A 72,089-nucleotide genomic window follows, 5' to 3' on the forward strand; every position below is an offset into this window, starting at 1 on the left:
TTAACTCGTTGACTCATTTGAACTATTTGAAAGCCCTGTTTATCATATTCAATAATTGTATCGAATCTATTTCACATTATTTTCACCAAGTTATATAAAAATATTATAGGCCAGAGGTGGCAAATTATTTGAACGCTACGTACCAAAAATTACCTTTTTTTCGAGCTTCCAATGAAAAATAGTATACATTATAATATTATGATATATCATGAGAAAAGATCAATACTTTTTTTAATAGATTTTTACTTCATAAGTCATCATTTCATTAGATGTTTACTTTTTTTGTACAAAAAAAAAAAAAAAAAAAATGTTTTGTAATATCAATTATATAATTAGCTACATCATCGGGACAACCTATCGGAACAACCACATAAACTATACTGGGCCCTATTGATCAAACCCGTCGGTCGTCGCTCAAACAATATTGTACGGAAGATTAATTTGATTGGAGCGTAATACGCGGCTAATTGATCCATTAATTAGCTATATATGACGCGCAAGCCGAATGATCGTTTTATTATTGCGACGGACCGCGTCGCATAAACTGCAGCTGAAGCGTGTATATAATATATATGCGCATATATCGGTAATTATTATATTATATGGTGATATATATATTCGCTTTGCGTACACCATTTAGGAAATTCAGATTTTATTTTTCGCCATCAATACTTTATAAGTATACGTCTTGTATGAATTACTACGAATATTATATGGAAAACTCGTCAGTGCTGCTCTCATAGCGGACTACCTAAACCTAACCTTCATAATGTAGACCGCATATCGTAGCAGAAAATATACCATTTTATGCAGTAAGTATCTTGTGGTGATGCAAACATTTTATTCAAACGAGAACCATATTATTATTGAAAATATTATCCGTAGTCTTTTGAGTCAAATAGGTTCAAATTTTAATAGGTAACTCAGAAACTTATCGATTCATATGCATCGACATATTCAAAAAAAAAAAAATCATCTCTTTCAAAATTGCAAATAAAACTAAGTTGGCTTTCATTAGAAAAATCAGTATCTGTGGCTCTATAATGTTGCTTGCACTGCAAGATATATATTATAGAATAAATACATTATGATCTAAGCATAAGAAAATATGGTGTACCTAGTTAAAAATTCCTGCGAAAAAAGCCGTATTTGATTCGAAAAACGGGGTGAATAATTCCGGGTGCATTGTAATACACAAAGTAAACCCTTTAAGTGGGTAGGTACACTAATTATCTCTAAAAATATTAATCTTATTTTGAATTTTTTTTTTTTAAGCTCCTATAGGTTTATGTTTTTCAAAACCGTATAATATTTAAATTTCTTTCATCCCTATGTCTATTAGTTAAACTACTATCAACTTTTGATTTTCAAATGGTGACATACAATAAAAATATAATGAATTAATAAAACCATTTTTTTCACGAATTTAAGTGTTAAAATTTTTATTTTTCGTTGATTGGTTTGCGAGATACAATTCCTCAAAGTACTGGTGATTTTTACTATTTTTCCAATAATCGTAAAGACCAGAAATTAATGATAAATTCGATATCGTTGAATCCAAGGTAATAAAATAAATAACAAATTAATTAAATTATGGTCAGAACGGGACATCAGGTACAAAATACAACAGTTATCAACATTGATGCCTATTAGGTCCATTATAGGCCTATGCTATAAAAGAATGGTCCACGCAGAGACAGCCATATTTTAGAATTACCAAAAACATTACAACTTAATCATTTTATTCATCCTTGGATATTCTTATATTTTTTAAACGACAACGAGTAACAACAAGTGGTAAGATTTTAAAAACATTGCCCGGTATTTAGTAATTTGCTTATAATTAATTTGATCATTTTTGAAATTGAAATTTTAAAAGTAAAATGGTACTTGTGTGCTGTGCGAGAAATTGCAAAACCAAGCACTCCAAGAATTCTGATACTAAATTCCACAAGTTACTTCTACCAGTATTTTAAGAGGGTATACATAAAAATTATAAATCACACAATTATAGATAAGTTTAAATAAATTACCTAACCATCTAAAATAAAATGGCTTAAGTTATAATATCTACTTTATATTATATTCCTAACAACAAATAGGCTACATGCATGCATCAAAAATTATGAACACTCATATTCTTAATCTTAAATGAAGTCTATTCTTTTTGTTTTTTTGCTTAATATAATCTGTTCTACCACGCCTTGAATAACCTGAAAACAAATTACATACCATTTATAATGATATGTGCAATAAATTTGATCATTTACCTACACAAGTTTTTTTTTTTTTAGATCATGATCGGAAAGGAAATACTATACATATCTGTTATGCTATAATAACTTGTATTTATTATACATATAATATATTTCTTGATAACATTTTAAAATATATATAAATTTTTATTCAACTTACCATTTCAGTCGTTGAAATAAAACTGACGATCACTAATGAAGCTGGTGACCCGCGAAGATCCGGTTAAATATTATTTGCCAATGGAAGACATTTTTGATGTCATTGATTTGCCACACATCGCTTTAGGGCATGGAGGAAGAGATCGTCTGAAGGTTGAAACTTCAAGAAAGTGCTTCTGTGAAACGTGCCAAAAAAAGAAAAAAATAGGAAAGAAAGGACTCGTTACAAAACCAATTTTGCACACTGAATTTAATAGTAGATGTCAAATAGATTTAATAGACATGCAGTCGCAGCCCGATGCACAGTTTAAGTTTATACTTAATTATCAGGATCATCTGAAAAAATTCGTTCTGCTCCGCCCCTTGCAAACCAAGCGTGCAGAAGAAGTTGCAAGCCATTTATTAGATATTTTTTTAACTTTTGGTGCTCCGGTTCTTCTGCATTCGGACAATGGACGATTGCCCTCCACGGTGGCTGAATTATACTTACTGCTTGCGAGTTGCATCCAAAAAGATTTGAACAATCATAATTTTTTAAGGGGTTGTCATTTTTAAGGGCAACGAAGTTCACGGTGTCAGCTAGTAATTTATTAACTTATCGACTAGAACAGTTATAATATTATAGATACCAATTAGGTCGAACAGTATCGAATTTATTAGTTATAGCTTCTATAGTCTTTAAAAATGTAGAAATAGTATAAACGATGTCATATTTATCGAATATAACACCTCTTTGAATCACCAATACTTTGAGGAGCTGTATCTCGCAAACCAATCAACGAAAAACAATACGTAAATTCATGAAAAAAAAAATGGTTTACCTATTAATTCATTATACTTTTAATATGTTACCATTTGAAAATCAAAAGTTGATAGTGGTTTCACCAATAAATGTAAGGGTGAAAAAAAAATTAAAATGTTAAACAGTTTTAGAAAAACATAAACCTAAAAGTTAAAAAAAAAAGTTAATACTTTTCGAGATAATTAGTGTGCCACTTAAATGAATCACCCTGTATAGTGTATACATTTATCGTTTACTACGATGTGCACAAACAAATTTTAAACTTATACCGTCGCTGTATAATAAATCACATTCAATAAGCAATTGTCAGTAACAAACGATACGGTGTAACGAGGCAATCGAAATCCATCGCCTAAGTCACCGGGGAAAATCAACGAATGATAGTATCACCGACAACATTTCATGTACGTCAGCATGTATTTGTCTACCACCTGCAGTCGAATAGTAATACAAACTAACCAAATGAAAAAAGAAAAATTACACACATCATGAATCACGGTAGTGTTTACGTGCAACCTAGCTATTATATTTCGTACTCTACCGAGTGATTCTGATCTTATCTTAAACACTCATCATTATTTAAAAAAGTATATATTAAAAAAAAATTACAATGTTTCAAGTTGCTAAAAAAATAAATATATTTATTATCCTCGACGTTTTTTAAGTTTTGAATTTTTTGAATGACTTTATACTTTTATAATTTCGGTTTGATAAGTATGTAAATATTAGATGAGAGAAGTAGAGAAGAACCTACGCGACAACTGCTCCTCTATACTCCACTGAGTCCACTCATCGAAACTTTTAACACTTATAACTTATAAAATATTCATTCTAATACATATTTATATGCATTGAAATACTCAGAACAATATTCTACTTTCAAATATAAAATTAAAAATGTAAGTTGTGGTTAAAAAAAAGTTTAAAAATTAATAAACTAAAAGGATTTAAGCCATGTATAAAAATATTTTAAAAAACATTATTACTTTTTGAATACTTATAATAAGTGTGTCTTACATTAAATGAATCACCGTTAAATTGAATGTATATGTATTTCTGATATCGTATCGAAAACGGCAGCGCACGAGACAATACAAAATACGCAAATACGCCTACTAGAGCGTATTAAATTAGCATAATAATATATTATTCATATTGCTTTCAATCCCAACATAGATACAATAATAATATACCACGCTAGCAGTTAGGCTGTTTACATAAAATAAGTATAAAAAGTCGTCAATGGCGTTCAAAATATCATCATCCGCCCAGATTCAGATAACCTTTAAATAATATTATGAAAAAGCTTTGTTTACGCGAATTCAATAAATTGAATAAATTTTGTTTTGTATTTAGATTTACAACTTAAGGCTTTTGAAGCAAACAACAATATTATACAGAAGTCTCGTATAGTTAGAAATGACAAGATGATTTTTAATTTTCAAAAAATGTTGGACAATACACAAATAATAAGATATTAAAAATTAATTTAAAAATAGGTACGAACGACTTCGGCTGGTTGGGCCACGAATTTGAAAAGTTTTCTAACTTTTTACTTCAGACGTCCATGCAGCACACAGTACTAACGACTAACGAAAACCATACACAAATAGAACCAATTATATAAATAAAGGCAGACTACGAACGAGATGGAAAAATGAAGTAGAGAAAAACATAAAGATGTTGAGAAAGAATGTATGATATGACATCGAACATAGAAAGTTGGAGAGGATTACTTGTGACAGCTCAGGTCCTACAAGGAAAGAAAAAAGAAAATACAAGTCATATAGGTGGATTACTTTTATAATTAAGGCTCGGAAGTTGATGCATATTGCATTTTTTTTTTTGTAACTTTTTAGACGATGCTCTCCTGGCCACAAATCTGTTTCATTAACATGTGAATCTGAATTTATTTTGCATTTTTTGGTGTTTATTACTTTTAAGTCATTTTTATTTATTTCACACTAGTTCAGTTCTTATCGTTTCTTGTCGACCATTATGCCCATAACTTAAGACTTGGAAATTACCACAGACTTAGATTAGTCATATTGTTAGACTAGTCATAGTTTCATTTTTTAAGTATATTTTTGTCATTTTTATGTCATATTTTTAGTAATTCGAAGCTTTGATAAATTTATATAGAATTTTATAGTAAAATAGAGTAAAATATTTTAAAAAATGTATTTTTATTAATTAAAAACTAATATTTGAATTTTTTTAGGTCATCAACTTCCGAGCTCTATATTATAATATTTTATTTACAACATACAGAGTTTCGTAATTTTCATTATATATATTATACTGTATCAAAAAATGAAATATGTCCAAAAACGATCGGTTGACTCTTGGTGGTTCCGGGTGCCAGGACGACGTCATTTCAGCACCCGGACGGGGGATTTGGTTTTGCGTTAAAAAGAGAGGGGTACAATTTTTTTTAAGGAGGGTACAAATGGATACAAATCGGGTACAAAAAATGAGATATGTTAGGGGAGGTTTTGATGATTTACGGATGCCATGACGACGTGCTTACCTATATAGGTAGGTACATGTACCGAATGTTACTACGCTAAAATTAAATCAAGCAAAATAAATACAAACATATGCAATATTATTATTTTTCCGTGAGGAGTTAAGTCCATCGATTGGAAACTCTAATTCCAAGTAAGTACATTTATTTAAATTATTTTAAACGAATTAATAGTTGTATCGATTTTTACGATATATCGAGATTTTAAACGTGTTCTTAAACATTAATTAGGACCTAGGCAACATATTTTAGGTGTGTAGGTAGTTACTATTTTAAATTTTCATGTAGGATATAACTATCACTCTCAGTACAAAAATAAAAAATAAAATTATTTATCATAAACGTAAAATTTGACATATTGTTCGTTTGTAAGACGAGGACATCAATAGACACATGCTAGTGTGCGAGTGTGCCGTCCCCTTAAGACAATCGCAAATTATTTTGTAGTTAAAATGTATACAATTTTAAATTTAAATACCCAAGCTTTGATAACTTTATATTACAATTTATTAGGTTCCTCATACCTAAGTTATTCTTATAAATTAAGAAATATCGAAAAATTATTATCATCCTACTATTGTCAGCGTTTGAAGTTTAAGTTTTAACTAAATTGAATATTTAAATAAAAATAATAGAAAAAACGAAAGCCCTTTATTATATTATACCAAAATTTGAAAGTGGGGATTTGAGGTAAATGTATCTAGTAGTGACACATAAAACTGATTTAAATCTACATAAAGTTAAAATACGCAGATAGACATATAAAATGAACAATGAATCTTCAAAAAAATTTTAATAACTAAAAGATTATAGAATATAATAATAGATTATAAGAAATATTGGGAACAAGAATAAATTTAATAAATTTATTTTAATGTCCTTAAGTGTCACTAATGGGTGGCTTCTTTATAATCACGTCTTTCTCACATATGCTTATTGTGCTAAATTGTACAGATTGCATATTACATGATAAAAATTTTAAAAATTTAAAAATTTAATGTAAGTGCTTATTGATTATTAAAATGTAACTTAGTATTCATACAATTCAAAAAAGTGAAAAAATGAAAAGTTAAATTGTTATTTATGATGATAATAATAATACTGATTATACTTCAGAGCTAAAAGAGAGATGGAATATTATAATTAAAGGTGTAACTAAGTGACGGTTAATTACGTAAAGATGCATAATATTATACAAGGTAGTTGCGATTACCGATTTCACCCAATCCACCTTGCTTTAGTGTGTGTTCACTTTATTTAAGTATATACCTATCTGTTAAAATATTAAATATATATTCATTTACCAGTTTAAATGAAATTCAATTATTTGAGCGGGAATTACCTGTTTCCGCCAAAATTTGAAACGGGCGATGCGGAATCGGTCACTTCAAATTTTGGCGGAAACGATACATGCCCATTTCAACAATAATATCGCAATATATTTTGTTATTTTATCATGTAGGTACATTTATGATTTATAACAAAAAATCATGGAAACACTTTAAACTAAATAGCCAAACGGCGAAGCCAGGGTGGCAGGGCCGCTTGGTTAAGAACCACCCCTTCTCCTCCCAAGGCTGTCTAGCTGTGTTTATACACATCAATAACAATTTAATATTTTAAAACTTAAGTAGATATATACTAAATGTTGGTGGGTTTTACACAGATGTAAACAGATAACAATTAAACAACAATATTTTATCACTAAAAACTGTATAAATATACAATATAGACGTTACATTATCATATATCAATATCTCATGTTTATCATTTCTTTTGTAACAAAAAAAATTTTTTAGAAAAATATAGCACGCATTACACATAGATAAAAGGTTACTTTGTACATGATTTTATCACACTGCAGCCAAAAAAGTATAACTTCCAAACCAAATTAACTATAGGCTACTTGCACAACACCGAAAACATACAAAATGGGATAGATTAGGCTAAAAAGATAAAAATTAATGAAAATTAAATAATTACCTTTTTTGCTTAAAATTCTCATCGGAGGTTGTAGTTCTCAGAGTGGAGCAAGTAATAACTGATCAGTGATCTAAAATATTATGATTATTAAAAATTATGTACCTATTAACAAATATTATTAAAAATATTGAATATGCATATTGATGACAACAATTTTCTAAATTGTGGAAGGGGGGTGAATCCAATCTTTCGAATAAATATAAATTTTTGGTATATTATGCATGTATTAAATTTTTTTTCAGGCTTTCTTTTCCATCATTCCCCCTCCGTCACCCTAAGGTGAACTCTCAATTCCAACTCCCGATTTATTTTCAATGTTAGTTTAAATAACAAGTACATGACATTTTAAGAACACAGTATAATATATTAAAAATAACATAATTTAAAAAACATATTCTGTTTATATGCTAATTCAACAACGGTTTTCAAACTATAATAGTTAATAATTATAATATTAATAATAATGATAATAATAATAAGAGGACGATTTATTCAAACGAATATAATAATAAAGTATAATAGTCGTATAATAATAATAATTAATAATAACTTAAGAATGTCACATGTTTGGAAAACATGTGGAAGTTGTAGGCCATTTATTGCAATGGGACAGTCTGTATTTTAGGAATTGCTATCGTTCAATAGCCACGATTTGAAAAAAACGTATTAGTCATTCGAACAGACAAAATAGTAGTAATTTAATAACTGCAGTATATACGTACGACGTACCTACCTAATAAGAGTGGCGGATTTAACGGACGTTTAGTTAGCAAATGCCGACGAGGCCCCTCTCTAACTATAAATACACTAGGGCCCACCTAAATTAAATAGTTAATTTTTTGAATTTTTTAGCTCAAAATAATAAATACATTAACCTGTAAATAATTGTATATACATGTAACCTATTGTAAACCAACGCCAATGGCCTTTGACGCCGAGGCTTAATAAAAAATAAATAAAAAATAAAAATACATTTTATGTTGCAAACTAGAATATAATTTACCATTATTACTTTTTAGGTTAGGTAATTAAAATAACAACTATGTAAGTGTACTACTAAGTACTAATACATTTTTTACGAGACCCCTCTTATGAATTTCTTGACTTCATTTGAACTCTTAAATCCACCATCGAGTGATAGGTACGTATAATACTTAAAGTATATTTTATTCGCGTTTTATTGATAATACACCTATGATAGAAATTACTTTGTTGGCTTTAATAATATTTTTTAACAAAACCTGTAGGCTTCTGTTTAAAAAAAGCATATTTTACCAACATTTTCACAAAATACCGAACATTGTCGTTGCAATAATAAGCCTAAAAATCGACCTATGGAACTAAATTTAATTAGTTTCAAACGTCGCAAATGGGCTAAGGTTAAAAATTAAAATTTTAAAATGGCCTACGACAACATATATATATATATATATATATATATATAAAGATTATAGATGATAAGTATATACATTTGATATAATATCTTATAATAGTTATATAAGAGTTTCAACAGGTACAAAAACCCTATACAAAAATAAATATATTATGTATATCGTATAGTATATAAATGTATACATAATATATATAAAATTACATTTGATGTCTACGTACTTAAATAGCATAACAGTATATATGATATACTACGTAAATAAGTATAGTCGTAATTAGGTATACTATAGCCGGCAACCGCCTATTCTATACCAAGTACCAAGTATAATGTTGAGTATATAAATAGCAATAGTATAATTATTTATAATTTATTACACAACTATAAAAATATGTAACAGGCCTTATTCTAACAAACAGCGTAGAAGCCAAAGTGGGTAGTATTAAAAATCAAAAGTGTGGCAGTCCGCGATTTAACGATCATGTGGGCTATGTCAGAGTACAATAATCGCCTGATGTACCTTTGCTTTTGATTCAACTGCGCCACTATATAATATGAATTGAAATAAGAATATATACCTGACGTATAGCAATATGTTTAGAAATGTTGTGACCGAGGGGTTAGGATAACTTGGGGCATTTCAATTTCAAAATTCTCGAAATCCCGTCCTAAATGTTATAATATTACATCGTAATTCGTAAAATATCAAATTAATAAACACTCGTGGATCTTAAAATCTTAAAAATTACCTCTTCTACCCTTTCATCAGAGAATCAATCATCAACACATATCCCATTATACTTTGGACAAAAATGAAAAAATCTTTATGATAGGGCCTGCTATAATGTATACATACTAATTATCTATAAACTCAACAATATCATGTAAATACATACGTATCAACAATGCCAAAATGAAAACAAATATATGAGGGGTTCACAATTGTTTTAGTATTTTAAAAAAAATACAAAATCGGGGGTGTAGTGGCCGGGTGGATTAAGGCGTCGGTTGCGACGCGCACCGTCGCCGGTTTGAATTCGGGTCATAGGCAGCATCGCTTTCCGGGCAGTTCACGCTGTCTGGAAAGAGAGGCATTATTCTTGATACAATATCAGAGCCAAAATCTACTAATAAATGTTTCTACTTATGGAAAAAATTCTAGGATCCGGACACCCCTGGACCCCATCCATGCAGTCACGGCATTGCTTAATGTATATTTAATATTTATATTAGGTATGTACAATATAATAAATATAATTATTATATACGCGGCATGGTATACACTATTATAAAAGTATTACAGAAATATAAAATATATATAAGGTCATATTCAAATTTCAAATATAAATATATATAGTTCATATAAAGTGTGTTAATTAAACGGAGTCATAGTAACTCTAATTCAGCAAGATGTAGTGCGAATATTTTTTAAGTGCAATTTTATTTTTTAATACAATATAATAATACTAAACGGCCTTCTTAACCTATTTTACTGCGATGATAATAATGCCATTAAAAAAAAAAAAATAAAGTCACTAAAATATTCACACTGCATCACGAACTAACTAGGGTTACTGACGATCCAATTAATGAACGTACCTATACTACACCATATTATATATTATAGGTAGTGCAGCCATTATACAGCTCAATCACTTCCACCTTTTATTCTGCACCGTGATGGTCCGCCTGGTGACCTCGAACGATCGGACGTATTCGGGCATGTCACCGACGCCCACCAGTATCCGGGTGTATAGCTTCTCAGTATCCACCCGGAAGACTTCGTACTTGAGCGTGTTCAGCCCGTCAGCCCTGTAACGTTTCTGACTGGTGTGCACTAACTTGAGTCGGACGGCATGAGCAAGGGGTTTACGCTTAACGTGCTTGACCATCGTATACCGGGCCAACCTTTCAGGCGGCCGGGTGATCGGCAACCCGACTTGTTCCAACCTGAGTGGAAAAGATGACATAATATTAAGTATTTTGTTTTAACAGAATGGTATATGAGGTGAGCGAGGTTTGACCTTACGGCGATTCAAACGTATTTTTTTCAGATTTGAGCCATTTAGTTTTACAGGAAATTTTTAAGCAGATCATTGTTTTAAAATACATTTTTAATGAATAAAATGGGGTGAGTATGCTAGAGGATTTATTCTGAGACAGTGTTAATACATTTATTAAAAAAACGAGGCAATCATTAATGAGTACCTACATTCCTACGTCATATAATATACATTCATATTCATAGATCTGATTAGGGGGGCTTAGGGAGTATTAGCAACCTCAATTTTAAAATTAACACCCTCAAATAATGTTCGTGCTTGTGTATAAAAAACTTCTTCTTACAAAAAAAAAAAAAACTAAAATTACAAAATGCATAGATTAAACACCCTTATTTTTTTTTTATTGAAATTGCGACTATAAAAAAAAGGTAAGGTTAGGTTAGGTTATATGTTCATATTTTGTTACTTTTATAGTGTATCATAGTATATAATATTATAATAATAGATAGAACAGACTTTCCATTTTTATAAAAATACAACTAGCTTTTTAAAATTTTTATTCATAAATCCAATATAATATAATATATAATTGAAAATATGTTTATATTTAATTATTAAGTCAGCTAAAGCATTAACACGTAATTTCAGTGGCGTTACGTTAGATCACGCTATATTAAGGAATACATTTTATGTATTTAAAATTCTGTATCATAACATATTTTTTCCTGTGCGTTAAATGTCGACATATACTTATATTTAATTGCACAGGTATTAAATTTGTATACTGCTCCTCGACGTTTAGAGTGACCTGCTTGAAATTGCCACGTATTCAGAAAATAAATTTAACAACATCATTGGCATCATTATAATATCTAATACAAACTTAATCGATATTTTTTGATTTTCTATACAATTATATATCCACAAATCACAATAGTTCAAATTGTACGAAATAGGTTAAACCATTATAAAGGTTTAGTGTATAATGTATCAATATTTTATTGTCGATTGTTGTGGATACCTCACGTAGTCACGTACCTATACTCGCGTTAAATATTTACGCACCTATATATATATACAGGTAGCCAAGTAGGTTAGACTTATTATGATTGCACAATTTAAGAGCGAGGCCTTTAGGGTTTTAGAGGGCCCTTTCGTTTAAACAGTGTTCACAAAAAATGTATATTAATCATAAATGTATACAAGTAGGTACGATTGTATACACCGTTTCGCATTCGTATACACAACCAAAATGTTGGAATATAATTGTAGGTACGTGTCATTGATTTTGTCGGTATCAGTATGTCTTATGTACGCTATATATTGCGCTTTTGTTATTATATAATATAATAACCCGACATTTACCAGACATCCCTCTTGAAAAAATTCTTATTTCCGCCATTAGGTAATGAGCATACAACATGCTGTTATATAATACATACAATGTCATAAACTTTTATCCATACATTTTATATGTGTATAATTCACTGTATATATTATATCTAATATAAATATGTCATGTAAAGTATACTTACCTATATCCCATATCGTCATCTTCACCACCCCAGCCCCAAAACAAATTCGAGTAACCATTGACGAGGAAGTAATGATCCGGTCTTATATTGAACACGCCGCCCACCAATTTGTGGTAAGGTAATCTATATGATTGCAATGGAAAAAAAATTCGTGGAAATCAATAAAATTATTATAGACTTTAATTTATATAATACATTTATACACTTCCCTGTGACATCAGTAATTTACACCCTCCCCCCTCGAAAGCACATGCAGTTGCAGTACTTGTCTATCTGAGCACCATTGCACTGCTAGGTATATTTATATTCTTAACACTAGGTTATAATCATAAATAATCCTATTTTGAACTATTAACCATTATATAACATTTATCGTTAAACAGTAACCAATACACACAATACTTATAAGTTATTACATACCTATCAGCTATCTATATATTATTAATGTAATTGTATATGTCAATGTCAAAAGTCTGCGAGCGCGTTAATCCTATATTGGCTTTTACAATAAAATGTATACAATTAGTTAGAGAGGTTATAAAAGCTTACATAAATACATGATATTAATATATTATGCGCATAATATTTCAACTTTATTAATACCCGTCACGACTTCATCATCAGACATGTCTGCAGACAGCTAGTGTATGGATTGTTAATCTAATACTTGGGACGACTATGACGTCGTGACTAACATTTATAGGATAGGTATATACGTATATTTGTTCAATGACCTTAAGCTTAAGCTTAACCTGATAGACTATAATATTAATATAATAAACTATAAAACCAATCGAGGTTATTTATAAAGGATAAAACAAGAATGTAAGGAAGATATTATATTACGTAGGGGAGTATTTTTGGCACGCTGATAAAATCAATGACGGTTTTATACTTTTAACGTATTTTGATATAATTCGATAAAGCTTGTCGAATTTTTTCGATAGTTTCACGGGGCCATTGGTTTTGTTTATCGTAGTACAATATTATCACATTACTATATTATTAAATACAGGGTGCATGAATCCCCAAGTATAATCAACCCCCTTAATTTTTATTCCAGGCGGAGTTATTGATGTATAGTGTAGTTTGGTGTTGTGTCTGTTATTGCCTTTTGACTGTCGAGCCAATAAAAATGCATACATTTTCTACAAAAACATCTCTTCTGATAAGAAAATGAATCTGGTTGGTACTCTGGTCTCTGAGAAGTGAAAAGTAACTTTTCAAAATTGTAAAAAAAAAATGTAACAAGGAGATAATTATGTGCTTATATGTATTGTACATATGTATTATATATGTATTAGACAGAAACTTAGATAAACTTAGATGACTTTTAAGATAATATGCACTTTTACATTTTGAGCGACCATAACCATTAGTTGGTACGATTAAAATTAAATACAATAATGAGCCAAAATAACACAATATTAGGTAATGTTGGGTGGATAACGCATCACAGGTTTAGTAGATGTACGGTGCAAATTTTCTGCATCAAATTAAAAATGTAACAAAAGAGCCGGTAGCTAGAATTTAAATTTCTCAATGATAAGCGTTACATATAAAATATAAATTATCTTGTACATTATTCAGTATGCAAAATGTAATTAATACAGTTATAATTTGTTAAATGTATTCCTTTTAATGTTTTACAGAATAAATATAATATTTCAGTTTATTTTATTTTAAAACACATTCCTATGCCTTATCTGAATTTGTAAGTGATCCTATGACGATAATACATTACAGTATTGACAATATGGTAATAATAAAATAGTTTGGTGATATTGTCTAGGAGACTAGGAATCTAGGTATATTATACTTACTGATATTTAAATTCATTGACAGCCACCGATAGATGTCTGGGAAATTCCGGACAACTATACATGTTTCTGTCATCCTCTGGCAACATGTCCACGTCGTGGAAGACATAGCAGCCGTACAGTCCTTTATGCCAATCACCTTCGCCACGTAGTCCGTACGTACGGTAAATCGTCAAAAAAGCAGCATTCATAATTGCCCCTTTATTGAACGTTGCATTACTGACCTATATACATACAAACGTTTTGTCATAGCAGTAATTCATGTAATAAAAAATGTCTGGACATTTTAACAAGTGTAGCTAAACAATACTTATTTGTATAGTAAAAACAATAATAATAACATAACAAAAAAACAGTAATAATACTACTAATATTTCACGTATGCAAAATGACAGTAACATGTAGCGTATAGTGATGATAAAAAAGAAAACTAATATATTTGGAATAAATCGTATTTAGATGTATCAGTACCTACATCGCGCCACATAAACCAATATGTATTAAATGTTATTAAAATGTACATAAACATAAACATTTCCCCAATATTTGCTCTTACTTTTATGCAGACAAACAATAACGATTTGTGTTTGATTAAATGGAGATTTCTTATGAAAATGTGTTAAAATTTGTCTCTAATTCCTTAATAAATTTCCCGGTCACGTTATATTCACTTGTGATGATGAACAACAGCATAATACAATAATAAAAAAAAATACTGGACAACTAATTAAGACATTCAAATGACGTTTAGGGGGCTTTCATTTGGGTGAATATCGTTTGGGCGAAATTTACAGGGGACCCCTAATTTATCTGATACGTCGTTTAGTCGAGCTATAAATATATATTTATAAACATGTATATAGACTAATAGGTTTTCCATACCATTTTTAGAGACTTAGGACTTTCAGTCAACTCCAACTGGTATAGTTATAAATCTATTATATTTTCATTTATTACCTATATAATATTTATTATCTTAACTAAATTTTTTTTTATTAGTAAGATATTGCATGCCCGTTTGTTTAATATAATTAATCATTGTTAATTTTCCGATTTGATATTCTTTCCATGATTTTAATGTATGGTCTTGTTTTTCTTTAGTATTTTTACGTAATATATTAAATCTAACAAATTATCGTTCATTATCTGTATTTGTAAATTGGCGTATAAACACCAATCAGCCGAAACGATATAATAATAATTATAAAAGTTATATAGACGTAGGTATGTTACTTCCCTATTATTCAATAATTTATAAATTCACCTAAACGATTGGTTAATTTCTCGCCCAAATAATGTAGGTATGCTTTACTCAGGTAAATTTTGGGTTATTCGACCAAACAAATGACGCCCGGCGTTTAAATACCAAATCGTTTATAATAAATATATAAGATACTTGGAGCAGGCTTGCTCATACTACGATAATACGATATTGGTACTCTTAATATTTAGGTAGTTACCTATCGTTTCTTAATATATTGTGCCTTACCTGTTCAACGACAAATATTTTGAAATCCAACTGTTGTCTTTTCAACACCGGTATGAGCCTGTACAATAATGTCCATAAATGATCCTTTCTGTCCCTATAAGGTATGATGATACACACCGAGTGTCTTGCTTTACAATCATCTGGAGCCCAAGAACCACCCACGCCCATTGATCCAACGGCGTCCACGATTTCCTCTTCAGTCATATTGACGGCTACACTATCCAATTTCTCAGCACCGTCTATCATTTTGATATTCAAACAAAACACATATTACTATTGTAGTATACTTTAAACCAAATTCAGTCGATTTATTCCACATGCATTTGTGTAACGTCAATAATTGTCATTTTTCAAATGATACACATTACTTATTATTTACTAATAAATCTCTTCGTATAGAGATAATTGATTTTAACCGTAATGCTTTTATTAATCGAGATACTTAAAATTGATCATATTGTAAATTTGTAAACTAGATTTTTTCAATATTTAGGTAGGTTTTTAAATGTGAAGAACATTTTTTTTTTTTATATCACTACCATAGTTAAGTTATTCTAGTTATAGCATTTTGAATGTATAATATTATAACACAAAATAAAACACATTTTCAAGTAAATCCTTAGTAAATCTAATGAACAAATTAGATAAATGATAATTAATTCTTTTAATTTAAACTATTTTTTATAAACTAAAAAAAATTATTTTATTTATTTTTATTACACGCTAATAGTAGTACTCAATGTGAGTATTCTTGGCTATGGACTCCAGTTACTGTGATTATATAAAATAATAATAAATTAAAAGATACTTATTTAGTTATTATTTAGTTGATCACATATACCTACACAATCATATACTTATAGTCGAGTTTTGAATACTTGAATCTCGAAAGAAATAAAAACATTAGAAATATATTTTTCTTATGTATTTTTCGAGTTTATTCATCAAATACAACTCAAGAGTAACTCAATTGTATATGTATCGTTATCAAACTATAGTATTTAATTAAAGTGCATTAATATTAATCAATATTGTATTTGATCCCGAATTCCCGAAAATTTTATATTAAAAAACTAAAGCACACCGACCACCAATGACGTGTATACGTCAACTCAAACTGACAACGATTCTACATAATTATTATTCGCTATTTTAAACATATCTTGTAGTATTTAAAATTTCTAAGATTATTGATTATGTAAATTTATCACTAATATTTCTCCAAAGTGAATAATGTGAAAGAGAGCACAAGTGATCTCGTATATCCAGTGGTACTGAGGTGAATAATATATATTTTTCAAACTATAAAATAAATTATAAATTAACGTTTTATTTTAAAATTCAACTCAATTTTAATACTTCTGTATAAAATATTTACTTGAAGTTAACAAGTTATATACGTGTAACAAAAATAACTTATTTTAATTTTTTAGTTTAAAAAAAGTAACAAATTACTTAATCTAACGTTTTAACTTAATTTTAATTTCAACTCGTTAATGCCCAGCCTAAATATACTTACATAACACGGGTGGTATTTTGGGGCACCATGGTTTTGGTCGACATGGCTCTAATCGCTCTGAAATTATATTTGATTTCTTTGCATTCTTTTGCAATTCTGCTAGTTTTTCCGAACAGTATCCGTTAGCTTCGTTCTTCAACTGAGTGACGAACAAATGAAGGTTTGGTGGCTTCGACTTCAATAAACGTTCTAACTGGAAATCTTTATTCTGTGTACTGCTAGCTGGCTAATTTTCGAAATATATTATTATATAATCAAACTAAATAGGTAGACTTTAATTAAAAATGGTATAATGGTCTATACTCTATATTATACTTACATCTGGTTTCAATTTTGCCACATGTAAGCTGTTGACCTTCAGAGAATTGTGTTTTTGTAAAGCTGGAGCCTGTAAAATGAAAAAAAGAATTTACATTTAAGAAATGCTACGAATTACGTACACTCTGTAAAATATAAATCTATACGCAAATAATATACTGTTTAGTGTGTGTGTCCCGTATATCAATAATGACCTAGTCTGTTGTAGTCATCATTTAATTTTTTTACTTTGAAAAATATTCATTTGACACTCTACGGGTATTCGGAATTAAAAATAAAAATTTTCAACAAGTTCAAGACTTATACCGCAAACCACCGAAGGTAAGGGCTGGATAGCGATACTTAGGTATTAGAACTGTTATATTCTTATATTGTTTATAAAAATGTTTAGATATAAATTATAATATTTATAAAAATAGGTCAGTAGTATCTTACCTCTACCAAACTAAAATCATTAATTTTTATGTATATAGGTACTTCCTAATTTTTTTAAAACCCGATGTTATACTGTTAAGCTTTTTGATTTAGAAACAAAGGTTTTATCAACAACAATCAAAGTAAAACATTCCTAATAGATCAGTCAAAATGATATTAATATAATATCGTGCCAAATATATATATATTAAATGAATCTTTTAAACATCCACCTATGATTTTTTTTGTCAATTAGCTTTCAATCAGGTTATTATAGCTTAACAATTAATTAATATATTAATTGTTATTCCTTTTGAAAGCTGGTGTAAATATTACCGTTTTTCCGTATTTTTCAATTTTTTTCCCCCCGTGGTTGTTTTTTTTTTTAAACAGGAATTGTTTCCACCCCCCTACCCCTAAAAAAAAATGGCAGTTAAATCAAATTTTGTATGGGTACCATAAAAACACTTAATTTGAAGTTAAGAATTTTTACTGCTTTAAAAGGTATTATAAGCATACTTATTTATTGTGCACAATAAAATTTTAAGCAAAAACGCGGCATTGACCATTGTTAAATCTGCAATAGGTGCATCTCCCACTCCACTCAGAAGATATAAATGTAATAAGAAAATAAATTTCTTGTCAAGGACGACAAGGACTTAATCACTTAATCAATATTAACTTTTAATTAACAAAAACTACGCGTTACAATTACAAAAAAGTAATAATAATTACAAATACAAATACATTTGTAGACCGAGTAAACGTGTAAATATTAAATCATTTAAAAAAAGACTCACTCGAGTTATGGCTATGAAGCACATGGCGAAAACGACGAGCAACACTAAAACGAACGGTAGCACCTTGATTGTCCATGCCCAGATCTTTGCGGTCGGCGTGTAGCGAAATACTCGGGCTCTCTGTACTCTCACTACCACCATGACATGAAATAATAAGCCTCATGGCTCGCCTGACATGGACGCGATCCTCTGCGACAACCAGCAAGGACACGCGAAACCCGATATAATATTATAAGTAGGTAGGTATTATATCGTGTGATGCTGTCTCAGGCACAGACGTCGTTAATCTCGTCGACGGTTTTTGTTCAGGACGACGAGACGAAAGCAGCTGTGGCGGCGTCGTGATCATGTCGCGCGTACGAGTTGCAATCGACTGACGGACGAGCCCGGTGCGACGACAAATTCTAGCAAACTTTTTTTTACTAGAGGTACATACCTACTAAAATACGATTTGTTTTGACGGTTCTAAAAAGTCGTCGTTGGTCAGCAATGGTTACGGGTAGTTAACTTACCTGGCCACAGTTATATTAGTTGGTAGTTGTTACACTGCAGCGTGCAAACAGAGGACTATCTCATTCAACGCGGTCGCGCACATGCTTATTGATTTTTCTCGGCCATATGACCGGCACCACTCCCGGGTCTCGGGCCGCACGAACACGACACACGCGTAAATTTTAAGACGTGTACAGAGCGAGTACAATAACAAATATATTATACATTTGTAATACACACGTCGTATTATGATTGATTGGTATATTTTTTTTTTTTTATTGATCTGACATCTTAGCATCAGCAATTATTATGATCATTATAATTTTTGTAGGGGGATTACGGTTGGTCGAGACACACGTGTATATGTGACTATGAGAGATGAGGATTCCGTCATTAAAAATCTAGGTAGTCACCCATCCGAGAACTAGTGACGCCGAATAATGCTTGATCTCAGAACACGTTAGTGACAGATAACAACAATCAAGTCACGCCAGCCCCCTATAATTATTGGTATTATAATCGAGTGATTTTTTTATGAATAGGTAATGATTGTCTGTTTCCACGAATAGGTTGTCCGCGATCATCGGTATAATAATTATTATCGTTATTATAACAGTGCGATTGGTTTACTTTTCCAAGACTAATACATAATATAATATGGTTTTAGTAAAAGTTCCTATGTATTTGAACTTTTTCCTATGTATAAATTAAATATAATAATTATTGTTCTAAGTAGGTAATGCTGTAATAGTAGGTACCTACCTACCTACGTTAGAACAGCTAGCAACTAAGTATTATTTTTTCCATACCTAATGAATATGATTTCCACTTTTCAAGACTGATATTTGTCTCTTTATTTTGTAATTCTACTAGTTACAGCTACAAAGAGAAAAAAACAATAATTATTGAATAAAATAATATTTTCAATTAATAATCCTACCCCAAAATGGCAAAATATAAATTTGATTTATGAAACACAATCACATAAGGCATTAAAACAATAGGTACATGAATATATTTGTAAATAAATAAATATTAGGTAGGTTGGTACTGTTGGTAGGTATAATTTTATAGGGTATAGACTATAGTATAGGTACTCAATAACAGTTTGTGACAATGTTAAAAATATCACTGTCATAGACTTTTAAAATTCCTTTAAATTTTATCACCTAAGATGTTTCAATGAGGGAGAGGGAGGCAAAAATGTGTAATTGACAAACCTGAAATTCATCATAATATATGTTACAGAAAATTAATTTTATAAATAATATGGTATACTGGTACATAATAAAATACAATTATTAATGTTATTAGAATTATTAAAATTTAACAATATTTATTTTGGTAACGAGTAAAACCAATTGCATAAGACAAGTAACAAACAAGTTTTTAGAGCAACATGAAAGTTAACAATAATTTAACATTGAACTTAAAGGAACTTGATGATTTGACAGTTAACATTTTTACAATTCTTAAAATATTAACCAACTTCATACAAAATTAGATTAATATGATTGATATAAACATGAACATGAATAATTAAAAAAATATATTTTTTTCAATATTGTTACACATTTTATAAAGAATGACAGTGCAATGAAATAAATACCTATGTTGAGAAACAGTTACCTATAGGTAAATTTAGGTAAATTAGGTACTTTCTCAATAATTGAGTATAACATAAATTACCAAGTTGATTAAATAAATCTTTACAATATATATATTAAGTTATAAAATATCACTTAAAATGTATAAAAAAAAATTTGTTATGTAATTGTTGAATGATAATAGTATTATACTGAAAGTTCTAAATAAAAAAATAAAATAAAATAGTATTAATGAGTTCATAAAATGTATCCTAATACCTATAAATGTTTTTTTTTAAATACTTCAAGTTAAGAAGTAAGAAAAATGCAAATTAAATTGACCAGAATAATTATTAAAAACAATGTTTTTCTTTAAATAAATATTACATATTATAGTATAACAGTATACTCAATATTACTTAAATATAAAAACATTTAAATACAATAATATTGTATCAAATATTGTCAATAATTAAAATATTATTTTAGAGTTTTCAGCTTTAAGTGCAATTATTGAAAATGTTGATGATAATGACAAGAGATATTTTAATATATTTTAATAGGTACCTATATTAATAATTATTATACATACAAAAATACAAAATACATAAGTTATTTTTAAGTGTTAATTGATTAATTTAATTATTTGATACAAAAATAATATTTAAGAGTACAAATATATGTTCTTAAGGGATATAAATATACAATCAGTATAAAACAAATAAACATACAATAATATTATTTGAAATAATACATTTATAATTCTAAATGTTATGATTAAAATCTGCATTTATAGGTACCAAGTTTATAATATTATAATACATTAAAAATTTAAAACTTAATACTATAAAAATAATAACAGTTATAATTGCAATTCAATTTTTAACTAAAATAAAAATAATGTTTCTATACTGAATCAAAACAGTATAGCAGGTACTAAAATATTAAAAGTTTCTAATGCCTCTATACCTCCATGTAAACTGCATACTTTTGGGTATTCTTTTTTCACCAAAAATCTACAAAACTTTCTAACTTTACCCAATTCATATACATTGTCGACCACTACTAATACACTACCTCTATTATTGACTAAAGCACTTAATTCTGGACAAGGCGCTAAATCAAAATTTTCATCTGTAAAATCTTCTTCCTTTATAGGAATATTTAAACTACCCGGTATACTCTTTTCTATGTAAGATTCGTGTGCTCTAGCATCTACGACCAAAAATTTATGACATGACGTTTTTAATTCTTGTAAATCATAAACACTAATCCTAGGACTAAATTCATTTTGCAATACCTCATAGCATAAACATGGATCATGCTCTCGTGTTTCAGTTCTCAACTCATATTTTCTAAATGTTATTGACCTTGGTGTTACATCATTAAACTTAGATGATTCTAAAACACACTTCTCTATATCCACTTCTGGTAGGTCTGAAAACAATAATATACACTCATTAAACCCAGAATTCAATAATGTACTACGTAACTGGGAAAGGATTGATAGTCCTACAAATAATGGATATGACGAATCACCTAATAAAAGTTTATCCCATAGGTGAAAAATTTTATGCATGGGAAACACATGAGAGAACATTGTTAAAAACCAAGGTATAGCAAATAAATCTGGTATGAAACCTTTATCATCCAAGTGATTTGCTAGTTGTGGGTCATGAAATGCAATTAAATGAAATAATTTTATTAAATATTCCCGGATCACAGCAGAGTTGTCTCGTAAAAACACATCATTTAAATATTTTTTTACAAATGCTGTTAAACAAGCATAGGCTACATGTTCTTTACAAAAGTTTAAATAAACAAATGGGGCACATAGTGAATCTAAACCTTGCCAATAAACATATTTAGGATGACTAACAAGCCACGCTTTTAAGACTCTTTTCAACTTTTTATGAGCTACGGAAGACGATAGTAGATCATTGTACTGATGGCATCTTGGTATATCAACTTCGATTTGTCTATCTGTTACACCAGCAGTTTCTTTATCTATAGACAAATAAGTGTTTTCTGTATCACCGCAAACATTCAACAAACATGCCCAAATTTCTCCTCTGAAATATGGTGGAATATCTTTCTTAGCTTCGGTGAGTAATTTATCCAACTTGTAAGGATAGGAAGATAACAAACGATCAAATAAGACAATTCGATGAAACTGATATTCAGTGTCTTTTTCACGAATAACTAATGGTAACTTGTCAGTAGTATCATTGTATTCTTTAATTTGATCAATTAATGGATCATAATCTGTTATTTTGAGATGTTGAAGCCTATTCACCAATAAGTCTAAAGATAGCTCAATTATCTGTAAGTCTAATAAATAACTTTGGTTACGTGTATTACCATACAATGTTCCTTCAAGGATGATCAGTCGCGGTATAAGTAAAATAGACGATTCATTTCTTAATAAACCTTTTTTTTTTAATGCCCATTCAACATCTCCACCAGCTAGTTTCCACAAATAATAAACTTGGTTCAGTTTCATTTGACGCAATGGGTGTTTACATGAATAACATTTATTTGTTAATATTTTTGAGTACTCAAAAAGAGAAAATATCTTATGATCAAATAACTCTTTTGGGCACATTCTTTTAGTAACATCTATACAAATGCATTTACTGAGAAAGTCTTTCAATTCACTGGGTAGTGATTGATACATTGTCAAACGGCCCATTTCACGAGCAAGTCTCATCACAACATCTGTACAATGTGTTAAAGATAATATTTTCCGAATTATCTGACTGAGCTTGAGTGTTGGCCATAATTGTGCTCCCAGCAACAATTCTAAAACAATAATACCCAATGACCAAGAATCTGTTTTAGGACCAGATTTATTTGAAGCTCTATCAAGAACTAACACTTCAGGCGCAGTATATTTTAGTTTCCCAATGGGAAAAGTAATATTTTTACCACTATTTGTCATATAATAAATCCCATAGTTAAATAGTTTAACATTATCTTCATCATCTAATAATATGTATTGTGGAGTTAAAAACCGATGCACTAAACCATTATCGTTTAAATAAGATAAAGCAGACAAAACCCTATGAGTCCAACTAAGTACTTTTTCTAACGGTATTAGTAACGAATAGTTTTTTGATTCAGTCCATAAAGATCGATTGAAATATTGAGAGACTAAAATGATGCGTCCATGTTGTTTCCGAATAAAGTCCAAATGTAATACTAAATTTGGATGATCTAAGGTCCTTAGTTTTTGAGCATATCCTAAAATTGTAATAGAATTGGGAGTTAATGGTAATCCGTTAGCACCACAAGACTCTGTAGTATGTTGAGCAGCAAATAAAGTTTGAACACCAAACAATGGAGAAACAGGAGCTTCCACACAGTTGCAAGTCATGATCAATTTTCAATGGAATTTATCTAAAATAAATTTTAAAAACAAAATACATAAGTATCATACTATCATGGATGATTAAAAATCAAAAATCAATAAGATATTATGGATATCAACATTATACTGTCTCCTTTTTTATAAAAATTTATTTTATTTACTAATAAAAATTGGTATTTCATAGAAATAATTAATAAATAAAAAGTTTAGGTTTTGTCTCAAGACTATCTGCATAAAGATTTATGATAACATATAACTTACATAATATTTTTTTTATTAAAAACAATGCATTTCTTATTTCATATTTAAAAAAGAGGTATTAAATGATTTTTGGTCACCAGTTTACTAAAAATTGATTGTAATTGAAATTCATTTTATAACAACAGATCCTATTATTAATGTTATTATACAAAACTAATTAAGCATTTATAAAGTCCATACTTAAATATTAAAATAATAATTAGTTTCATATTTTGTAAAATAAGTAGTTGATGTGTTTTGTAATATTGTACTCGCAATATAATCGATACATAGCTGGTACCCAACTATTAATCACATAATTTTAATTCATAGTTTTCATATCAAAATGAAACCTCTTTAGGCGCACCAGCAGTGTAGCTAAATAGGATTTGTGAGTACAGCCTTTGCGACCAAAAAGCGTTACGGGGGTGGCTTACTCGAGCCTATGGGGTAATATTATATCAACAACGTCTACAATAAGACGATAATAATATCTTATATTACTGAATAGCGAATAAGGAATTCACATTTCATTCCCTAAGTCACAAACTCGCAATGGAATTGTATAATTTGTCAGTGACAAATGATTTCAATTGTTGTATGCTATTATTAGCTTAACAATTTATTAGCAGCAGCAGCCTGTTTAAAACGAATGATAGATGCGCCAGCCGATGGCAATACTTGTACACCAAATGCCGAGAATAGCCATTTACAAAATAATAATGTGAAACCTAGCTTTACCCGGGTATACCTCGTGTTGAGCTATGTTTCGTTGTTATTTTGGTGTTTATATTTGATTGTTAACTATGGGCAAGACAGATGCTCAGCAAACAAAAGAGTATCGTGAACGAAAAAAAGCGCAAAAGCCAAAAAAGCAATAAGTTGAGCGGAAATTTCCAGAGATATAATGCACGGAAAAAAGCATTAGAAGATAGCTCGGTCGTTCACAACCAGCAAAACATAGGTAAGTCAATCAAATATTAAAAATAGCTTAAATGATTTAGCTGTACCATTAAATTCTGCATTTGTAAATATAATTCCTCCGAGTAATCTTAATACTACTTAGCCATACTTAGTTTTTCTCATATTTTGCGTAATCTGGCTCACTCAGTTTTTTTTTTTATTCATAATTAAATCATATTTAATAATTATATTTGATTATATGTATAGTACCTATATTTTCTATTTTTTTTTTTTTAATCCAAACCTTGAGCACGAATTCTTCAAAATTTTTTCAATAAATTAAATTGCGCCTGCATAATTATTAATTTAAAACCCCTTGAGACTTAGTTTATCTATCTAGTAGTACATACTATATTATTCGAAATCGTTCATAATAATATGTAATTTGATATAATTTATTGATTGTTATACTTACAAATTACAAAGAAAATGTGTTATGTTACATTGTGACTTGTGAGTATTAAAAAAAAATATCATACAATCCACTATTGAGAATAACAAACTTAAGCATTTAAATAAATGTAATGAATGATGAGTGAACAGTGAAGGCGTCTTGTCAATCAATTGATTTTAAATACAACTTTTATCTTTTATCAAAAACAAAAATTTGTTATCATTATGATATGTCGAAAATAAACCATATACCTTATACTCTAAAACTGGTTATCCACTAGATAACCACATTGTAAAACTAAAGGCGGGTTTCCATTATACGACATACGTGTGTGCAGCTTGCTGTGTACACGTAAAATGATCACATTTCTAGAATATTTTTCAAGAAATCACGCCGATAGGCGATAGCCATCAGTTACATTGCTATATGTTAATTTGCCGAATTATCGACGGAAAATCTTGATTAAAATAGTATATTGTATAATAATATTAATGTATATTATTATAATAGTATTTTATAATATGTAGGTGCTGACACTTAAATAAATTTAATTTAAAAATATCTTTTGTAATTCATTCTATTTATATTTGTATAATTTAAAATAATAATTATAAAAAAAATACTGATATTCGACAGCATTTACATGAATTATAATCAAGTGTTTTTATAATTTTATGCAATAATGTAGCTACATTATGAAGGATTTTAGAATATTTGATCTACCAAAAGGTGGCGAACAATGACAAGCCTGGCATCAGTTATCACGTTGAAATAATATTGGTTAAAAAAAAACAGATCGCAACCTAGATTCTAGTTTAGACTTTATAGTTTATATCTGTAGTTTCCGTATTTTAGATTTCCGTCTCACGTTCGGAACATAGATTAAATTGCGTTATGGTTATGTGGCGTTTGTGCTTGTCGGTTATTTGTGTCTTGTTCTCTTGTTGTACTATCAAAAACATGTAGACAGCAGCTGCAGTCCTACCCGTTCTTTGTCATCGAATTATTATTATATTAATAATTATGCAACACATGGCCATTAAAATTACTAACTTGGAAAATCAAATCCAAAAGTTGCGAGCTTTGCGGAAAAAAATATCAGGAGTCTAAGGCAAATAAATTGAGTATAATAGGTAATAATAATAATATTGTGTAATAATTCAGAGGACGTGATACCCGCGTGTGTTGTCTCCGTCTTACAAGTGCATTAAACTTGCTTAAAAATTAGAGTGAATTTTATAAGAGGTCAATTCACTCTAATTTTTAAGCAAGTTTAATGCACTTGTAAGACGGAGACAACACACGCGGGTATCACGTCCTCTTAAACATCAAAAGAAATGGGTAATGAATAAGATGTCACGATAGATCTGTACATTTTGAACGATGGCCTCGTTGTGCAAAAGATATTAATTTACGAGCGTACGTAATAAAAATGGAAAAAAAAATAAAAAGATTTTATTTAGATTAGATCAGTGGTTCTCAACGGGGGCAATATCGCCCCCCAGTGGGCGGTAAAGTGTCACCGAGGGCCAATGAACTAGTTTTGGGTGGTAGGGGGGCGGTGAACTAATTTTGGGTGGTAGAGGGGCGGCAAACGGTTCACGCAAAAACGTTGTAGATGGTGTCGGTGTGACCTAAAAATAATTCATACTTGATAATCCATATAATAACTATCAGTCACTACTCAATCTATGCAATACACAATAACTTATCTACAAATTTATTAATTAATTACCATAATACTAGAACTATAAATAAAAAATATATCAAATATAAAAAATAAATAAAAACATGAGTTATTAGATAATTTCAATTTTTTCTTTTAAATTTTCCAAATACCCTTAACCTAACCCTTATTATAGAATTCTCACATTGTAGGGGCCGTTAAAAAAATTTTTGACACTCAAGGGGGCGGTAACTTAAAAAAGGTTGAGAAACACTGGATTAGATGGTTAAATTCTACCAAAATAATAATAAAAAAAAAATGTTTAAAATTAACATCATTGTTAAACCAAAAAATCTTTTACTTACATCAGAATCTAAAATTATCTAGTATTTTTAGTATAATTTATTAAAACTAATAATATACTCACAAATACATTACATAAACTCTATGTAAAAAAATGGAATTTAATTTAACCTGTCGTTGGATGCACGGGGTAAACAATTACCCCAGACGCATAATACAATATATTAAAATATTATTATAATTTATGAAAAAATTAATGGTATCCCAAATTCCCCCAAAAAAAACTCTACGTCAACTCCGTATGATAAACCGCTAAATTAAAAATCTTAAAAGTTAAATGGTATAAAATATGTGATATAAGGTAAAATCTAAGTAAATGGTCTAATTCAAATTTAATAAAAATTGATTATTTACTATTGTATGAATTATTTTAACCAAAATTAATCCAAATTTAGTTTACTTGGCTGAAAACAAATTTATCTATTTAATTGGGGTCTGCCTCAGGGGCGTAATTAAGGAGGGATGAGGGGGATATATCCCTCCCAGAGCCTATATAATGTGTATATTTATAATATATTAATTTGAAGCTTGTGGAATTATAATATGTTTTATCGTGCTGACATCACGACGAAATATATTAAATATAATTAATATAAAGAAATCTATAAATTATTATTTAATTTAAAAGTAAATTTTAATTCTAATATATTCAAAATTTACATTTTGAAGAAATTATTATAATATTGTATAGGTACTAAATTGTGTAGAATTTTAAAGCACATTTATTAATACATTTTGTGTACATATATATTAGTTTAAGAATTTTTTATGAAATATTGCACTTGAAAATCTAAGTATTTTGTGTGGAAAAAAATGTTTATCCCCCCCTAAGACAAAATCCTAATTACGCCACTGGTCTGCTTCTGCATTATTTATTACACAGTACCATTGATACTATAGAATATATTATATATATATATTATACGACCTTATATCACACATTCATATTTTGGTATCTAGTTGATTATCATTTAACATTTATTTTGTAAGTATTTTTCACTCAATGACCAGAATTTTTTACTCGGAGTTGATGGAGTTTTTAATGGGGAACGGGATATATTATTAATTATTATATAGATCTTTTCATCATATTATATTAATTAATTCTTCGTAGGCGGTAGTGCGGTAGGCCTATTATTTAATATGAGGTGACGTAACCAAAATTGTGTTCTTTGATAACGAAACCTTGGTTAAGTTTACAGATATCTGCAGCTGCTGGAGACCGCATACAGTGCTTATCAGTATAAACAATAAACAACAATTATTTTGTTTTTGTTTTTATTCAAAGTGCAATAAATCTTTATTCTCATAATTTTCTATTACTTTTCTAATTTTCTAATGAATTTAGTAGTTTTCTAACGCGGCGCTTACGGTAACGGTAGCTACTTCAGACAATATCATAAACCAGTATTATTCATCATGCCCCGGCTGAAGAAGCGATCATTGGAAACTAAAGCTAGAATATCACGGATGAAACGAGCTGAAAAGCGAAGGGAACAAATTTTGATTTTAAAGACGCAAGCTGAAGAAATGGAAATTTTATGGTATGAACCTTAACGTAACATTTATATGATTAGTTATCTTTAAAACGTAAGCATTTTTACCTACTAAATTGATTACAAACCAAAAAAGTATTTGAATAAGTAGTTAGTTGACTTGGTACTATAAGGATTATTAAACATGTTTATATCTGGTTAAAATTTGAATTTAGTATAAATAAAACCAAGCATTTAATTCAATCTTACTCATTGATACATTTTTAATATTGAGATAATCTGGCTGGCTGGTAGCTACTGGCTAATCTTATATACCTAGTATGCAAATATATTATTGATTAAAACTAATTTTAAAGATTTCAATAAAAAAAAAAAACAGTTTTTATATTCCATGTGTTGATACTAAATACTAATATAATATGATATACAGTAATATACAATAAATGTTACCATATATAATTACTTAAATAATCATAAATAATAAATATCCAACGAGTTTACCATTTAATTAGTTGAAGAATGTAGTTCAATATTGTTTAAATATTGATTAATTAATATAAAATATATATTTTATAATGTTATGCTTAACATATTGACTATCTATTTAGCCGTGGCATTAGAAGTGAAGGAGCTCTTGTACCACCAATCAGACAAACAGCATCAATATTTAAACAGCCTGTTACTGTTCATAAGAACCAAGAAGGAAAAGTTAAAGCCGACTTCAAACACGGTAGACAAGAAAAGCCTAGACAAGTAAATCAGTATATTTATTGATTTGTGAACCTATCATAATATGATCTGTTGTAGGTATTTTGGGAGAAAAGACTTGAAGGTATTCGAGCATCAGAAAAAGATGGTTATGAATTAGGTACTAGATGGACTGGTCTATTGCGACCAGCTGGTCCTCATGTTAGTGATGATACTTTATTGCAGAGTGTAGCTACTGCTTTGCATGTATGTGCTATGCCAGTTACTGGACAACCTCCGATGCGATCTCATTATGATAAAGAAATCGTATATCGGATTCCAGATCAACCACTTGTCCAGGTATGATATAATATTAAAATAACAATTAGCTTAAAAATGTTATTACTAGGGCTCGAATGTTTATGTACTTTAAACTACTGTTATATGCACTAAAAAATTAAAAAATATTTTCTAAAAATAATAAAATATGCATTTTTAGCCATTAATAACATTAAAATATACACAATACAATTTATTATAATTCAAAAAACATAAATATTTTTTTTTTAAATTTAAAATACATTTTGAAATCAGAAATTTACATACCGTTTTATTTACTTTAATTTTTATTAATGTTTTTAAATAATATATAAGCGTTATACCGTGCTAGTGTCTAGCCGTCTTTAAATTGTCAACAGTAAAACATGATCACTTCTGACTTAAGTTGCCCACACCTTACAATATAAAACCAAGCCATCTGTTGAAAAAATATCATTCCCAAACTCATTTACAAAATTTTTAAGACATTGAACAGAATGACTTGACTTTTGACATTTTTAAATATAACCAAAAATAACTGCAAAAAATATAATACATGTTTCGCCCAAAATGGCGATTAAAGTCATACTAATATGTTGTCTGATTGTTGGCTTTTACAAAATTCTATTATTACTATGTACTTTATCTAATAAATTGTGGAATTAATTGTATTGTTCGCTAATTTAGATTAATTTTTAAAAAAATTCACTAAAATATATACATTTTTATTTTTAAAATTTCAAAACATGCAATTAAAATACAAAACCATGAAACATGCAAAAATATGCAAAGTAAAAATAGTATTATTTAATTCAGCGGATCATGAATTAAATTTGTATCTAGGTAAGCATTAAATTGGATAAATAGAAAAAAATGTAATTTCATAAACATCCAAGCCCTAATTATTACAAAAACCCATATTATAATAGGTATATCTATAACTTTGTATTGATACAAATAAAAATTCTTTTTTTCAGGAGGTGAATGTAACTGTTGAAGATATCAAAAGTCAAGAAGAGCGCGTTATAGCTGCCAGAAAACGACTTCAAGAAATAATGGTAAAAATCAAATAACATATAAGTACTTTTTTCTCACTTTTTTAATTTTTATGTTTTATGATTTAATTAATATTAATAACAACATGCAAATATATTGATATATTTTTATTTTATTTTATCCTATTGTAAATATCTTATTTGCAACTTTTTGGACAGTAACTACTCTACTTAATAATTATAACATTACCTAAGTATACTAATTGTAAAAGTATAAATAGTGTAAGTTTAAGTTCCTAAATACTCTTACAGTCTTACAGATGTTACATGTATACATACACAGTGGCTACTTGTGGTTACAATTCTCTAGTGTAAAGATAAAAAGAATTAATGTTAATAATTGATCATAGATAATGACTCTTAAAATGAGTATTGCTATTTGATAGCAATTATTCTTATTCTTTTTTTTAGACATATAATTTAAACTTATAGTTAAAACACATGCAATCAAATGGATACTGTGTTGGTATTATTTACATACCAATCATAACATATCTATTTAAATGTATTTTATAATGATTAAATAACAGATTATTTTAATCAAAATTTATTATTTAATATAAAATGGCACAGTGTTGTAAGTAATGACCACGTGTGAAGCTGGTAAGTATGACATTCTGAGCAATTTTATAAAAATGATTGATTTTTAATTATTCAAATAATGTGTAGTCTTAGCATTTTTTTAAAAATTAAAATAACAATATTCTTAATAAATTGTATGGGTTGTATTATATTATTTAATCTTTCTGTATTGACAGTGGTGCCAAACACATATTTTTATGGAGAGGCCCACTCCAGTATTTAATTAGGGTTACTATATAGTAGTTGAATTTACAATATAATTATGTGGGTGGTAGTAGTAACTGATTTTTATACTTCGCCCCACCAAATGAAATACAGGTCGGTGTCACTGGTTATTGGAATAATGGCAAAGATGATTTGGTATATACTAAGTTGCTAAAAATGATAAATGAGTTTTTAATACAAAACAATACACAGATTTTGATAATTTAACTGACTTCTTACAGTTACTTTATTCAAAATGTAAACCTTATAATGTATACATATATATTATGCTGAAATTAAATGTTTGTTTCTTTGTGTAAAAATAATCATAATAATAATATTATATTATAAATGCACGAAACAACTCTGAACTTAGTGATACAGTCACAACATTTTTCTTTATCTATGCCAGGATGCAGGACAGCCTATGAATGTGAGTATGGTTTACATTGTTTATTTGTATAACCGTATAACTACTATAACTTATAAAATAAGTAAACAGTTAAATTGTTATGTTATTAGTAATAAACTATAGTAACTCATAGTCAATATTCTATAATATTTAATAATATTAAACATAATATAAGATCTATAATAGTACCTATTATATATATGTAAAAAAATACTTAACATTAAATTAAAATTCTAAGTCTTCCAGTTTCAAGCAGTGTACTTTAGGGTGACCATACGTCCTGTTTTTTACAGGATTGTCCTTTATTTCAGCATTGTGTCCTGTTGTCCTGACAAACTTCATTTAGTACGCTTTTTGTCCTGTTTTTTTTGATCAAACAAAATTAATGAATTTGAAAACAAAACTTACGAAAGTAATGAATAATGATTATAATGGTAATCTTGTGATTGTCTGAATTTATCAGTATGGGGTATGTCTATGAGTTATAGGAGCTTATCGGAGTTATTGGATTGACTGTTATCGGACTATATGCTTTTGATTCTATCTATTTATATCATTGAAAATACGTTTTGTGAATACGAATACGGTTATCATTATTATAGCGAATAGCTATTGCTATTAGTTTGGTACCAACAATCGTTGAGTGTTACCTGTCATGGACTTGTTGATAATAGTTAATATATATATATTAAGTATTAATAAAAAAAAAATTAAATTATTATTAATTTTGTCCTGTATTTTTTTTTTTTTTTTTTAATATGGTCACCCTAGTGTACTTCTAATTCAAATCAGCTAGAGTTAAAAAATCCTAAATTGAATAAAAACAATTTTAATATCATTAATACATTATTGGTTTAGGTGACAGATAGAGGAAAAATTTAGCCATTATCCTGAATCCTGAACTAACAATAATTTAAACAAAAATAATTTACTTGACAGAAAAATCATATCAAAATTATAGTTATCACATTTTTATCTTATTACATATTATAGATTGCGTTTGAGAATTTTTCATAATTTGTGCTACTCAAAAATTACTAAATGTGCTTATGACAATGAAAACTGGCAACACATCGCCTCTTAATGACATTTCATCCTAACTCCTAGACCAAACAAATTTGTTATTGAGGCATTGGTGAGATTTTGTCATGACTGATTTTGTTGTACATTTACGATATTCCCAGTGTTGCCCAGCTACCTATCCAGACTAGAGATAACCAAGAGATCTAAAACATTTTTTTAATATTCGGGGCAAATGGAAAAATGTATTATTAAATTGAGTGGGACATTTAAAATTTCTTTTTAATTATTAAAATCTTATTTATCCAACTCTGTGCTTAACATCCTCTTATATATTTTGTGCACACAAGTTGATAAGCCAATATCTAGATCCTTTTTTTGTCTGTTTGTTGAAAAAGATATCATTCAACTTATACACAAAGATAAAATTATTAATATATGTTAGGATCTTCCAGAATAAGTTTAAAAAACTAGTATTGTTTTTATGAATTTTAATCTTTTGTTACTCGTATTTATAGTTTTTCTATTTTAAGTGTATATGAATTGTCTAAAAAGTATGCAAAACATTTCTGATTATATATGAGTAATGGAGTATATAATATATATATAAATTTTTTTCTAATAATAATTTTAATAACAATTCTTTTAAAAGTAAAACATTATTATTGTATTTAAAACAAAATTATATTACTATAATTTTTTTTTTAAGGTGGTATGGGACATCGGATCTCAATATCCCATTGAAAATTAATAGCCAGTCACTTCTGAATATGGGGAAACAGTTAAATAAAATAAGTTTTTCTTTTAGATTTATTTAATGCCAACAACTATCAAAAATTTTGAAATTAAAAACTCGACTGTATAGCTGGTAATTACTATTTCTAAAATTTTAATATACATTATACAATATATTATATACCGACCTATGTACGTGGCCTACAGCAGTGACATGTACAGGGTCTACTCCTACAGCACATGAACCGACGTCCCACAGGTTATTATGTCCATGACATATTAATTTCTTTTGTGTACATAACTCTATATCATTGTAATAAATCGGGGATTTCAAAGTTGTCTTTCTTAAAATATATATTTAATATAATATAGTTATATGCATATGTCTTATAACATTGATGTACCAGAGGGTTTAATTTTTTATCCATATCTCTTTAAAGATTTAGTTGAGAAAAATGTCTTTACATCACATCATATTATAATAGTATAGTACCATATACATTTATTTATTCTTTTCATAAACATTATACATTTTTTTCTGTATTTTGCTTTTCATAGCTAAGCCTATATAATAGTATAAGTTACCTTCAAGGTATTTAAATCGCTAATATTGCAGAAAGTTTAGGAAAATAAACGCGCTCGAAATTCTAATGTAGCTGACCGATAAGAACGATTACCTATCGTACTCGCTGGCTAGTAACAAACGTTTTCGTCTAGGAGATTTTTAAATTTATCGGTCTCTGTGTTGAAAGGGACGTTTTTAGTTCATTTGCAATTCTCAATTCGACCAGCGACTACATACGCACATTTAAAAAATGGCTGCTTATTACCGTACCACACAAGAAATACAAGTCGATCTACTCTATATCCTGCATGAAATAATTGTGGGCATCATGAACGGATCATATGACGATCACTACAACATGCACGCCTGGGTCATTACTCTTCTGGAATCTATCGATCAAGATACCATGTCGAGAATTGTCGAGCTGTTTCAAAAGTTGGAACCCGTGGATTCCACTGTGGTCATTGAAGACGTAACGCTTAACGCAGAAGATACTAAATACACCAATGGCCAGGTGTCAATGTTCGTGGGCAGAAGTGCGTTATTGTCGAGTGGCGACGCGCCGTCCTTGGAGTTGGGGCCCGTCGAACCCACTCCGATTCCCAAGGACGGCCCACTCGACGATGCGGTGCAGAAGAAGACGTGTGAAGCTGAGAACGAAATTGAGCCGGCTCAGGGCATTGAAGAGCCAGACAGCGGTGAGGTCGTTGGTAGGCTGGACCCGCCAGCAACAACCGGAAAATCCGACCAGCCACGTAGGTACAAGACCTCGTGCTGGAAAGGCGTCAGGCGGATTTTCCGACGTCTATGTTGCTGGCGAAGAGAAACCGTCCGCGACCCACGTTAGTCTGGCGGTCCCCTAAGGGCCGATGATGTCGTCAGGAAGGCGGCGACGAATAGGAGGGGAGGATACGGGAAAGAGCACGGAAGGTGCACGGCGGTAAGTCACCCGAACGCGTTTCCCGACCACCCGCGTAGCGACGGGTTCACGAGCGTAGCGCGCTCGGTCGTCGTTGACTCGCGAGACCCACTGGCGGCTCGACGAGCGCCCGGCAGTTACGGTCGCGTGGATCGACGGACGACGATGTCAACGGCACGGTGGTTAGTTGAGGTAACGGCGAGGGCAACGATTCCGCCCCGACCGTACCGACGATGATGACGACGGCGATGGCGACTCGTTACGATGGCAGTGGCGGACACTTTGGCACCGGGTAAGTGGTATAGAGATTTATGCGCTAGGAACGCGGACGTCAGCGGCACCGGACCCGAGGAAACTATGAACGTTTTAGGGTCCGGTGGCGTGCGACTTCGTGGCGACGGTCATTGCAGGACAAAGACGACGCGGCTGAAGGGACGACGCCAGGACGAAAATTACCGATTGTCAAGGATCGCGGCACGTCGCTCGTGCGGCGGTCCGGTGGCTCTCGCCTTTTCGTCCCGCGGTAAACCCACGTCGGCCGGGTCGCTTGTCCGTATAGCGATCACCATCCATTCCGCATGCGCCAAATCTCGATTCTCTCGCTTCGTGTCCAACAGTATCCGCCGCAAGTCTGTCGCTAGAGTCGTCTCGCCGTCAACCATCAAAGCGCTAACATCGCGCACTAGCCGCCATGCTTGTCGCCGTCGACCATAGTTCCCGCGGCCGTCTCGGTCTGGCCTCGCCAGCTGGGCAAGGTCGTCACGCGTCCGAGCAAACGCGCCCGTGACACTCGTGTCTACCCGTGGGACCGGTCGTAGAACGTTGTGGAGGTGACCAGTGGCCAAAACTGTTACAAATCCGCACCCAATCGCCATCTCGTATCCTCCCCTCCTTGTTTTTGTGTCTCCTGACTGACGTATTTTTTTTTTTTATTTAATTTTATAACTTTTTTTTGTGTATAAATTGTTGTTTATCTCCCCCCCCTCCAATCGGCTATTTTTTCGACTTTGAAAATCTTTTACTTATAAAAATGTAATAATATAGCCATTTTGTGCTATTTCTTAAAAAATTATACATATTATATCTTCAAAAATGTTTTCCCTATGATAATAGCAACTTTGCTCTATTTTTTGCCAGTTATAAAAAAATTTTTCAAAACTATGTTCATTTTTTTTTATTTGCAACATGTACCTATGTAAATTTATACATTAGTAACTGTTCGTTCAATTGTTATAATATTTGAATTTTGTAATTGAATATAAATTTGTTAAATTAATAAAAGATAATTTTTGTATACTCAAGCAATTTTAGTTTCTTCTTTTTTCGTATTGTTAAGTGTGTAAATCAAATGTTAATGACTAAAAAATCATTAAAAGGTATATTTTCAACAAAAACCTTGTTTGTTATTTATACAGAGTTGAGAGTATATAAATTCGTCGACGTTCAGTCGATTCACGATTATCAGATTATTATATTGTATTCAAGGAAATATTTAAATCATCAAACACTAGACGCGACTATACGGATGTATGTATGTGTGTGTGTGTGTCCACAAAAACAAGACACACTCCATAACTCTACTAGGTACCTACACGGCTACACTTATAAGTTATTATATTACTCAACATACTGTACACGTATATGTTAATGGTACCAAATATTATATTTTAACCTTGCGGTCATAGACCATAGATCATAGATTCTACACAGTGCAATGATTGCAATGATAAATCATCATAGAATCTATCTACTTATAACTAAAATAAAATCTACTTCTGACGGTCGCGCGTCCCGGTGTCGATTTTTTCGTCGCTTGGGTGATTACAGTGTCGCCGCTTCGCTGGAGCCGCAACGCGTGTCCGGGGCCGCCGTCGTTATCGCGACCGCGGTCCGTAGTCCTTATCGGTAAACGGAAAAAAAGTCTACAAATTAATATTTGATTTAAATTCAGTTTTTTATCATATTATAGGTATATTTATAATTTATATAAATAATTACATTATAGCCCATAGGTTACATACATCTTACATATTTTGTTGAACATAATTAACATAGGTACAAAATAATATAATACATTTCTTAAACATCTATAATAATATTATTTAAAAAATATAAAAATGTATTTATTCAGATATAAAAGATATGTAAAATATTTCATATAAATATACAACAAATATAGGTACATGTTAAATTTATTGAAAATAATATAATAATAGTATAATTCATAATAGTATAATATATTTCATAAAAGATATTATGTAAAATATGTAATATATTTAGTATTAAAAATTTTTGTTTTTTTATTTTACATTCATAAAAAGATACCCAAGAAGTTACTTAATAGAATGGTGTCACAAAAATTATGATCATAGTAAAAGAAAAATTATAAAAAATCTATAAATCAAAAGTGTAACAACTAACTCCGCTCTCCCCTACTTGTATAATATTGTTTAAAAAATATAAAAATGCATTTATTTAGATATTTTTTAAATAATATTATTATAGATGTTTAAGATATTATATTATTAATTATTATATTATTTTGTACCTATGTTAATTATCTTCAACAAAATATGTAAGATGTATGTAACCTATGGGCTATAATGTAATTATTTCTATAAATTATAAATATACCTATAATTTGATACAAGACTGAATTTAAATCAAATATTAATTTGGAGCCTTTTTTTCCGGGGACTTTTTTCCTAATATCGTCCTTATCACGTAGTCCCTAATTTTTTTTCCAAATATCGAGTTTTTTTCACTCTTTTGACTTCTTTTGCCCTTTTATTACGCCTTTTCCGCCCCGTTCGCGCGCCCCCTTTTCGTACCCGTTCCGTTCTCCCCGGTCCCCGTCCCGATCGAATCGACGGCAAACGTTGCCGCCTCGAGTCGTTTCGTCGTCTATTATTTTTTCCTTTTTACCGTCGTTTTCGATCATTTTCGTCTTTTTAACTCCGTCCGTGTACTGGTCGCACGGCGGACGTCTTTTCGAAGCCGCCGGTATCCGGTTCGTACCCGGATTCGGTCCGCGGCCCGCGCGGTTGCGTTTACAGACCGAGGTCCCCGTAGCAGAAATGTATGCCTATATTATAACATATTATATATAATATATATATATTAATTAAATCGATGAAAGCCGCGTTGTATGTACACGCCGAATAGATTTAGTGTATCGGTTAAACGATATTTAATTCGCTTTTCGTTACCGCGAAAAACGGCTTAACAGTAATAGTTGTTTTCGTATCAATCGGCAACTCGAATAGTAGGTAGGTCCCGTCAGGCGTTAGGCATAGTAATCCGTAGGTGTGTAGATTCGAATCCGCGAGCGCCGATATAGCGGCGGCAGTGGCGGTTTTGATAAAACATCAAGGGGGGGGGGCTATTTTCAATTTTTGTGCCCCACACCCTCCATAATAGTTGCATATATAACTTACAGAACATAACAGTTGACACAAAAAAAATCCAAGGGGGGACGAGCGCTGCGGCGGCAGTTCTAACTGTGCGGTTGTCTCATTTTTTGCCTTTTTTTTTTTGATTTTTATTTACGAAATTTTGTTTTAATTGTATACTTTGCCTCACTCGGTATAGGTGCGTGTAACGTGTGTCGGTAACGGTGACATATACACGTATATTATTATATATGTTAATAGAATTATGACGTATTATACCACGGTAGCATAAAGTTCTTGCATTTTATTTATGTTTTAATAATAACTGTAATAATGTGTCCGTTTAGCAATAATTATTGTTCAGTATACAGTAACAATATCTGTCAGTTTCATTTCATTTTTACTGGGACTTTTTAACATTTATCCTCTTATTTGTGTTGTTTTACTGCTTTACAATTCCAAATTGACCGTTTATTATATGACCAATGAACACTTGTCAACACGTCATGTTTTCTTACACTGTTCTAAATATTTATTTAATTGATTCTGTATTTGTAAGTTTTACACTGACATCCTGCTGCAAGAATGTTTTTGTCAAAATAATCCATCTAACTGACTTTGTTTAAAACATAAATGTAGATTGTACTCCCCTGGCACATGCGGCATGCATCACTCCGATCATACTGTTGATAATTATTCACAACTCATATACCTATCATTGGCGCAACTAGGGGGGTGCACAGGGGACTTGTGCACTCCCAAAAAATACATAAGTCTTTTTCTTTAATATGTTGTACCTGCAATGTACCATAATACGTAGATACCTATATTGAGAAAAATAGGTAGGTGCCTATTATGTTATGTACCTATATTAGATAATATACTACTCGTATTATAGGCATATTGTATAATATACAAATAAATACAATGTATTCCAGGCCTCCAGGGGGAAGTGACTGGCCAACGTCATATGAAAGTATACCTACTAAAAATGATGAAAAAATACCCTTTAAATAGTTGGTCTAACTTTTTTATTTTTAAATTATATTAGGCAATTAACTTTTCTATCAAAATTAAACCTATCGCTCATTTGTTGATATATCTTCAAAATTTTTCAAAATTTTGACTTAATTTTGGTATTACAATAATGTTTTTATTTTATACTGTTAAAAAAATTCTACCAGAAGGAGTGCTTCGAATTGCCACATATTATATAGTATCTTTTTTTAAAAAAATTGGATCCAGGTGGTACTTTAGGAAGGTAATTTTTCGATTCTCTCAATAGTTATTTAACGCCACGATAAAAAAATCACCGAACAAAAATTACGAAAGAACGGGATTTCAATTTTGCTTTTCAAAAAACGCTTTGTTTATCACCATTGAAATGAATAATATTTAAATATCAAATAAAATAAAAAATATTATTTCGTCCGCTCAGAATCGTTTTTTTATCGAATGCAATCATTGCGTTCAAATTGAATACTGTATAAGATTACACTATCCTGTCCGAGGACCGAAGGGACGATGGACAAACTTCCTACACCGCAATGCTGACCTACCCTTTTTTAATTTTAAATCTACTTCAGTATAAACTACATACACAATTAAACAAGCAATGTGAAAATTATTATTATTAAATGGAAAAAAGTAAACATTTACTAATTAACCAGTAGTATATATTAAATTATTTGAAGTACCTAATCCTTTTAAAAATTCAAATGTTTAATTAAAAAAATGTTTACTTTTTCAAATTAATAAACCGGCAGGGCCTGACTGGAATTTTTTTGAGGACATGGTGAAATGTGTGGATATATTTTATTATAATGGTTAATACATATTCGTGGGGGATCATGACATTTTTATTTAAATTAAATTAAAAATAATTATATCTACCAATTTTATTCATCTAATAAAAAAATTGTCTACAATATTATAACTGTAGACATAGCCACACAGTTTAAAACATTTATACAGTCTTGTGTAAAATACTTTTGAAAAGTATTTGGAATAAATACTCGAATACTCGTGAAAAATATATTTTATATTTTGATTTGTGTCACTCTATTCTTTCAGGGGTACAAAGTACGCTACAACAAAGATTTACCAATTCATCAATATTAAATATTGAGCGGTATATAACAAATAGTTTGAAAAGTGAACAAATTAAAAATAAATATAATTTTCATTCAAGCAAAATCATGTTAAAATAGGTAGTTCTGATCATTTAATTGTGTTAACCTATAAATTGTATTAGGTACCACTATTAAAACAAATTTTTATTTTAATTAACATTTTATTTTTTTATATATATTTTACATTAGCAGTTATTTATTTTTATAAATGTAATATGAAAACTAATGTGGTGAACGGTGTGGGGGTGTGGGGGCTTGCCCCTTGCCCCCACGGGTCAGTGAACTCTTCACTATTTGTGCACCCCCAAAATTATTGTTCTAGTTGCGCCTATGATACTTATGGGTGCCACACTTACTGTTGTAGAGTAAACAACACATTTTATTTCTACTATTGCCTAACCATAAGTAAATTAATATAAAGATTATAAATATGTATGTATGAACACGACAATTAATCGTTCTTCTATTTATTGTTCTATTGCTCAAAACAAAATACAATGGACTTACTTTCATATAAGTACCTACACTGTACTATCATGATACTACGAGTATCTGATATAAATATAATTTAATTCACTTCATGCATATAGTATAGTAGGTACCTATCTACAATTACTTTTATAGAGTGCAATATATATTTACTAACACATAAACACATTCAACGATTTTCGTTTCAGCCTTACTGACACAAGTAGATTAACAAATATTATAAAAATATTACAATATAATATAATATAATATTATAAATATGTATGTAAGAATTCATCTTCCTATATCAGTTTTGTTCTATTGCTATCATTGATTTTTTATTAACATTAATTAGGTAGGTAAAACTGCAGTGTTTACACTGCAATTGTGTAGTACATACAAACACACATACACTCACACACGCCTACAATAAGTAATTTCTGCTAAATGGCTTTCTATTGAATTCTTCAATTTGTAAGATGTGTACTAGGGATTTCATCATTCCAAATGCTGTACTCAAGACATACACCTTTCTCACTCTGATCACACAGTTCATAGTTATTCACTTAATGCATATGGGTTCCTACACTTACTGTTGTAGAGTCAACAACACATTTTGTTTCTGCAAAACTCACAGGCATATTAAACACTTATTGTTTCAGCCTGATCAACATAAATAAATTAATATAAAGATTATAAATATGTATGTATGAATACACCAATTAAACATTTTTCTGTTTTGTTCTACTGCTCAAAACAATATACAATATTGAATATTCCGTATTTTAATGTTGTTTAGGTAAATAGTTCACACACACAATAAGTAGAGTTACATTTATTTATAAGTTATAACTCACTTTTATTTAAAATATACCAATAACAGATGAACAAAACACATTATGGACTTTCTTTCTTATAAGTACACTGTACTCACATGAGATACTACAATCATATACCTATGTAATTTATAAATTCACTTAATAGTTAATGCATACAGTATAGTACCTACACTTACTGCAGTTACTAACACATAAGCTCATTCAAGTAGATTAACAAATATTAAAATTGTATAACTCATCTTATAGCAGTTTTGTTCTACTGACTATTGCTGTTATTGATTTTGCCTATGGATTGTATAAGTGTTAATTAGGTAAAACCATGTTTTAATTGTATTGTACATACTAACGCACACATACACATCTACATTAAGTAGTGTTACAATTTTAATGTTACTCATAATTAGGGCTCGGATTTTAAAGCATAATAAATAACAAAAAAAGCATAAAATTGTTTAAAAAAAGCAAAAATGAAGCATATTTATTTTTAAAAAAAGCAAAAAAAAAAGCACGACTTAAAATTAACACGAATTAGTTATAATTTTATGAAACTGAATGAAAAAAAATTGAAAAATTAATTTAAATTAAAAAAAGAATTTACTACCATGTATTTGGTAAGATTTTCAGTAGTGAAACTGACTCTATTGTCTGACAGGATGTTTTTATACATCGAAAACGAACGCTCTACATCCACTGAAGTGATCGGTGCATACTTCATGCAAGAGGTTTCGTTTAAATCAAACCCATGATAATTAATTTCATCTGATGAAACGCCACACAGTATAGTATTAATGTCCAGTAATTGTTTCCAGCCTTTGTTTTTTATGAGTCATAATACATTGGTATCTAGGTACTTTAACTACAAACAGTTAAAACCACCTGTTGAGTTCTGCTAAATGGCTTTCTACTGAATTCTTTATTTGTGAGACGTGTACTAGGGATTCCATCATTCCAAATTCTGTACAGGTTATTATGTCCATGACATATAGTGCGTATTCTGTGTAGACAATATAATAAAAACGTCAGTTCGTGTTTGACTCCCGACCGAGCAACACGTGTGTAGCCTTATCGCAACCGCATTTTTATCTACCGTTAGAAGTGTTCCTACTTTGATCTACGATAAACTGGTAATATGATTTTATTAAGCGCGATTAGCTATCTTCCTAATTAAAATCAATTACGATATTAAATTGCGTTCATTCGCAATCACCACAAACATGCCTACAACATCGGGCAACTTAAATTCAAACCCAAATAAACTATCTCTTAATGATAAATTATTAGCGTCCAAACACTCAACACCTATCCCCTCACCCAAAACCACCACAACTCAAGACAACCTCATCATCAATGATACCAACAACATTCAACCCACTTCAAATCATCCAATAGACAGCTCCCAAGTTAAAAGTTTCGCTGAAACAACAGCCAACTCTCTCATACCAAAAATGAATCAAGCTATCGTTATGAACTCAATCGACGGAATTAAACAAATACAATACATAATTGCGCTCAGTAAAATTACTGACGCAACCAACATTATCTCCGCTTCGCGCATATCTAATAATAGGTTCTGCGTTTTCTTCAAAAACCAACAGATTACTAATGACATCATTAACAAGCACTCGGTCATATTCGTTGATAATATTGAGATACCGATACGCAAGTTAATTAACCCGGCCAAACGCATTATTTTATCGAACGTATATCCCGCTATTCCAAATAAATCTATCATCGAGGCGATAGAGACATTCGGTATTAAAATAACATCTCCAATCACGGCGCTTAAAGCTGGTTTCCCGCTCGATAAATTCGCTCATATCACAAGCTTCCGCAGACAACTGTACATCAGTCCTGAAGATTTCCCAAAACTACCTGGATCGATCGTTATTGTCCTCGACAACACCTCATACCGTATATTCATTACCGATGACATCGTAACCTGCTTTTTATGCAAAAAACCCGGCCATGTATCATCCTCTTGTAAGATGATATACACAACTCCCACTCTGACAGAAAATATGGACACCTCAAATGTACAAACTTCCACAAATACCTCATCCCATCATATCGTCGAAAAAACCAATAGTATGGACGTGACTCCTGATCTACCTCTAGAAACCACTAGCGAAATATCCAACACAAACAATACACAAATCACCAAAGACGATAACTACGATGACATATCGGACTCACAACCACTCCAAGCTACTTTCAAAAGGCCAGCCCCTGAATCCACATGCCCGTCAGCGCCTCCCTCCCCCACGTTGACCAACGACATAATTGAGTTAGGTAAGGGTACACCTGCTGTCCAAAACACAAAGTCTAAAAACCAAACCACAAAAAAAATTAAAACCAGATCAAGATCAAACTCCTCAACAAGAACCACCGAAATATTAGATAACCTTCTTGAGCCAGCAACGGCTATCCTGCAGAACAAAGACTCCCCTCTCAATCTAATCTCTTTCAAATATATCCTGGAAAACTTCACAAACAAAAATTTAAACATACATGACCTATGTATTAATGTTGGATCCAATGCCTCTGAAGTCCTTGACATGGCCGAAAAAATATTACCATTAATGGTGGAAAAAAAAATTAAAAACAAAATATCTAAACTATCTACAATGCTATTCCAATCTATACCTCCCTCCGCACAGTCAGCTCCGCAGACTTCCAACTTGAATCAATCTAATCAATAAAACTACTCAAAAATCTACCCCCATTATCTAAACATGAGTTCACTAATTCAATGGAATTGCAACGGATTTTACAAACACAACACTGATATAAACCGTATTAAATACGAACAAAATCCTGACATTATCTGCCTACAAGAAACTAATTTCAAAAACCTACACATAGGAAACATTAACGGATACTCCGGATATAAAAAAAATCGCCCCGACGCACTCAGAGCCAGTGGCGGAGTTGCAACATACATCAAAAACAATATTAACAGCAAGGAAATATATGTCAACTCAAATTTGGAAGTAATAGCAGTTCAGGTCATTCTCAAGACAACAATAACTATATGCAATATTTATATCCCTGACAGCACCCCTCTTTCTCTCCTTGATCTAAATTCAATAATAACACAACTTCCCAAACCTTTCTTAATCCTGGGCGACTTCAACAGCAGAAACATCTTATGGGGATCACCACACACTGACAACCGTGGGAAAACGATAGAAAAACTATTAGAAAATCCTTCACTAATACTTCTAAATAATGGTGACCCAACAAGACACAATTCCACAAACAGTTCTTTATCAGCCATAGATCTAACAATATCCAGCACAAATTTCGCCCCTGAATTAGACTGGAAAGTACTAACTGAATACAACGGAAGCGACCATTGGCCAATCCACCTTAACATTTTCAACCAATCTACACCCGATGAACCAATTAAGCGATGGAAACTTACCAAAGCCAACTGGAATCTCTTCACTGAGCTGGTCGATCACCACTTAGAGAATCAAGACTGGGCCAAAAAGAATGCTGATGAATTAGAAATAGACCAAATCAAAATTGACTCCATAGTGGCTTCCCTCACCGAAATTATTGTAAACGCGGCAAATATATCCATAGGAAAATCTTCCCGTTCCAAAGCCACCAAAACAGCACCATGGTGGAACCCCGAATGCAAAGAAGCTATTGAAAATTACAAAAAAAAATTAAACCGTTTTAAAAAAACTAAATCTTTGTCAGACCACATAGCACTTAAAAAAGCCAGAGCAGAATCAAGGTTTATTACCAAAAATAGCAAACGCGTAGCCTGGAAAGCATTCGTTTCCACAATCAACCAACAAACGTCTGCTACCACTATGTGGAACAAAATTAAAACTTTTAAAGGAAACAAGTTCAACTCGACACCCAATATCATTAAATACAAAGACGAATTTATCAAAACTAGCCCGGACATCGCCCAAGCCTTCGCCGATCTATTTCAGACAAACAACAGTAACCAAAACCATACGAAATCTTTCCTAAAGCACAAAAATGAAGTTGAGAACTCATTTGTCACAGACAGCATACCACAGAACAGTGAAGACTCATACAACTCCACTATCAGTATGGATGAACTCAACCAGGCACTCCTGAAGTGTAAAAGCAAAAGCCCAGGCCCTGACGACATCCCTTACATATTCCTACATCATCTGTCCTCCTTCGCCCTACAAAAACTTCTTCTAGTCTACAATTCAATATGGGAATACGGTTTTTTCCCCAACCAATGGCGCAAAGCAATTATTATCCCAATACCCAAACCAGATAAAAACAAATTTCACGCAGAAAACTACCGTCCCATCTCTCTAATTAGCACACTATGTAAAGTACTCGAAAAAATAATTAACTCAAGACTCATATGGCACTTAGAAGTCTCCGAAAAATTCAATAAAGAGCAATGTGGATTCCGGAAAAATCACTCCACACTCAACACTTTATCCAATATTCACTCCCATATATGTAACGCAGCCAAAGTAAACCAACACACAATCCTAGTAGCGCTTGACTTAACAAAAGCATATGATATGGTTTGGAGACAAAGAGTTATCTTTATCCTACGTGAATGGAACATCTCAGGAAACATGATTACATTTATCACTAACTTCTTACAGGACAGATCATTCCAAACAAAAATTGGTGAAACACTATCAACAACTCATACCACTGAAAATGGTGTCCCCCAGGGCTCAGTCATCAGTGTCACCCTGTTCTTAATCGCAATAAATAATATATTTGACAATATCCTTCCCCCTATAAAGTATACCATCTTTGCGGATGATTGTAACATTCTCTGTAGTGGCGTAAACATAAAAACAACAGTCGAACTCATCCAGCAAGCTCTCGATGAACTCTTCAAGTGGTCAACCGCAACAGGCTTCAATTTCTCACCATCCAAAACACAATGTATCATCTTCCACAAAAAACGTAATGAAAACTTATTCCACATCAATTTAAATAACACCATTATATCATATACAGATAAAATAAAAATACTAGGTATGACTTTCGACCACAAATTAAATTGGAACCCACACCTAAAAAACCTCAAAATAAATGCAAACAACAACATGAAAATTATGAAAACCTTATCTCACCACTCCTGGGGCTCTGAAAAAAATAGCCTCATTACTATATATAAAACAATTATACTAGCAAAAATGGAATACGGTGCAGTCATTTATAATACGGCCAGAAGCAAAATTCTCAATACACTAAATCCTGTACACAATCAAAGCATTAGACTAGCCACAGGTGCCTTCCGCACAAGCCCAACTGCAAGTATTATGTGCAACGCTGGAGAACTCCCACTTGAATTTAGAAGGATTAAAGAAACACTAAAATTTGTAACTAAATTCTCAAACAACGAAACTCAAGTTCCAACCAGAAGACCTCTGAATATACATAACAATCCAAACATACCTCTCACTATCGATGACACGTATAAGAACATAGCAGATATAATGAAGTTCAAACCAATTATGTTTAACAGAATTACCTTCCCGTCTTCCCCTCCGTGGATGTGGAATATTAAGCCCAATACCCAACTACTCGAATTTGACAAAAAAATCTCCTCAAACTCAACTATAATAAATAACTTTTCAGAAATAATAGAAGGAAAATACCCTCACCACATAAAAATCTTTACGGACGCCTCAAAATCCCCAAATGGAACCGGTTTCGCATTCATAGAAAATAACAAAACTTCAATGTTCAAATCTCCTCACGAAACCAGCATTTTTTCCGCTGAAAGTCAAGCCATCCAAAATGCAATCTCACACGCGACGACATTAGCGTCTGAAGAAATACTTATAATTAGTGACTCTCTTAGTGCACTCCTAGCCCTCGAAAATCCTTACCCCAAAAACGAAATAATTCAATCCATCCAAGAAAAGTTATCAAACACAAAAAAAAAAATCGAATTTCTATGGGTCCCCTCCCACACTGGCATAAGTGGCAACGAACTAGCTGATAAGGCAGCCAACGAAGCAATAACATCACCCAGCTCGGTACTAATAAATAAAATAACATTTCAAGACGCACTCTCAAACATAAATAATCTAACTAAAAGTCACTGGCAAGGCTCGTGGGAGAAGACTCCAAACACAAATAAATTAAAAGAAATTAAACCGTCAGTCGACCCATGGAAAACTCCCCCATCCTCATCCAGGCACGAAGAAGTAGTTACCACAAGAACCCGGATTGGACACTCTCGCCTAACACACCTACACCTCATAACAAAAGAAGACAGCCCGACCTGCGAACTCTGTGACAAAGCGCTGACAATTAAACACATCACGCTAGAATGCCCAAAGTTCACCAACTCCAGACAAATCCTCGGGAACCCATCAACTATGCAACAAGCACTTGGCGAAGATAACTCCAAAAACATATACGTTTTTTTCAAAAACATAGGATTAGAAAAATTAATTTAGAAAAATAATTGAATGTACATATACTCTACAAAATCCCTCTATTGTCAAACATAATGTGTCCCCATAGCTTTAAGATCATACTCTATAACTACTATTTTGTATTTACTGCAGGCTAATAACCTCAGGAGTTGAAGCCTTATTTAAATAAAAAAAAATAAAAAATAAAAACGTTTACCTACCTGAAGTGTGCCCATTGCTCGACGGCCGTCGCACATAAAATATATTATTATGTATAAACATTTTACAATACACTTATACTTAAAGAACTCGACGGATACCTTCTGCTGATGTATTATCACAGAACGTATTATTCTGTTCTGATGTTTTCAATAGTATTTTTCTGTTATAAGGTCATATAAAGCAATCTTTAACATTTCTTATTTATTTCAGCTATAAACCATCCTCTACTACCTACTTGAAGAAATTCTGCATATACAAAGTATTAACCAATAATAAAATTATTAATTTTACTTACCATTAAACATTTACTTTCGCATCTATTCCTACCTACAATTCTGCCATCACTAAGAAACCTCTAATCTAGGTACTGTCAACTCGTGATATACAGGGATCGAGAAAAAACTTTAGTACCTATAACAAGTTCGTTACATCGAAATTCATTATTACAAAATTCAAGAACGCGAACCAACAAAATTTGTTATAACAATATTTTTATCGTTTATCAGTTAGGTATAGCATAATTATTTGTGGTCAGGAATATGATTCACATATTTGCAGACTAAAAATTAGTATAAATAGGCTAATTAAATTTGTATTATAATTCTGTACATTTAAAACTGAAGTACTATAACTATGCATTCTTGAATTTTATTTTAGAAATATTATAGCTAATATTTAGCTTATAATGTAGTCAAGGTGAATTACTCCAATAATACCCGTTATTAAGATAATATCAATTTTTGAGTACCAACATTTAATTAACAGCTTGGACTTAAACACAGCTTTCGCTCTTAATTTGCTGCTAAATATGATTAATAAGAGGGCAGCTTATCAATAGTTATTTCTTTAACAATCCCTATGGCATATTTATTTAAGGATATCAGTGGCTGGCTGTTATTTTATCCAAAACCTACTAATATGGTGATTTTAAACATATTATTAGGTACTTAACTAATATTTTACTATTTACATTAATAATTAATAATAATTTGTAAAAATGGTCCCAAGTATGAAACATATAATAAAAACTCATTATTTCAAACTTAAATAACTTTATTTGTTTTTACGATACCTAAAAAAATAAAAAGGACGATAAGTCGTGGATGTCGCTCTGCTGTACAGTAAGTTACAAGTGGGTTACTGTAATGGATGGAATTAAATTTGAATCCAATGATATTATATCATTGTATACGAAAAACTATTCTGAGCGAAGACGGTTTACCTGTCTAGGATATATTATAGATTATTAAAAATTTTCAAATCTTAGATTTAAAAAGAAAAATTTTTATGAATTTCTAGTTTGAAATAATTTGCGAATTTTCGTGATTTTGACATATTATGTTGTCAAAATTCAAACTTTAAATGCTTGTAAAAAAAAATTGTGACTACGCATTTCTTTTATTTTTCAATTGCTATTGTAAAAATATATTATGAGCCTTGTATTAAATTTTCAAATCTTAGATATAAAAGGAACATTTTTTATGAATTTCTAGCCTAAAATAATTTACGAATTTTCGTGTTTTTTACATAATATGTTGTTAAAATTGAATGCTTATAAAAAAAAATTGTGACTATGTAAATAAATCCCTGCAGCTGTGCTACTGACCATATGAAATATATTTTTTACGGTTCATCCATCGTTATAATATTCATAATCTATTAGATTGGTACTTTGCTATATCTGGAATCTATCTGCTATGACTGATGAAATTATGATGATTAACGTATAACATATTATATTTATGTATAGGTAGTCGACGGGCACTCCCATCACACTTATTTGTACACTGTCAGTATCATTGACAGCTATACTGAAGTTATTGTACTTAGTGGACACCATGACCATATAGTGTTGTAATAATAGCAATAAAATTAGATATTGATGATAATTTATAATATATACCTAGTACCTACACAGTTCATCGACGATAGGTATAATCAACATTTTTTCCCATTATTGTATTGGCCATACCTTATCACTACAATAAATAATAATATGTTTTTATAATACAATACTTTATTATACTTATTTTATTTGTAACACCTAACGACGTTTCCATATAAAATTATACGTTACATACACAATATATGATATACAACTCATGAGTATAGGTACTAAATAAATCGTAAAAAAATTAACGGACACGCGTTGAACGAGCTGAACATTTGAAACCCCTGAAAACACATTACATTTTCCCCTCTACTCCCCGAACATCGGTTCTACGATTATGCGATATACGTATTGAATATGAATGAAAAATGAAAAATAAAATATTCTTCATACTTTACATGTATAAAATAGATAGATTACTTAAGTGCCTCCGTTTCTCGGACGCTTGTCACGTGCCTAAACGCAACACGTTTTATTAGAATTCTATGATAATTGATATTTGATGAATCCTTACCTACGAATACGAAAAACTTTTTTGAGTGAAGACGTTCTTTCGGTCTATCAGCCTATAATTATTCTAATCGAGGTTTAACTGTTTGATAAAATTACGGTTCACGAAAAACATTTTCCATCATTGAAAAATCCACCCGGACGTTATTATTGAAGTTCAAAAAGAAAAGGAAGTGCAATCACTGGATGGTTTCTTTCCCTCACCATATTCATGTTTTTCTTAATTATATTATAGCACATATTCTTATTATGTCATTGTGTAAAGATTGCATATTTTCTAATAAAAATTTAAAAAAAAAAGTTTAAAGGAGGAAATATCCAGGGAAACGAGGACGTCTGGTAATCATAAATTAAAAATTAAATCCCAACAAAAATAGTAATATTACTTGTAATAAGTATATTTCATATATTTTATATTGCAGTAATATTTTATTTTCCCATTGCGATCAACTAAATTAATTTTTTTCCGAAAATACGAAAACATAACATATTATTTAATAATATTATATTACCAACTCTATAATATAATACATAGGTATATCGTATAATATTGCTCTGATCTTTTGAGCCAATACCGACTTACCGTAGAACGATGTGAACAGTCAAAAGCATAAACCAATCTAAATGTTTTAAAAATGCCATTGTGCAAATATTGTATTAATATTTAATATACGTAATATACTTAATATTCTTATGAAAATAAAATCGTCCCTATGTGTCTTTATTCTTTAACAATATTAAATGGCTATAGTAATTAGTAACAACTTGTGAGGAACAATTTATATAAAATGTTTAAGTTTTTTAACCAAGCCAATGATTTTTAATTGAATTAAATAGAAAAAATAAAAATAAAAATGTCTATAAATAGCTTAAAAAGAATCAAAATATTTTGAAAATTATACCATGTATATTTAGATTGGGAATTTAATAATTTGTTTGGAAATTTTTCAAGTAATTAGGTACAATTACAAAACTTACAGTTTTACGTATAGGAATTGCCGTTTTTCCCCAATATTTGTTTCTCTCAATTATTATTAAGAGATGTACTGGGAATTTTTTGCGTCCCCCTCTCAAGAAAATAAATATATAAATATACCAATTAGATTAACTTATTTATCCTACTAGATAATATATCGAAATTTTGAAAACGAAAGCATTTGTTATAGGTATAGTTTACACAATAAAAAGACAGTACAATTAATATATATATAAACATTCATCGTTCCGTTCAGAATCTAAAAGCAAACGATTGCAAGATATTATTACCTACTGTCGTAAGCTCGTAAGTAAATTTATATAAAATACAGTAAAACCTCTGCGGACATCTTTTTGGGAACAAAAAACTTTTGACTTTCTACAAACTGAACCCTCCGCAGCATAGTCGACACCTGCTATAATATACACGTGGATGTAGTACCGTAGTGGACAAAACATCAGTGACCGAGTGTGTCAGGTACCACTTAAAAGTTTCATCGTATATTTTAATTTATATTATATAATACGCGAGTGGTGATATATTAAAATACAGTAAAGTGCAGCGGGGTAGGCAGTTTCCCCGCGTCCTTGTGCAGTCGTTGTCATTATGTTGTTTCGTATTTTTCATTTTTTTTTTTTTTTTTTAGTTGTTTGTTTGTTTGTACCTACGTCCAACGGGTAAACGAACGTCAAGCCAAAACCGAGTAATATGTCGTGCAAACGCATTTATACGCACGTAAAATGTAAATTACATATAGGTACACACTTTTGAAAGGGTGGCGAGCAGCGCATATATTATTATTATATATTATGCAATATGCACATGCATCATGTACCGATTACGTGATGTTCAAAAAATATGAATTATATATATATATATATATATATACTATACCTACCGCATGGGTCGATACATAATATAATAGGCGTTTGATTAAAAAGTATATGATGTATTATAGTGTATATATAATATATATAGGTGCCCGTTTTGAATTAATACATATTATTTAACGTATAAGTAGGTCGGAATAAGTATAACGACGACGACACGCATCATGTTATCCTATATCAGTGGCGTATATACATAATAGGTACACGCGGGGTGAATGAATATAATATATGCGCTTCAGTATATTATAGGCGGAAGGAAACGAATTCGAAAAATTGAACAACCCCCTCCCCTCTTTCAATCGTTGAATACATTTAATGATAAAATACTATTTTATAGTTTGTAATATATTATATTTTGTAAGTATATCAATATATTAAATTAGATGGTACCCCCTCAAGTATTATAATATATATTACCAACAACAATAAACTTAACGTTTCCTTAGAAAATATAACTTCTAGACATATAGTTATGAATTCTTATGATATTATAGTTATTTGTTGGTGCCTACCTATTATGGAAATTACTACGGTCGATACTATATAATATAATGGGATATCACATGACTTCAGTGGCGTATATAGAATTTAATTTCTATGGAGGGGGCTAAAAAAAATTGCTTATCATCAATATTATTATCAATTTTATTTTAATAATTATAGACATTAAAAATGAATTGAATAAAACAAACATAGATGTATACCTATAATACATATTTAAATTAAATTAAAGGACAAAATCTATTCGCGTTTATTGTTATCCGACCTTTTAAAACCACAATTTAAATAATTCTCGACGGTAGGTATTTTATAAATTATTATAACAAGTAGATGTCCACCAACTTGACGACATGGACAACTAAACAAGTGTAGGTATGGGTATATAAGATAGAGAGTGGTCGACAAAGACTGTGTACAAGACACAAGTGAAGGCGACCGGACGACGATAGGTCATCGTAGTGTAACGGTCGGAGCGATGAGCACGAGGAGACACGTCTCATTGCGCCGTGTAATTACCATTTACCACGTACGTACCCGTCAGCCATGCGTTATAATATATTGTATAGGTACTATCACGACGATGGATGTGACGCCCCTCGTCATAACACCGATGATGAGACTCGTCAGTTATTATTATTGTCAACAGACACCACCAGGTGTAGGGAAACCTACGCGATTATAATATATACCGCCTATATAGAGTACTCTCCACGTTATTTTATTGGTAAATATTATATTAACACTGTTTTATTCGAACGAACGGAAACGAATATAATCACAATCGGTAAGCAATAGGCGTTTAGTAGGTAATTATTGTAATGAATTTTAAACTAAAATCCTGTTTTTTTTCATTGATATTTCAACAAAAATACGTTGTTTTTATATTAAATGGGCACCATATAGGTATATATAGTATACCTATATATATACTACCTACCATTTGTTTTTCGAATTTGTCATGTCAGTTGACAAACACGTCGATATAGTATATCAGGTGTATGTGGTGGTGGTCTACCACGACGCCTCGCCACAAACATTAATAAATTAAATTAATTTTCTACTACTCTGTAATACCCATCATAGCAAGTATATCACTGGACATTCAGCATTTATCTCGCCGTCTCCCACATAATATGTATATGGTCCACAAAATAGTGGAATGTGGATATTTAAAAAAAATACAAATATTGTTTTATATAAATACCTATTGCCTCCTATACTGGCGCTAATACCATTGCTATTAAACGAATACAGTGAGTACATTTCGGAAAATATGTAATACCATAAGTTTCGATTTTAAGCAAATAAATTTTAAAAAAAAAATCGATAGACAAAACATATACCAATAAGTTAAATTTATGTCGTGTCGTGACTATAATTATTATGTACCTACCTATAGGAATATATTGTACGAGAGGATCGAAAAAACGCATTAGTTAATTGCGCGGTTCAAAATGTGAATTGAGTTAATAATATAATAACTCATTGTATTATTTGGATCAAACACTGCGTACCTACTACCTATATTGTATATTTTTAACCGTTACACAGAAATACTATACCACCGCAATATGGTGTAATCGTGATGGTATTAAATATATGAGTATGGACAAGGTTTTTTTTTTTTATAATTTACGACCATGAATAGCGTGATACATCACCTATTATGTGTAGGTAGGTACAAATTTTATTTGTACGAGTGCGGAAGATAGATAGATATAGACCACGTTTTAGAGAGAAAAACCATTCATTTTTCACCACTGCAGTAACTCGTCAAAATGGGAAGAAAATAAGAAAACCAAATACGACAAAAAAACACCGCATTACATACCCCCTAAGGGGGTAGTTGCGACGAAAGTAAAACTGCGGGTATACGCATGTACATTATATGTCACAATAAAACGGAAAGTGGAAAAGGTAGAAATCAAACTGAAAAAAAAAATAAAAATAAAAAACAAAAAAAATACTCTGGATAGGAAGTTGTTGTTGTTGAAATGACTATTCTTTTACCCGACACACAGCGGTAGGTAATAGGTATAATGGTGTAATGCATATATATATAAAAACTGTCCCAAAAGGGAAAGCAGGTAGTTTTGATGTTGAAGTGTTGAACTGCCATATTAATCCGGAATCAGGAGATTCAGTGTTTTTTTTCATATATTTTAATACAAAGGACACATACCATCGAATTTCGCCCTATGATGTTTAAAAAGTTAGGTACAACAACTGACAATCAATTTCCTCAGAATTTTAAAATAGCCACTGACGACGTATGCCTGGCCGTGTACAGTTATTCCGACAGTCAGTCGCCAGTGGTGACAGAAAAAACGAATCCTACGTAGTTTTGGGCGTGCAAATGTCGAATTCGGAATAATATTAATATATTTTATCGTCAACAATTGTGCACTCGTCATTGTTATATTTGTACAACGACTGTTGTCAAAACCTTAGTTTTCTTTTTATTCGTAAATAATATTTATTATTATTATTATGTCTTATACCCACGATGGTACAATCCAGGGAGGCCAGAGGGCCATGCCTCCTCCCCATCAGCAGTATTTTTATTATTGCTTTTATACGTCCATGGACTATAAATAAAATGTATAATATAAGTTCTAATAGTTTCCTTATCTGGTGTTGTGTGGTCGTGTAGAAGTCTGTGTAAAATAATTATAATAGTCACAATAAGTCACATGTAATATTATATGTAGGTACACCAGGTATATTCGCTTTCCTCTAGGAGACCAGATTGTACAAACTAGGTACTATTTTTAACATCAGAATAGTAAAATCTTAAAATTTTTGCTCATGTTATTTAATCATTTGGTGTTACCCAGTGACGTAATTTGAAATTATTGTGGTTCTGTGGTGGGATATATAAGTTTAGCCTATCGTCCTACATAGGTAAACAAGGGCTACGGCCCCCTACACTCCTCTTAGTCCTCTTGACCATTAAATTGCATAGATCATAGTATTATATTATTATTAATTGAATGAGGTAAGTGGTATAATAATGGTTTTAAAAGTTATGTTTTAACTATGAGCCACATAATTTTCTTGTCATTTATTATAATTGTTAATAGGTATCGTAGCTAAAAACTAGTAAAATAAAAAAATAAATCTCAACTATGATAACGTCCATGAATTCTTATTGGTTATTTTAAAATCTTAACATCTTTTAAAGCCAAATGCTTACGGGAATCTAATTACGGTTATTTTTTTTTCATAGGCTCTGGTGGAGGATACATACCCATGCTCCCCCCCCCCTATATCTACGTCTCTGTTGTTAATAACAACCTTTAATTATTATGTAATACCTTTATAATACATTCACCCAATGACCACTATGCTGAGGGATATCTTCAATAAATATAAAAGTACTACCCATGTATAATAAACGAGCGTTAATTATTGTACATATTATTAATTATTATCTGTGATCATCGTAACCCTGTTACCATTCAGAATGATCCATTCATGTCAGTTGCAATACTGCAACAGTGCAGGCCGTTCAATTCGTCCAAGTCGCCAGCCATTTTAGGAAATTTAAAGAAATAATGAAAAGTGTTACCACGATAGCTTTTAAACTTAAAGTTAAAATACGCATAACTCGAACTTGTGGGAAACAAACCCGACAAATTGCCCGAAACAATATTGATGCCAAAGAAGCAGAGAAATATTATAAAATAGCAATATTTATACCATTCCTTGATAATCTAACCAGTCGCGGGTTACATTCAAGATTTGATAAAAGACTAGAAACAATAATTATACCACTAGGAGAACTCATACCATTTAATTTGAGTATATGACACATTATGATGACCAATCGATCTTAGCCGTTAATTATATTTATGAAAATGGCTAATATAACATAAAATAATACCTAATATTAAAAAACATTTAGGTACCTTATATTTATGAAGTTGTTGTCAATAAATTATGATACATAAAAAGTTGTTAAATATTTTGTTCATTTCAGCAGGATGTAATTAGTATTATAATATTATGTGGTCATATAATAAGTAACTATACAAATTATCTTTACTTTTTAGCTCATCCAGCAACATGGGACCAATGTTGGTTTATTGATCACAACCATTACAAAATATGCTTATTTATTACTGGACACTTTTGATGAACTCATGTCCGGTTGTATGATACTAAGATAAACAATTATAATATGCTTAGCAATGTCATATTTCTAAGTACTTTTAATAAACCAACATGATATAGTTATGTATACCAGCAGCCCGTGTCCTGTTGTATCGTAATCTTTACTTTAATTTCACAAACAACCACAGGTTTCAGAAAATATTTCAAGTACTTTATCAAAATTGATATACCTTTTTGTATTTGTATGATAGCAGTAGAGGAAAAAGGAATACATTATAATATCTAATAATAAATAAACATTTTCTTTTTTATATATATATTATAATATATTTTTTATACTGAAAAACAATTATTTAGGATTTTTTATAATAATACAAGTTACAAATCATCTTCGTTACTTTTTTTATAATATAATATAATATAATATTATAAATAGAAACACAAAAAACATAATTATATAATTTTTAAACGCTAAATACAACTTACTTTCATTTAATTATAAGGATGATGAGCAGTTTTCAATACATAAATTACACTTCGAACAATACGGGGATCGTAATAATATATTTTGGATGTTTGATTATTATTATTTTGTAATTACTTCGTATCGTTTAAATTATAATAATAAAAATAAAAATAAATATTTACTTTATTTATATTATTATACTTTCATTATTGCTTTATAATCAGTCCTTGTTGTTTGCAAGTATAATAATGCAAAGTAAAAATATTGAGATCGAAAAAAAAACAGGGGATATAATATTATTACATTATAATAAACTATCTAGTTATTCTTCAGACAAAATAATTATTACAAGATACATATTTTACTGTCAAATTAAAAAAAAACAAGTCATGTGTACAATTAAGACACCATTTTATAATACTGATTTGGATTTAGGCCGAAATAAAATGATGAAAACTGCATCTTAACATACTCAAAAAAAAAAACAATTCCTCATCAATCCCGTCTCTAATATGATATTATAAGCTTGACAACCATATATTTCGATAAGTCTAAAATATTAATTCTTAACGCAACTTTTAGTAGAAATTACCTTAAACAGTAACAGGCAACAATCACGCTTTGATTGTGCTCTATTACTGTATTTTAATTTATAATATAATATGTCTATATTATTAGTTATAATATATTTATGCTAAATTTTGCTAATAACAAGAAATCTCACAAAAAAAAGTTTAAAAAACAATTAAAGCAGAGTATAAATATATGTATAAAATTTATTATATATATAATTATTTAAATTTTTATATATTATGTATATATAAATTGAATTATGTTTATGATTATCAATCTGGTCTGTTTTTAAAATTTATAAACAGTTTTCAAATGTATAAAAATTATTTTTAAATAAATAATTCTTAATTTTTTTTTAATTAATTTTTTTAAATTTTTTTTTAGAAATAAAAGTATTAAATGCAATTTATGAAGACTCAAGCCAATTTTTTGTATGTTTTGAAAATGCAGAAAAATATTCTTTGGGCCTAACACAGTATCTAGATTATTAAACACAATACATAATTATTATATACAACCAAAAAATGGAAAAAAAAACAGAACACAAAATATAAAAGTAATAAGGTTTTTTTATTTTATATAAATAAAAAAGTATGAATAAAAAAAATGTGCACTAAGAAATAAACCAGAACAATGTTTATATCAAAAAGTAAACAAAAGATCCTAATAAATAATACTAGTTCGGTATATTTTTCAAGTATCAGTATTAACATCAAATACTATTAAAAAATAAAACATCACAACTAAATAATAAAAATATGTAATAATTAAAATGTAAATAACTATTTAGTTCTTTCAGATAAATATATGAAATAAAAAAGTATAAAAATAATAAAAAGAAAAAGTTAACTAAGTAGCCTAACTACATACTTAACAATGCAGTGGAGATGGGATAGGGCAATAATGATTACGGGAGGGGTTATGGGCGGGGATATTTAATAAATAACAAAAATATACAATTTGTTTAAGTATAATATCTCTAGAAAACGAAAACTTTTTTTGTTTTTTTTTTTTTAAATAAATTTTTTCTTAAGAGTATTTAAATAGTTACGATATAACATTTCTTCATTCACTCTAAAAACCAAAATTACTACACAACATTATTTTAATATATAATATATATATAAGAATAAGTATTTAGACATTAAATTAAGATTTATTTAATTATATTTATATATAAATATATTTAATATTATTTTAATGATGCTACATATCAAAATGTAAACAATTTTATTGGAAAAAATATCATTTTTTTTTCTTATTATTTTATTATTTTAACACGAAATGGCACATTTTAATGTTCAAGGTTCTTAAATTTGGCAATATTAGGACTTACAATAATAAAATATTTGTTATTTTAGTTTAATATATAAAAAATTATAAGTTATAATACACAAGTAGATATAAAATTTAGGTCTATATTTTTGCATTGAATTTAACGCACCACACAACACGCTCATGTTAAGCTTTTACATTAACTATTATTAAATGAGTTATTTTTATTTTCCTAATTTTCATCCAGTCTTTGTCAGATGAGCGGTGTTGGTGCTAATATATAACCTATTTTAATAATTTTATTCTACTCTACCATATGATTGTATTTTAGTTAAATTGAGCTTTAATTAGCTAGTAAAAAATATCTAAGTGTTAAAAAGGTGTTCGAGATGGTGGGGTGTCGAGGTATTAGGGAAAATTGGCAGTTTAAATCACAGCCCGATCACCACACCTATACTATTAAAATGTGCCGCTTCGGAATGGAACAATTTTTTTTTAAATTTATAAAATATATATTTATATATTATATAGAAATTTTTCAATTATTTAATTGCATAAAAAAAAAAGAAAATGAATGAAAATAATATTTAAAAATGACCATGGCTTATATGGATGTAAATTAAGCTTTGAATAATACATATTATATACTTTTTATATATAATAAAACTTATGTCACATATATTTGTAAAAACTTTGTGTAAACTGTGAAGAAAAAAATTATTATATTTAGCACCAAGGTCCAAGGATGTTGGAGGTAGGTGCTGTTTATTTCTTTAAATGGTTTTTGTAAAAAAACTTAACAAGGGATATGTCAGTATACATTATTAAAATCTTACACAGTCGTGAATAAAACCGAAACAAACTTTTAACATTTGTTCACAGTAATTGTGTTATAAATCTAACACCTACAAAAAAAAAAAACTCAAAGAGAAAAATTTGTTGATAATAAATTATTAATCACTAACACTGGCAATATCATCTATATTAAATGTCATGTTTTCTGGCGAGAACATTCTAGTCACGACTTCTCATAGAGATCGTCGGTCAATTTTTGAGAAAAAAAAACTAAACAAATAACATATTTTATCAACAAAATACACAATAACCAAATGGATAATAATAAAAATTCTTTAAAAAGAATAATAATTTAATAATAATAATTAAATAAAAAAAATGACTCGTTTTGTTTATGTTCGTCAATTAAATCAATCAGCCTTCGATTGAATCCCTTTTTTTTCGTTCCACTAAAAAGAGCGATATAAATGTCGTGTTTACTATAATCTAAGTTAAATACTAAATGTTTTGGATCTGTTTTTAGGAATCATTTAGGTACTAAATAAAAGGGATTTATTATGGTACTTTTTATGTTTGTCCTTGGCTTAAGAGATGATGCGTATAGCTTGACGTGCAGGTATCTTACATACCGGACAGTGAGATAGTCCGTTTGAATCGCAAGCGCTTGATGCACAGTCTAAGCAGAATAAGTTGTGACCACATGGAATAAGAGCGGCGTCAATATCTCTCATGTGACACACCAAACAAGTCTTTTTAGATGGCGGTGGAGATGTCGAACTTGCAGGCGATGGTCGTGACGATCCCATGAATCCCCAGAGGCCAACATTCTCAAACGACGGTGATTCTCCGCCAATTCCTTCATCTGACCATATGTTTCCCAAGTCACCAAGTGCTGATACACCAGAACCGCATGAGCTAACTGAACCAGAGCTGCATCCCGAACTGCCAGATAATATAGCTGGACCCATGGAGTCTGTAAGATCAAAAAGACCGGCCAACGGGTTGGCTTTGCACATTGTAGTAGGTAGGGCAACGCCGTTCTCCTCATCAGCCATGCCGTTGCCAGTACGCAGAGCTATGTGTGCTTCGATTTCACGTTTGGCAGTTTCCACGCTGTCTGGCAAGCCGGTAACGTCGAATACGGGTTCCTTGTCACGCGAAGGAGTAACAATGTATGTGCCGGTTTGATGTTGGATGCGTTTAATAGTAGCACCTTTGGGACCAACGACAAGACCGACAACCCTGTATGGTACTCTAACCTGCGAGAGCGGAAATAAAAAAACAGATAGCCATTAGTGTCTACACTTTATCTTTGTACACAGATAAACACGTGAATTCTCGACATACCTGGATCGTGACGTGTCCGGGAACGCTAGGAGGTCCTGGCGGCGACAGAGTTCCGGCCATGTTCTTGCGGGAAGCTCTGATCTGAGAAAAATGTTCAGCCGCCGACAGTATCTCTTTCTTGGCCTTGGTCACGTCTTCCTTGCGTCCTGTCACTACGAATACGGGTTCTTCGCCACGCACCGGAGTCTTGATGTAAGTATTGGTCTTGGCGCGCAGAGCCTTGATTTTGCAACCTGGACAAAAATATATAACTCGATTAAAATGCATCCCTGCAGAAGCGCATCGCCGGTGTAGCACCGCTTATTTCGTTAATTCTTCAGTCCCACAACCCCAACCTCCCCCCCCCCTATTCGAAAGTCACGTCATATCGATTTCACATTCGTCCTCGTAGTAGTTACAAAACAAATTAATGAGGTGCATTATTATTACGACCGGCGGGCGGCTCGCGCGTGTGATCATGTCAGAGACGAACAACGAGGCGAGGGAGGGGCCGTCGTCGTTTAACAGTCTATCGGGAACCCGTGGTAAGCAGACAGACGCCGCTCACCTTGATAGAGGCAGTTCAACCGGCGCGGCGCTTTGTCTCCAACCTCGCCAAACGACGGCACACATTATTTAATAATAATAATGAAAAAAAAACGTAATAATATATAATTATTTGAACCACCGCCGACACCATAGAGTCGTATTGTGTGTGTGTGTTACCCGACTACCGCCGATACCATTCACCCAACCAACCGATCACTTTATATTGGGTATGAAATTTGAGAAAAAGAACCCGATTTGCTGGGTTGTGTAATATTATGTACAAGATATAATATTATAATAAAACGTGTAACATAATATTCTGTCGAGAATTAACCGATATATTCATCGAGGCGTTTGCTTTCAGCTGTGTTGAAGGGGGTCCGACAATATTGCGCATAATTATCGAACACTCGTTGTCTGATTTGGTCACCGGAAATGAATATCGGACAAAAAATCGTATGCTTCCATTTTTCAAACGGGTTACGACCACACGCCACCAGAGGTGATCAATAGGAAAATAGTAATACGAAAAAACCCACGTCGACGGTGAAAAAAAAAGGACTCGCTGCAAAGCGATGGGGCGGAAAAGGAATTTATTTTTTCGGGCACCGAAAAGTTTGCGCTCTCGCCGATTTTCGAGGGCGGGTATATGAAATTATATATAAAGTAGAAGGGGGTGTGGGTAGGCCGCACACAAAACACTCGAAACGACGGAGGGTAGGTGTCTGCGCGACGGGTTGAACGGCCTACACAAATCAATTCGACCACGGTGAGGGGGTGTAGCGGCGGCAGAGAGGAGGTGTCCGGGGATCCCTGCGCGTCGCCGCCGCGCAAAACACACGCACACGTGAGCTTCAATTTCGCCGGCGAACGACCGCCGACAAGGGGCGCGACGGCGGCGGCAGTATCCAAGGCAACAACATCCGTTGTCATGGGGAAGTGTGTGTGAGCTGTGCAAAGAGGGGAAAGCGGCGGCTGCGAAGTTTCCAGAGAAGTAATCTTCCACTCGCTCACCCGTCGTCTTCGCAGTGGCAAGGGATGGAAAAGGGTGTTCCGGGATTAAATGCGACGACGGAGGCCGCCGGACTGTGAAGTAAAAACAAAGCAGCACCATCTACGACTATTATACGACGACGGCTCCTTATAAACAAAATACAATGTTGTGAAATTCTGTAACATCAGCGCAAAAAAAAATCCTCGAGATAATAATTACATTTCTACTAAAAAAATGACCAAACACGAGGTCGCATTTCGGTCGTAAACGCGTCGATAAAAATCTCACGTTTTTTTTAACTCGTTCGACGTTTGAACGATTTTGTTTTATTTTATAAGGCCAATACACACACATAGGGCGGCACAGGTGTAGTAGGGTACCTATGGATGTTGTTTTTATCGGCGCGTTTTGTTTTACCCTCGCCGCAAAGGGTTGACACACCCTAGCAGCATAATATTTACGGGGTAGATTGCGTGGAATATAGTGCGAGGGGGAGTAGAGGCGGTGGCACACGGTCGGCCCAGACTGCAATATCGATTTCGTCTTGTGCACACGCGGCGGCGGACACGGACCGCTGCTAGTGGTGGGGTGCACGACCCCTTATTATATACCACATTATACACGTGCCGTTTTTTACCAACAATCTCAAAACGCACGATTGTCTAGAAATTATTTTCAGATCGAGGTGCCAAAAAGCGTCCGCAAAAGACTTTCGTCTAAATCGACACAGCCACTGCGTCTAATATTACTACGGTATTAATATTGTAATCTACCGCAGAAAACACGACGACGACGATTTTTTGTCGAAGTGGCGGTTCCCACCCACTTTTTATACGTTTTAGAGAAAAAAAAACCAGTATCTGGTATTCTGACGAAAAATAAAGATCCGTCGTTTTGTGTTTCTTTTATAATTTATTATTAATAAGGAATTCCTTTAAATGGGGAAAAAAATGTATTGTTGTAGAGGTACACTGCGGCACCACCATTCGGGTTGAAAATACGGGTCTTCACTCTCGCCGGCGGTGCACGGCGGAGGTTATAATATATTATACGTAGAGGTTCGCAGTTCAAACACACAGATCGGGTCGCACGGTTTTAACAGGTAGATGAAGAGAGAAGAAGGAGGAACAGGTACACACATATTCAAACACACACCAAAAAAAAAAGCATTGTGATCCCGAGCGAATGTGGTCCAACCCCACGGTGGGCAGCTGGCATTCTATATACCCGTCGGGGAAACGGTCTAATTTTTTTTTTCATCTCGTTTCACGACCACCTGACTCCGAAGAATACACGGACGCGACGCGACCGACATTGCCCGACACGAGAAAAATATTATAAAAATCGATTTATTGTCATCATCGTCGTCGTCGGGAGGAGGATACACCGACACCACCACCATCACCAGCCCCCCTGCCACTACTCCTCGGGCATAACCTACACAGCACACACAAACACTTTATACAAACATAATATAATATATAAAATGAATTGCTGTGCTTCGGCGAGACACGACCACGTGGTTTACACGACGGCCGATGTTCGTTATGTTATACGACAACCTTGGGACGACCGATGTGTGATATTGTTGTCCGTTTGGCGGGAACACATTGTCAGTGTTTTATTGGACTGTTGTTTTTTCACGCACGCACGCACCCACGCCGTGTTATGGAATAATAGACGAGTTATGCATACACACATACACTGATGTACAAGGCGAATGTTTTGGCCAAAGACCGTGGCCTTGGTAACCAACCACCGGCGCATTGGGTCAATGGTCCTAAGGGGGGCCCCCTACTAATTAGCGTCAGCGGTCGGCGGCGTCATCGTCGTCGTCGTCGTCGAACGATTGATACTCAGCCATGGGTGCGAGGGGGTGGGGGTGAATGTAGTTTCTAGGGTTGAAAACTCGCAACGGCGGCGGGAGACGATAAATCACGAAAAATCGTTTTTATCATCGCGTTATAACGAGACGGTTCATATATTTTTTTTTGTATTATTTTCATTCTTTCTCTGTCGGCTTCTCTCCACCGGTTTCAAGGTTGTGCGAGAACCGAAGTCTAACCGTTGTCGTCGTCCGAGGTTATAAACGAAATGAAAAAAACTCGAACGCCATCTGACACACACACACACACGACCGCTCACACGCAAGCAAACCCGGCACAACCGATCCGATATTGTTTGTGTCGTAATTGTGAACGAGTGTGTGTGTGTGTGTAGACCACGAGGTCTTTACCCGGCAGCAGAACAGGAGGCGCCCCGACCGTTTCCTGCCAGCTGTCTCGCCGTGTGGAACGCGAACACACACACACGCATACATACATACGTAACCGACGACGACGACGAGAGGTGCTGCACCGCCACCAGACGCTTTTGTTTAATGAAACTTGACGACCGGTTTCAACTCGTCGTCGTCGTCGTCGTTATTATTGTTGTTGTTATAATAACGTGCGTGGTATACCGCGGTACACAGGATACCACCGCGAAGTGTATATCTGTGTGAGTGTGTGTGTGTATAGGGGCTCCCGTCGGTGGATCGGATTGCTCGGGCCGCCCGCACGGAATTTGCGCGCGCAAATCTCATCGACGGTATTGAAATGTGATAAACGGAAAATACGAAGACCAAACTTACACGGAGAACTATTGTAACGATAACCAACGAGATTAGCGATCGTTCTGACAGACCCACAATCAAATATTATACATCGGAAGATTGTCTCACACACGACAGAATATCCTAAATCGTTATATTTCAAATCATCGTCGTCATCGTCGACGGACGGTAATCTCACGCTGTTATCTGGATTACCGAATAAACGACGCGTACTAAATTGTTGAACCAACAGGTAGTCAGGCTAAAAATGTAACTGAAATACCCGGCCACGTAATGTATACGAATACGTATGATAAGCCCCGACCGCCGGAATCCCCACCGGTTCCGAAAATAAACAACCCACGTGTGTGCATGTTCGTAAGGTGTATGTACAGGAATTATTAAGAAATATATTAAAAATAAATAGTGGTTATGGGTATTTTAATATTATTATAATGTGCACACACACACTAGGATTAAACACTAAACGACCCAACCAAAATCAATAGTAATAATAACAAAAGTTTTATAAATAGGTAAGATATTATAATAATCATGTGTAATATTACCTTGTCTGCCAACGATCTCGGCCACGTGTTCGGAACTGGGCACAGGTACGCATTCGGTCATGTTTTGGCTCTTCTTGTTCCTAGGTTCTTCCGGGAATCCGTGGGGAATGTAGTTGGGCGCCATCGAGGATTGGTCCATATTCTGGCCGCCGGACAGAGTGTTGTTGTCCACCTTCTGTTGTCGCTGTTCGCCGTTCATGTACAGCATGCTGAGTTCCAGAGCCACTTGCAGGGCCCGAGTGTCTTCGATGACTTTGTTGTTGTGTTGGTTGGTCGAGAATTCCAGTTCCGAAAATAACGTGGCTGGCATCTTTGTTGTTTTGACGAAACGACGGTTTTTTGAGAGAAAAAAGTGTGGTTTTTAGAAAAATAAATTTCTACGTTAACTTGATAAAAGCGTTTTTTTTCCTTTGATAATCCGGTCGACGAAAATCGGTAGGTATATTATTAATAATATGTAATTTACGTTAAATTCGTATACTCGTGGAGTGACCCGCGCGAATTACATGTGCGTCGCGGCAGAAAAGATATTTTTTTCAAAAATCACAAAAAAAAAAAAACAAACAAAAATACTCGCTCTCGTATAGTTGTGTATTTTTATATTGTTCTACGAATAAAAAAACAATTTACGTTCGAATTTTTATAGTCGGGCGGCAGTAGCAGCCGATCACGCGCTCGCCGGTCTGTAGTCCGTTGTCCGTGCGTGTACGCCAAGTGAGTGTGGGGTCGACGAGACGCGAGATTTTACCGTACGTGTAAAAAATATTTATTTATATAATATGTTTTAATAATAATATAGTTAAAAGTAGTGATTTTCGGCGCGCGTGTTTGTGTGTACGGTGAGTGTACGACGACGGCGTCGACGACGAGTGCGCGTGGTGAACTCGAAGGACTGACTGTACGAACGATTTTCTAACGACTGCCGGTATGAGACGGGGTGGCTGTGCGCGTTTGCTTGCCGGGTTCGCGCGCGCCGCCGGCCGCTTCTTTTTCCCGTGGTGCGGCGCGCGCGCGCGCTCCCGTGGTGGGGTGGCTACGCGTCGGCCGCGGGGTAGGGATGTCATGCGGCGGCGGCCGGCCGGCGTCTTTGCTCTCCTCGCCGCCCCGCCACCGGTACCCGACCACCACTCTCAACCAAAGCAACCACCGCCGCCGCCGCCGCCGCTACGTTCGAACGTCCCCCTCCGTCCACCCACCCACCACCCGTCGACCACTGCTCTGGTGTTGAGGAACGCACGACCGGGGGACCCTCCTCGACACCCGTCTTTCTCACGCACCGGTACAGCCGCCGTCGCCGAAAGACCGGCCGGTCGACCACGTGATTTTTTTCCCCCTCGAAAAGAAGAAAATAATAAATCGGAACATTACACACACGCCGTACGTTAAATAACGCATCGTTATTTTTATTATTGCTATAGTTATTATTGTGAATATCTGCGAATATTTATGATTGTTGTATTTTCATAATTCCATTGAATAAAGGCGATTTCCGACGAAATCATCGGTTTTCGGTCGTCGATGATGGTTAGGAAGGGATGGGGGGGGGGGGGGGGGGTATGATACCTACGACGAAATTGTTAGCGAAAAGAACAAAAATCAATACCGCCACCGTGTTGTTCTCTTGTCCACCCCTCTGGCCCCATCAAAGGTATATTTGCACATGGATTTAAATAATAATAATTGTCGTTGCATATAATTTGAAAATATGTTAATGATAATGGTAATATTGTACATTTTTGTGTACGTTATTATCATTTCGTTACAATAATATTCATCACCACGTGCATTTTTCCGTCGCACACCTCAGCAGCCTAAGAATTAATATTAATTTAATAATATAATATTATTATATTATACATTTATAATAATAAATATAATAATTGTATTAACACGGGCGTTGGACTAGAACATTTCGAAAGTCAAAAACCGTTGCGAGCCACCGTGACCGTATGTCCGTATTGTAATATATAATTTATATAATATTACATTATGACTGTTGTCAATGCCGACGAAACCATAGTGAGTAAACGATTTTTAAAAATAACGACTTATCGGTTCACCTTCGCGCACAGGTTCGACGCTGCGTTGTCATACGCTAGATTATATTATTATTAATATTATAGGTGCCTACACATCAATAATTATTATTATCGGTAATGCACGCTTAAACCTTTGGTAATTTACAATTTAAAAATACCCTACCCGTTTGAATTGAAACAATCGCTGTGCGCGAGCGACATCGACATTGAACTCTAAAAGTAAAAAGTTTAGGACATATTTTAAGCATACTGCTGCAAAATTACCAGTATAAAATTATGACGTGTGACATATTATACCTACTAACATATTATTATTGTTAATTAATTATTATTCATTGAGTATAAAATATTTAAATAGTTAATTCATGACATTAAACATGCATAAAAATACTCTTCCTGCTGAAATGAGCAACCGGTATATTATAGTATACATTTACCGGCTCAAAATACTTGATTTTAGTAGATTAACAAAAATTATTCATACCCGTATTGTTTAAATTGAAGAATCCTCATAATATTAGATTTTAAAATAATAAACCGCGTAAACTATATAAATAGTTTGTACCAACGACTATAAAGCGACTATAATATCGTACATCACGAATCTTAAATATCCTTTTCCAATAAATTTGTATTTATAATATATTATATTATTATAATAATATGTTGTTGGCATTGGTTCGAATTTATATAAATAATATTATTCAACTATTATAAATATCCTATACAATGTACATTCTTAAATTTCAATTTATCAAATTCATTCAGTTAAAAACAAATATTTGATAATTGATATAGTTATCAAACATTTATACTCTTCATTTAAAATTACCAATACAGTGTTTACCAAATCTTAGTCAAGTATTTTGACATTTTGAGAGAATATACCTAATGATTATATAGTGTAACTAATTAACAATTAATCGTTTTATTTTTTTTAAAAGATTGAAAGATTGGTCTTCAAATGGTTTTATCTAAAAGAATACCAACAGTTGAACAGTATACATATAGTTACTTGTTAGTTTATCTATTATATAAAAATGTACACTTTAAACGTCATTTTCAATAATACACGTTTGAAATATTTTTATTTTTTTAAACCGTACAAGTATTAAATTTCCAATAGAAAATTAATTTTCTTTGGTATTTCAAACACGTCGGCAATAACCTTTCCAGAATATTGTCTGCTCTTTATGCCAAAGGAAACGACTAAAGGAAATTAACTTAAATTAAAATGTAGTGTCTAGTTTCAAATAAGAATTATTGTTTCCCGTAACTCTTCAATATTTGTCAGGCAAAATCTACTTATAAACAAAGTGGTGGAAATTCGTTAAAGAATCACATTACATTTGTCAATTTGCGTACTTCTATCGGTAAGTACGTTCTCAAATGCGTAATGCACGTGTCCACCAACGTTGATATTTATTTTTTGCATTTACCATGGTAATATTACAACGGAAAACAAAATAAAATATTCCACTCAAATTCTTCAAGATCAATAGTTTTATGTCCGAGAACATTCAGATGAAAAACATCTGGTTGGTCGAGAATGGAAATAGTGAATAAAATATCTGACGTCTGCGTTCAATTTTTTGTGGAGAGTTGAATAAACACGCTTAGTGTTTGTCAAATTAAAATAATTACATAAAACATAATAGATTGGAAACTTTCAGTATTAATTATTTTACACAACTAAAAGTTACATTTTGAATTATTGAAATCATAAGGATTTCCATTTGCAGAAAAACGATACAAATTCATTCTAGGTTCAATTATATCAAAAAGACATAATTATGAAATGTAAAATTAAAACATTGATCAATTTTAAATGGATTTATCATAATATTATTTATCATCAAACAAAAAATCCATATATTTACGATAAAAAAGAAAATAACTATATTCTATAACCTACATTTTTTTTGCAGATTACTAAAACAAATCTTACAATTTAATTTATATTTTAGAATAACAGTTTGATACAAAATATTTCAGTTTAAAAACATTTCTTTTAATTTCATGCAACTATGCAAATTTTGTTAATTTTTTATGGTAGTGATAAATAGGTTCCTATTTTTATTTTACTCTGTACCGTATAATAAAAATTATAACTATAAAGAAAATAATATAAAATATTTATTACATTCATCATTTTTTGTTTTCTCAAAGCTAACATATTATGTTCATATTATTCTAGATAATTACGATAAGATGATTACGCTGTATTAATTATTCATTTATTAATTTCATACAAATTATATTATAAGTTAAATATTTTTTCTTTTATATTTACGTAGAGGAAACATATTTAGTTTTAGTGATTTATATTGACTATAGATTCGTTATGATTATTAATGCATCGATACATCGTGTATAGTGTTGTAACATTTTATTTAAACAAATTGTAAGTAAGTATTTAAAATATATTTTACACATTTATTCCGGTCCATTCAGAAAACGGTCGTAAAAAAATGTTCTCACAAAATATGAGAATTGAATT

The 72,089-nt window shown here is 31.7% G+C and overlaps 4 protein-coding genes and 1 pseudogene across 4 annotated transcripts; 2 read left to right on the forward strand and 3 right to left on the reverse strand.

Annotated features, from left to right (window-relative positions):
- Positions 1-2,450: 2,450 nt before the first annotated feature.
- Positions 2,451-2,969, forward strand: LOC149056263 (KRAB domain-containing protein 2 pseudogene; annotated as a pseudogene).
- Positions 2,970-7,492: 4,523 nt separating this feature from the next.
- Positions 7,493-19,594, reverse strand: LOC107166964 (beta-1,4-N-acetylgalactosaminyltransferase ngat-1-like). The gene is made up of 7 exons (XM_089225165.1): positions 19,012-19,594; positions 17,799-17,867; positions 17,480-17,705; positions 15,961-16,199; positions 14,475-14,695; positions 12,652-12,774; positions 7,493-11,063 (listed from the first exon to the last, which is right to left on the reverse strand). Exons 1-7 carry the CDS (start codon positions 19,150-19,152, stop codon positions 10,766-10,768), a joined length of 1,317 nt encoding a protein of 438 aa, XP_089081291.1. The 5' UTR covers positions 19,153-19,594; the 3' UTR covers positions 7,493-10,765.
- Positions 19,595-21,858: 2,264 nt separating this feature from the next.
- Positions 21,859-26,232, reverse strand: LOC107172008 (TBC domain-containing protein kinase-like protein). The gene is made up of 2 exons (XM_089225164.1): positions 26,078-26,232; positions 21,859-24,488 (listed from the first exon to the last, which is right to left on the reverse strand). The coding sequence occupies exon 2, from the start codon at positions 24,463-24,465 to the stop codon at positions 22,006-22,008; it is 2,460 nt and encodes an 819-aa protein (XP_089081290.1). The 5' UTR covers positions 24,466-24,488; positions 26,078-26,232; the 3' UTR covers positions 21,859-22,005.
- A 3,096-nt stretch (positions 26,233-29,328) lies between these two features.
- Positions 29,329-31,762, forward strand: MBD-like (methyl-CpG-binding domain protein 2). Its single transcript, XM_089225166.1, has 4 exons — positions 29,329-29,629; positions 30,190-30,334; positions 30,389-30,628; positions 31,564-31,762. The coding sequence occupies exons 1-4, from the start codon at positions 29,505-29,507 to the stop codon at positions 31,657-31,659; spliced, it is 606 nt and encodes a 201-aa protein (XP_089081292.1). The 5' UTR covers positions 29,329-29,504; the 3' UTR covers positions 31,660-31,762.
- Positions 31,763-60,000: 28,238 nt separating this feature from the next.
- On the reverse strand, positions 60,001-68,478 carry LOC107166963 (RNA-binding protein MEX3A). The gene is made up of 3 exons (XM_015515828.2): positions 67,551-68,478; positions 62,867-63,099; positions 60,001-62,778 (listed from the first exon to the last, which is right to left on the reverse strand). Exons 1-3 carry the CDS (start codon positions 67,858-67,860, stop codon positions 62,104-62,106), a joined length of 1,218 nt encoding a protein of 405 aa, XP_015371314.1. The 5' UTR covers positions 67,861-68,478; the 3' UTR covers positions 60,001-62,103.
- Between the last annotated feature and the right edge of the window lie 3,611 nt (positions 68,479-72,089).

Source organism: Diuraphis noxia, unplaced genomic scaffold (genome assembly GCF_037042655.1).
Source record: "Diuraphis noxia isolate RWA-SAM2 unplaced genomic scaffold, SU_Dnox_SAM2 contig0004, whole genome shotgun sequence".
Taxonomy (NCBI): Eukaryota; Metazoa; Arthropoda; class Insecta; order Hemiptera; family Aphididae; genus Diuraphis; species Diuraphis noxia.

Coding starts and splice junctions, on each gene's coding strand:
- LOC107166963 (XM_015515828.2), bottom strand. CDS start 67,860: ATGCCAGCCACGTTATTTTCGGAACTGGAATTCTCGACCAACCAACAC. Junction 63,100..67,550: donor CGAGATCGTTGGCAGACAAG/GTAATATTACAC, acceptor ATTTTTGTCCAG/GTTGCAAAATCAAGGCTCTG. Junction 62,779..62,866: donor CCGGACACGTCACGATCCAG/GTATGTCGAGAA, acceptor CCGCTCTCGCAG/GTTAGAGTACCATACAGGGT.
- LOC107172008 (XM_089225164.1), bottom strand. CDS start 24,465: ATGACTTGCAACTGTGTGGAAGCTCCTGTTTCTCCATTGTTTGGTGTT.
- MBD-like (XM_089225166.1), top strand. CDS start 29,505: ATGCCCCGGCTGAAGAAGCGATCATTGGAAACTAAAGCTAGAATATCA. Junction 29,630..30,189: donor GAAGAAATGGAAATTTTATG/GTATGAACCTTA, acceptor CTATCTATTTAG/CCGTGGCATTAGAAGTGAAG. Junction 30,335..30,388: donor GACAAGAAAAGCCTAGACAA/GTAAATCAGTAT, acceptor GATCTGTTGTAG/GTATTTTGGGAGAAAAGACT.
- LOC107166964 (XM_089225165.1), bottom strand. CDS start 19,152: ATGGTGGTAGTGAGAGTACAGAGAGCCCGAGTATTTCGCTACACGCCG. Junction 17,706..17,798: donor TGGCAAAATTGAAACCAGAT/GTAAGTATAATA, acceptor TTCGAAAATTAG/CCAGCTAGCAGTACACAGAA. Junction 11,064..12,651: donor GATGACGATATGGGATATAG/GTAAGTATACTT, acceptor TTTTCCACTCAG/GTTGGAACAAGTCGGGTTGC.